Source organism: Polyodon spathula, chromosome 25, assembly GCF_017654505.1.
Source record: "Polyodon spathula isolate WHYD16114869_AA chromosome 25, ASM1765450v1, whole genome shotgun sequence".
Lineage (NCBI taxonomy): Eukaryota > Metazoa > Chordata > Actinopteri > Acipenseriformes > Polyodontidae > Polyodon > Polyodon spathula.
The window spans coordinates 19,489,993-19,560,846 of record NC_054558.1 but is presented as its reverse complement, the minus strand read 5'-3'; the positions used below and the strand labels follow the sequence as shown (position 1 = coordinate 19,560,846).

The following is a 70,854-nucleotide window of genomic DNA, read 5'->3' as shown; positions in this document are numbered from 1 at the left end:
AGGATCACAGAGAAAAAAAAACACCCTCCTTTGCAGCCCATTTATTGGATGATTACTTAAAAGCCTTACAGGCACCATACTTGAGAATGGAATCAGCAAGATCTTCTAAAATAAGGTTTAATACACATTCAAGAGATCCCAAAACAACAACTTTATGGCAACCTATTTTTAAAAACTTCCAAGTCTCAAGAGCAATATCCAACTGACTTAAGATGGCATCAAAGACATTCAAGTCCTGGCAAAGTAGCGTTTATTTTAAGATTAATAAGTGGCTTGGTTTTAAAATAATGAAACAACAACAGAAGGAATTCCCCAAAAATATGTATAAAAAGTTAAAGCTACAGGGCGAAACATATTCAGTTTTGAAGACAATGACAGACACAGAGGCCATGACATCAATTGAAACAGAAAGTGTGCTATTCTGAAGTTATACTTAAACACTATTTACAACAAGAGCTATTATCATGCATTTGCATAACTTCTTTGTACATTTCTAACTCCCACCATCAAGAGTAAATTTAGCACCAGAATACTACTTGATCAAAGGTTTGGAAGTCTGGTTTACACTTGATTATGTCCCAGGTTTAATCTCCTTGACTCCTTAAATACTGTACATTTGTACAAATACTCCACAAACTACAAAAAAAAAAAATCACTTGTTTTATTACTGAAGGATTCACGCTGGATAATGTGCCATTTGGCAATTCAAGCAGTAATTGACTGAACCATTCAACTTTACATTGCCACAATGTTCCACTCACATTTCAACAAATGAAAATATCTGTACAAGTTTAAGTACAAAAAAGCAGAGAGACAATGAAAACGCAAGGATTTTCAAAGCTCTATTGCTATCTCCTCTTCCTCAAAATGAATTTTTTAAACAACCATTGCATAATTTTTAAAAGATGTACAGAAACTGGTTGCTGAGTTGATCAACATCACAGACCAATTATTTACAGATGAATGTTAACGTGTATTTTTTCTTCAATAAATTATATACCCAATGGAACAACCATGCAAGCTAGGCTACTAGCTTTGTCGGTAAACTAGGAATTTACATCAGAACACAAAGCTTTAACAAAGTTTCCAGCGTTGCCAAAAAGCGATGCTAAATAGGCAGAATGCTAAGGTATTAAACTGCATCCATTCCTCTCACTGAAGACCCAAAACCCAGTCCCATTCCTCTCTGTGTGTGAGTCTGTGAGCGTGCCATTTCGTACTGTACGTCCAGATTCCTGAAAACTTCCTCCTGTTGCTTCAGAGTTCTTAAACCTTCCTCATCAGTTATGGTTGGCGTTGGAATTTCTTCTTCACCCTGCGAAATCAGCAAAATTAGTCATACTGCTAAATATTAAGCTACAATGACTTGGCAAAGGCAACACAAACAGAGACATACAATTTAAGCTTGTAAATTGCAAATGCACACTGGGAGGGGAAAAAAAAAAAAAAAAAAAGTATTTCTCTACCATGTGTAGTTATGAACAGAAGACTAATAACCATTTTCATAATTAAAAACTGTTAAACAGTAACATCTTAAACATATGCAACTCAAATATGAAATTTAACCATAAGTTTAGATTCACCGTTTCAGCAACCACAACACTTACTTTTATGCCCATGAGCTTTCGGAATTTAACATTTTGGTCCTTGTTCCCAAAGTTAAGCCTTTCCCACAACTCGGCAGTCTGTGATTTGTCCTAAAAAGACAAAAATAAAATAGATTGATTTGTCTTACGGGCAAACAAAAACTAAACAGACAAAACCTGCAAATGCAGACTCCCTCATCGATTTATATCATTTAGATTATACAAGCAGTGTTGAAAGATTTATCACTGAGCTACTTTTGTGTTTTTACTGCATCTACCTGGCATTTATTCAAATGTCGTGATTCACTTTAAGTCACAAGATAACAGTAGTATAATACCTACCCCTTCTTTTTTTCCTTGCCACAGCTTTTTCCTTTTCTTTTCTTGCTCAGCAAACTTCATTGGGTTAACTGCTGTTGGGTTGTAGTAGCTAGGAACAGCTATTCCAGTCTCTGCCAGTGTTTTGGCCTGCAATGCCGCCATCTGTGCAGCCATTGCTATTTGAGGCGTCACCTGAGCTCCAGAAGCAAGGAGTGCTGCGACATTCAGAACAGATCCTCCAGTTGCTACTGCTATACAGACACACATACAAAAGATCAACTTGTAGCATGTACATGGTTAAACTGTAAACAATGGTACTGCACTGCATCAACACTGATGGACACTTGAACAAGAGACCACAAGTTAAAGCAATGTGACAGTGTTTAAAGGGCAAGACCAGTAATGGAACTTGACCACTATTACGACTGATTACTTGAAAATGCAATTTGGGATTTAATTACACTTTATCCATCCATTTTTAAATTATTATACAGCAAGTCTGTCCAACATGACCAGATAAAGCGGTCAAATACACACTATGGAAAAATCATTTCTTACCAGCAACAATCTCTTGTTTCTCTACCATTTCCTTCTCCTTCTGTTCTTGTAATTTTTTGGCTCTTTCCAATCTACAAAACCAGTTTTGTTAAAAAAATAAAAATAAAATAAATAAATATTTTTTTTAAAAAGCAGATTAGACTTCTTGGTTGAAAATGTTCATGTATTGCCTACGTACAATATTTACAATTTGAAATAAACACACTGTAGGAGGCCTGTCTTCAAAAAAGCAGGAATGAAACTCCTAATAAATAAATAAATAACAACACACACACACACACACACACACACACACACACACACAAAACATCCTACATAGCACAGAATCTAAATGGCAGTACCTTCTAGCTAGTGCTTCCTGTGCATCCATTGCAGTGTTACGTCCTCGGAAAGCAGGTGGACTTGCGGTCCTACTCCGACTCCTACTGTATCGACGTGCTTTGTCGGTTCTTTTCTTCCTCTCTCTGCAATATTAAAGCAGTATGTAAAAAACATTCAAACAATGAAGTTGTAGCAAGAAAAGTGTTAGCAATAAAAACAGCCATAATACAACGGAAGCGCACTGATTGATATAGGAATCTATGCAGCAAAATGCAACTTCAAATGCAGCTTTAAAATGCACCGGCTTTTGCTCTTGCTTCTGCTTCTGTGCCTGTGTTTGGATCGGGAGCGCGAGCGTGACTTGACACGCCGTTTTCGGTCTCTGCTCCTCGATCGCTTCTCCCTGCTTCTGGAACGAGATTTCTTCCTGTCTCGACTTCTGCTGCGATGCCGTCTAAAAGATTTGCAAAACAAAATTACAGTTCGCCTCAATTTTCCTGTAAAGATTGTACCAAAGTACAATTAGCATACTTTTTTTTATCACTTTTCCCAGAGACCAGTATATTTTACCAGTATTTTTTTCTTTACTCTAGCAAGAACAACTATTCATACAGACAGCATCACTTTTTTTTTTTGTTTGTTTTCAATGCAAAATGTCATTTTAAAGAAAACAATGATTTTGCAGCTCAGTGAACTTGTAGATCCTAAACTTGTACTCGCCTTTCCCTTGATCTAGATCTGGAGAAGCTTCTTCCTCTTGACAATTTCTTTTCTTTCCGCCTGTGCCTGTCTTCTCCGTTTTCAGAACTCAGCCTTTCCCGTCCCTTCTCAGCGACATGTTCCCTATCATGTTGGTCTTCAGACTTGTGCGATTTGGAAGATTTGTCTTCAGACTCTTTTCTTCGTGCCTGTTAAGAAGAATTTGGTTCTTTCAGGAAAATAGTGCAACAAAAAGAGTTAGTATGAGAATGGAAAATAGCAACTCAGGCATGTAGTGAAGTATCAAGTCACTCCCTTGTACCCCACCACCCCAAAATCAAAGTTTGATTTAAGAAAGCTTTTACTAGCATGATGTGAATAATATTTCAAGCAACCTCAATTACCCTTATTCATGTTTTAAAGTGCAAAATAGTTTTGTTTGTTTTTTTTTTTTTTTCTCTCTCATTGAGCTGGCCCACTAGATTTGCCTTCAATTTTCACCTGACCCAAAAACCTGGATTTTCTTTTACAAAAATGATTATTAAGAACACATCTGAAATGAAAAACACTGGTTCGACATACCCCAAACCAGTGCACAGTGCTGCCTTTATTTCAATATAAAGTATACTACATAGCTAGAACATCCTGACGGTAACAGGCATTTTACTAATGGTAGCCTCCAGACTTAAGCTGTGTCCCAACAGATCCATTTTTTGGTAAGTGATGCCACTATACCACAAAAGAAACCTGTAGCTTTTATAGATTTGAAGAAATTACGGATGGTGTCCCCACTAAGTAAATTTTAATGGGTTACATAGTTTAAAGTTCAAATCACATCAAATCCTCTGGACGAGACGTAAAACTGAGGTCCTATTGGGTTAAACTGAGGTCCTATTGTAAGTGACTCTGCAGCAGGAATTGTTGATGCACAGTTCACCTCCTAGTCTCTGCAAGTCGTTTTGGATAAAACTGTCTGTTAAATGACAAATGAATAACATCATCATCAGATTAACAGAGATATTCTAACGTGTACATGAAGCCCATCAACGTACCAGATTTATTCTAACACTTCCAACTGTACTTGTAGTTTTCACAGCATTGTAGTTTTCTTTGAGGGGCAGAGTTAGGGTTGTATAAATTACTGCATTTTCTGGCTTCTTGTGTATCTCCTTAATGGCCACAAGTTGCTATTTTCTGTAATTATACACATACACTGGTACATGACAGAAGGCTGTTCCTGCTGTAATAATGACGATTGACAACAAATGTTGTAGGCTAATGAGTTTTGTTAGACAGCAGTTTTACCTCTTTAAATTTACCAGAACATCACTGATTTCAATGTTTAACCAAGGCCTTTTTCAAAGAAGGTTAAATATGAGTTTGAATGACTGATAGTTACCTTTTCAGGAAGTAGGCATATAATTTTGCTATCTGAGTCTGCAGCGTCTTCAGTTCACTGTGTCTCTTCGTGCATTAGCACGCTGAGTATGATTTATTACAGAAATGTTATCATGTGATCTATACACAATAGTTACTTTTCAAAAAACGCTCCTATGCTAAATACTTAACCAACTAAGATTGTAGTTTCTAGCTTTTCAACATTACAGTTGTTATTTAACAAGAACATGTTTAAAAATCATAAAAACTAAAAAAAAGCAAAAATAAATAACTCTCTTTACCTTCGTGTTGCTGAATGCAATCATGCGTTATCCGAGTCCCCAAATACCAGCTTTTTTTATTATATTTGTTAAAGTTTGTCTCAAATTTGTGCTTGGTACTTACCATGTACATTACTTAATATTTTAAACACGGTAGGTAAAAATGAAATCAAACTGAAGAGACTTATTTTATAACCTAAAGTCACAAAAATGTAATTACCTCTTTGCTCCTGCTGCGGCTTCGCTTGTGCCTCTTGTCATCTGAAGAGATTACAGAAGTAGAATGGAATTAGAAATTACACAATGTCACTGTTTTAGAACACATATATATCACCAATGCAGGACAACTCAGAACAGGTGTAGATACAGGTGAACAATAGTTTACTTATAAAAAATATATATTTTCACTGTATTTTTGAACACATCAAGAATGCAACATTTGGTTGTTCGTTATATTCACATACTTGACTTTCTCTTTCTGTCCCTGTCTCTTGATCGTGAACGAGACCTTGAATGGTGATGTTTTGAATTTCTTGAATATTTCGACGATTCTGTGCTGTCCTTCTTCTTATCCAAGTCTGGGGATGATTTATTCACCGACGACCTCTCCTGATCTGTATCACTTGCCTGAGTTTATAATTAAACAAATACATCAATAAAAATAAGAGATTTATTTATTATTCATTGGTCACGTGTGTTTTCTCTGGCGGATAATAAAACCAGACCACTTGAAAGTGAATGATAAAGACGTTTTAAAATAGCAATGGAAATAAACACTCCCAAACGCACAGCAGTTTAAGCCGTTTCATGTTTTACTGTTTGCATCAGCGAGCACAAAAGCTTTTTTTTTATTATTTATTTACAGTAAACTGCGACTAATAACATTTTATATCTAAGAATGGAACACTAATGAAACAAATGGAGGATCGTTGCTACGATAAACATTTATATTGATAAACAGGAGTTATAGGAAACGTTTTGACAAGCAGCTGAAACAAAAAAAACAAACGATTCTCTGGTGGTAGTGCTGGCAAATCGAAGTGGCCTGTGTTTCTTTTCACTTCATGTATTTAAAAACTACCCTTAAATAAACACATTTAAAATGTAATGAAATACATCCACGCTTGTCCTTTTCAATTTTATTTATGGATGATTTGCTTTTGTGTGAATCATTTTTAATCGAAAGCCCGAGGTCGGCCCTTCTTGCCTCTGCGATGCACAAAGCAGAGCTCTCGACATGGCTGCCCTGACGCCATCTTCTTCGCCAGAGATATGCTTTCTTATCTGCAAAATACCACGTATTGAACTAGAACTAGAGTTGGGGTATCTTCAAAGTGTCGTGAACAATATACTCACCGCCATGTTTGACCTATGCGGGGTATAAAATGTGTAAAATCCGAAGTTTCTCTGCTCTGCTCCGCCGTCTCTGAGCTCAAAGCACCCCCTGCAAACGCCAGGATGTGTAGCTGCTGGTGCACTGTGGGAAGTGGTTTCCTTTGCTATTCTGCATGTGTGTTCGGGCAGCAATTCAATAGACTTAAAAAATGACCCAGGTTACTAAATATACTGAAACAGCAGCTCATAAATATGACATGGGATGATTAGTCCGTACATTATGAAAAGAGAAACGTGGGAAAGTACGAGAGTATATAGAAATGACTTTTGCAGTGGCTGCGACTGACCATCGACAGCTTGATGTCTTTGTTTTATTTTTTCTTTTACATTAAACGTACAAATTGTACATTTTACTATTAGTACAATTTTTGTAAAAATATTGTGCAGCCTCCAATTTCAGCTACTAATCAATATGTACTGTAAAATATTCTGACTTCGGTAAAAAAATATTGCATTACTACCACAGGCGATATTTACAAAACGAATCTGCCAGGCTTTGGAAATGCAGAAGACAGCAGGCGGCACTCGGACAGCTTTGGGAGATTTCCCAGGACAGTCGACTGAGCAAACATGCAGACCGGCTTGATTGATTTTCTGATTGCAGAAGACTATTGTTTTTATTTCACTGTTCCTGTACAGCTCCATCATAACTAGACTGGTAAATAAATTATGCAAAGACTTATTTCAGTAACCCCAAGACCATCATTTATTATGAATCTGTTTAAGCAGTTAAGTTATGTAGATCAGTTTTATATAGAGGATATTCCATGCCAAAATTATAAGTGCATACGGGGAAAAATAAATAAATGTTGAAATAAATACGTAAATGAATAAATACATAAATGTTGAAAAAAAAATTAGATACATGGACATTTATTTATTTATTTAGTTATTTATTCCTGTATTTATTTATTTTTAATTTTGTCATGGAATATCGTCCACAGTTTTACTAGTCTCGCTTGAAAATCAAACGCAAAAGCATAATTGTAGCGGTATTTGTCATTTACAATACAATAGTTTGGAATTTATGCAAGCTCTTTTTCTGTGTTATTCACACACCCATTCTAGGTGGCGCTGCCACCACCACTAATCCTGCATGTGGTTCTCTACGCCCGTCTTGCACTGGTGGCGCTCGTCCATTGTTTCGACTGCTCCTGCGCAGCACCTTTTAAATCTGCAGGGTCTGCGCAGACGCTGAGCCTAGAGGATGCGTGACCTCTGTTGTCTGGTCTGGCTGAGGTCACAAAAGCATGCGTGACGTGAACGCATCCACTGTTGCGTTTCCAAGGAGATTTCTCAATACTGGAAGTATTTAGATTACTATTAGTTCTATAAATGTTCATAATTAGTAAGGAAATGTAGTTTATTTTTAGAGTGATTGTGGTGGTGTTACTCTAACATGATCTGAATTTAATTTGTAATTAATTCTTAATAACCTTAGTTTTGCAGTGCATGTACAGTAACATGGCAAGGCAAAAGTCAGATTTCAGGCTTCATTTTTTAGCTTTGTTAAGGCAATGTCCCAGAGTTTCTAGGAATCCATAAGACACGAAATTCCTTCCATGTACTTGCAGGTCCAAACATTTAGCATCTTTGACACTACTGCCTGTGAATAGCGATTGAGTAACATGCTTTGTGTTCTTTATCGATGAGCGTTGGGGGAGCCAGACAGTATACAGGGTTACAATTACAAATGCCTTTTCCCCACTTTGGCGTAAAAGGAAACGTGTGGTCTATATTTTGACCTGGTATTGTTGTGTTTCTCAGCTTCAGATGCCAATCTTACCTCACCTTATCACAAGAAGATGCTTTAACTAAAGTATCTACTTGATACAGGGCCGAGAGCTCTACATCATTCCACATTTCATCCACAAATATGTTCAATCTGCTGAAGCATGTAGAACAGTTTTAATAAAATCTAAACTAGAATTAAACCACAGATCATTTTAACATTACAGTACAGCATGCAGCGTGTACAGAACAACACTGCTAAAACTGTAGGAGCACACACCACACACGGGTTAATATATTTAAGTGGAGAATATAAACCACCTGCCGCTTTAATTAAAGACAGTGTTATTGATTTTTTTAATTAAAATTCCCCAAACCCCACAGAACTGTAAAACAATACATCTCACGCATTTCATTAAAGTAATTCAAAAGCCTAAATGTTTCTTGCAAAAAGACGTATGGTTAACGCTAGCTACCAAAAATGTGTTATTTATTGCATGAGCAGCCAATCAGTTATTCTTGTTTAGCTTACAAAAATGTCAAAAAATCAGACAAGACTCGCCTCAGTATTCGAATTAAAAGCTTTACCCTGCAAACCCCAAACAGCTCAGCGCATCACAGAACTTTAAAGTTTCATCTTTATTTCTTTCTTTTTTTTTTCACCCCAGAAACTCTACATCGATAAAACATACTTGGGATGATTCATTTCCAAATGTTGTTTGACAAGTTGTTCAACTGCTTCATTCCAAGGTACATGATCTGCAGCACTGCATCAAAGACCAGCTGGAGAGCACAAGGCAGTAAGAATAATCTGTTACTTGTGTTTCCTCTATAGAGATCCTACTGGAACAATGCTGAGAAACAAAACATGCAACACATGCATTGAATTCACCACACACACACACACACACACACACACACACACACACACTGATTGAAAAACTCTTGTGCCATTTAATGAATTGCTATGGTCATTGAAAAGTAGGAAAAGGTTGATGATGCTTGCTGATCCTTTTACAAGGCTGATATGTACAGTTGATTGTAATGCTACGGGTCTGAACTGACTTTGCAGTTGAAGACAATTTGAAGAGGTGCCTCAGGTGTGATTTTTTTCAAGCAAATGATGTCAACCATACCGATATTTAAATGACAGTACCACAGAAACTCAATATGGTACAGCGGATGTTATGAATGCCGTTTGTTGGTGTTGTGTCACGGCAAACAGCAGGTGAAATTTGCACTGATTTACATAAAGACCCACATCAGTCCAAATAATGTACTTACAACAGGGTCAGACATGCATCCCAGCACAGCCATAGCTTTGGCCTCCCATTCAGTTTCAAACAGGGACGCAGACTGAGAACTGCATCGCTCCAGCAAATCCTGTTAAAACATATAAGATTACTTACTTAAAAATCTGAAAAAAACAACACCCATACAAACACTTTAGGGCAGGCAATAATTTCTAAATATCTTCTGAAATAACCGGAATTCACCTTCCATTGGTTAAAAGAAGAACAGGAAATGCAATTATAATTTTTATTGTCAACCTTTGTAAAGAACAAGTTTCTAAAAACAAGAACAGTAACATTTTTAAATACACAGAAAGTCTGTAGATGAATAATAAATTCATGTTTCCTTCCTCTACCATGTTTTATCTTCACTTCACTGGGTAAATTACACCATGTACCTTAATATATTGCAAGAGCAATTCCTCCAACTGCAGATTATGCTCTTGAATATAAAGTTTATAATTTTCTCCAGGGTGGGAGGAATGAGCGCCAGAGCCAAAACTTTATCCAGCATGCGGAACGCAATAGTAGTTTTATTTTCCTATTTAAAAAAAAAAAAAAAAAAAAAGAAAAAAAGTTGAGAAAGTGTTACAAACTTTAATCCATAACCTTAAAATATTACAGAACTCCCTGCAGTGCTTACAAGAAAGACATCACTTTCTTTACCTTTATTGTAGCTCATAGTTTTCCATATCGCAGCATGGGGCAGCACAGGACACAGCAACAGTAAAGTAATGCGTTTCTTGTACACCTTGCAGGGTGCAGCCTCTAAAATAATTTTAAAATGTTAAATGTGAATTCTCTGGTTTCAGAAACCCAAGTGGACAGAGTGGGTTTGTGTCAGGAGGGGAGGTTTCTAGTGGTTGCAGAGAGGAATGGAAACCTTCATCTTCATCATGTGCCATCAAAGAAAATGATCTTGGCTAATGTAAGTCACATGGTTTCTGCTAAAGACAGGGGATAAAGACTGTTTAAATAACTTGCAATCTATGTCACAGCATGCCAATATACGTATACCTGTACATACATTTTGATTGCTTCTTTAGGCTTTGGTGCAGAAGCCTTACAATGAAAACCAGAATATGTACAGAAACCTGATCATTCAGGAAGATGAACCAGGTAGTGCTTTCAGAATGCCATGTGGTGGTAATAATGGGATTCAGGCAGTCCATGCTGTTACAAGTGCTGTTCTGCATTAGTCTGACCTGTTTATAAAAGCTTGCATTATTGGGCTATCCTTAAAAATAACTTGAATATTGAATTAATTATGCTCTGAATGGTTAAGTATATTAAATTAAACACTGCATTATGATGCAGTATGGGATAATTACTGTATGCTTCTAACTAGTTGGATTTTTTTTTCTTCTTAGGAACTTATCACATGTTTGTCCTTACTTCTGATGGTTTCTTTCACATTTCAAACCTTCAGCTGGCAAAAATACCAGCATATCATACCATATCCTTGGGCAGGAGAAAAGAGTAACATGTAACAAAATAGTTTAAAACACTAAATCCCAAGTACATTAACATTCTTGAATTTAAAATCGCCACTATGAAGTGAAAGCAGACAAGGAGCCGTGCAGACAGTTTGAATGCTTATTAAGATACGTGATGATTTGTTCTGTGTAATGTAATGCAGTGTTACTATTCACAAATACACAATCCTATTTATAACCACTTTAACTCATTCGGTGACGTTATTGAAAGACTGCCCTGGGATAACTATTAGATTAGTTTACTAGCTGCACCACTTGAGCAGGTTGCTGTTTTGAATGGGATTGTCTCTGCATTGCTAACAGAGTTAATACAGTTATTGTTTCTTTTTGTGCAGCAATTGAAAAAATGGACTTTGGTTCTTAGAAAGAGGTAATTTTTTTAAACAAATATGTTTTGAATTAAATCTATTAGTTCTATAAATGTTTATAATTAGTAAAGAAATGTAGTTTATTTTTAGAGTGATTGTGGTGGTGTTAATCTAACATGATCTGAATTTAATTTGTAATTAATTCTTAATAACCTTAGTTTTGCAGTGCATGTACAGTAACATGGCAAGGCAAAAGTCAGATTTCAGGCTTCATTTTTTAGCTTTGTTAAGGCAATGTCCCAGAGTTTCTAGGAATCCATAAGACACGAAATTCCTTCCATGTACTTGCAGGTCCAAACATTTAGCATCTTTGACACTACTGCCTGTGAATAGCGATTGAGTAACATGCTTTGTGTTCTTTATCGATGAGCGTTGGGGGAGCCAGACAGTATACAGGGTTACAATTACAAATGCCTTTTCCCCACTTTGGCGTAAAAGCAAACGTGTGGTCTATGTTTTGACCTGGTATTGTTGTGTTTCTCAGCTTCAGATGCCAATCAAGATGGCATTCTTTTCCACCGACAAGAGCCACACTCTTGGGTGTCACCATACTGAGATGGGTGACCTAAAAATAACATCCCGCTTTTAGACCTGTACAAAAAAATGCAAGTGCATACTGCCGCTTTCAGAGTTCAAAAAGGTAAAACTTCCTTGTTAAATCTACTTCTGTGTTCTTTTAAATTTGGTTGCTTAAAGTGTTACAGAACACCCTGCAAGGTGTACAAGAAACGCATTACTTTACCGTTGCTGTGTCCTGTGCTGCCCCATGCTGCGATATGAAAAACTATGAGCTACAACAAAGGTAAAGAAAGTGATGTCTTTCTTGTAAGCACTGCAGGGAGTTCTGTAGTATCTTAAGGTTATGGATTAAAGTTTGTAACACTTTCTCAACTTTTTTCTTTTTTTTTTTAAATAGGAAAATAAAACTACTATTGCGTTCCGCATGCTGGATAAAGTTTAGGCACCGGAACTCATTCCTCCCACCCTGGAGAAAATTATAAACTTTATATTCAAGAGCATAATCTGCAGTTGGAGGAATTGCTCTTGCAATATATTAAGGTACATGGTGTAATTTACCTAGTGAAGTGAAGAGTTGGTATCCGCAGATAAAAATTATTGTCTGTCTAAAGTGTTTGTATGGGTGTTGTTTTTTTTCAGATTTTTAAGTAAGTAATCTTATATGTTTTAACAGGATTTGCTGGAGCGATGCAGTTCTCAGTCTGCGTCCCTGTTTGAAACTGAATGGGAGGCCAAAGCTATGGCTGTGCTGGGATGCATGTCTGACCCTGTTGTAAGTACATTATTTGGACTGATGTGGGTCTTTATGTAAATCAGTGCAAATTTCACCTGCTGTTTGCCGTGACACAACACCAACAAACGGCATTCATAACATCCGCTGTACCATATTGAGTTTCTGTGGTACTGTCATTTAAATATCGGTATGGTTGACATCATTTGCTTGAAAAAAATCACACCTGAGGCACCTCTTCAAATTGTCTTCAACTGCAAAGTCAGTTCAGACCCGTAGCATTACAATCAACTGTACATATCAGCCTTGTAAAAGGATCAGCAAGCATCATCAACCTTTTCCTACTTTTCAATGACCATAGCAATTCATTAAATGGCACAAGAGTTTTTCAATCAGTGTGTGTGTGTGTGTGTGTGTGTGTGTGTGTGTGTGTGTGTGTGTGGTGAATTCAATGCATGTGTTGCATGTTTTGTTTCTCAGCATTGTTCCAGTAGGATCTCTATAGAGGAAACACAAGTAACAGATTATTCTTACTGCCTTGTGCTCTCCAGCTGGTCTTTGATGCAGTGCTGCAGATCATGTACCTTGGAATGAAGCAGTTGAACAACTTGTCAAACAACATTTGGAAATGAATCATCCCAAGTATGTTTTATCGATGTAGAGTTTCTGGGGTGAAAAAAAAAAGAAAGAAATAAAGATGAAACTTTAAAGTTCTGTGATGCGCTGAGCTGTTTGGGGTTTGCAGGGTAAAGCTTTTAATTCGAATACTGAGGCGAGTCTTGTCTGATTTTTTGACATTTTTGTAAGCTAAACAAGAATAACTGATTGGCTGCTCATGCAATAAATAACACATTTTTGGTAGCTAGCGTTAACCATACGTCTTTTTGCAAGAAACATTTAGGCTTTTGAATTACTTTAATGAAATGCGTGAGATGTATTGTTTTACAGTTCTGTGGGGTTTGGGGAATTTTAATTAAAAAAATCAATAACACTGTCTTTAATTAAAGCGGCAGGTGGTTTATATTCTCCACTTAAATATATTAACCCGTGTGTGGTGTGTGCTCCTACAGTTTTAGCAGTGTTGTTCTGTACACGCTGCATGCTGTACTGTAATGTTAAAATGATCTGTGGTTTAATTCTAGTTTAGATTTTATTACAACATTTGGAAATGAATCATCCCAAGTATGTTTTATCGATGTAGAGTTTCTGGGGTGAAAAAAAAAAGAAAGAAATAAAGATGAAACTTTAAAGTTCTGTGATGCGCTGAGCTGTTTGTGGTTTGCAGGGTAAAGCTTCTGCAGGAAAGTTACAGATTCATGGAGATGAGTTGAGTTAGTGTGTCATTTTAGGTACAGTAGCAGAGACCAGTATTTTTTTTCTTTTTTCCCTAGAGTTATATACCTGCTTCAGCCGTACACTGTGGAGCACAGTGCAAGACTGCTCTATACAATTGCAACTGCTGAAACATCAGTAAGTTTATCAACTTGTGTGTGTGTGTGTATAATTATTGTTATTATAATTAGATATATTGTTGTTTTTATATAACACCTTTGCCTTATTTCCAGCCTATTAGCAAGTCTGGTGCTCGGTTAACATTTGCACATAGAAGCCATGCACTACTGTGTCTAATCCAAGTGGCTGATGAAGAAACTGGTTTCGCTCATCAAGATAACTATTGAGAAAGTCAAGTAAGTCTGTCTTTCACCTTCTTTCAGTGGTTAACCATAGTATGTAGTGTGCCATTGCCACAGTATTTACTGCCTTTAAGTCCGGATCATTGGCGCTGATGTACCTGCTGCAATGCACTGTTTAGCTGAAAGATGTTATAGAATACGACCATTGGATCATATAATTCAAAGTTGATGTGTGAATGATATTGTATAGGTTTAAGCCTTATATCCATATCTTAAAATGGTTAGCTCTTTACTTTCTCTCTCTCTCTCTCTCTCTCTTGCATTGTTTCTTTGTAGATCCCTAATTTCATCAGAGCTTGGAGAAATGTCATTCATGCCCCTTTTCTTCCTGGTTTGTCTTGTTTAAGTTCTGTTGACAGTATTAACCTCTTTCTTTAATAATTCTGTTTTAAAAAACATGTAGAGGATTTACTTCTAATCCAAACCATCCTGACCCAGTTTAAATAAATACATTGTGGTCTGTTTTTGTGATATAGATAATGGTTATAGGACTGAGACTGGGCACAAATGACGGTCTTATATCCACTATGCAAGAGAGCCAGACAGCACTGCCTGTTACATTAGGAATCCACATGAAACAAACTGTACATATAATATGCTTCGATTCTATAGGATTAAACATGGTACAATATTCAGACCCTCAATTAGTATCGTGTTCCTTATATACGACTAGAATGTTTACTATAGGGCTGTGTAGTGCCTTTTGGCTTTACAGTACTGTAGTCACACGCAGGAGGCTTGCAGCTAATGGAAATTGTACCCACAGGGCATTTACATGCATACAGAAATATGTTTGGGGGGAAAAATTGCCATTGTTAAAAATGACCTTTAAAATGTCTGGAGTGGAAATGTTTGCAGGAAGAGGCTTCGTCATCAAGGCTGGGAAGAAAAAGGCGATCAGAATGAATTGAGGTTTTGATTTTGTCCACAATACCAATAGTATCTGTGTTGCTATATATCAAAGTTATACTGTGTTATATTGGCTTGCCTGCTAGTTAATATGGCTTTTTCTCCAAGCTAGCAACTGCTCTCTATCATTACCAAACTTTGCAAAGAAAATCCCCAGCAGTCTGTCCCAGGTACAGTCAAACATGTATTTTAAGCTAGGTGTAGAAAAAGACCAGCTGTCTTAGGTGACCACTCTCCTATTAAATCCATGTGTACACATATATTGTTTGCTAAAGTAACTGAATTTAAAATGACAAAAGCGAAACAAAATCTGTAGTCTCAAAAGGTTTGGTAAACCAGTTGATTTTTTTTTTCAGGTATTTACAGAACTTGTTTAAATGACCCATTCTCTATGGAGTTGCAAAGTTTATTGTAATGAACCTCCGGAGAGATATTGCCCCTGGTACCCACCAGCTCTTGTTTACAAAGTAGTCCACAAGGCCCTTCACCTGGTTGGATTGAATCACATGCTGTCTCAGCAGAGGTAGGGGTTTGGTCTTGATCAGCTTCTCATACAGTTTACTGCTATTAATAAAATCCAAGACCAACTCTTTAATCTGGAATACCACTAGGAATATACATTTTTCCTTTTGAAAGTCTATGTAAAGCAAAGAGAAGCTTTACTTTATATCAAATTGATTTATTTTTGGTTCTCCACAGGAATTTGAAGGAGACTGTTGGATTGCCTTACATAAACAGAATCCCTGTTTGTATTTTATGTTCCTATGGCAAGATATGTAACACTTTTATTTTAATCATAGTGTATATTTATGTATTGGAAAACTAATATTCATTTATGCAAACGACCCAGTATAATTTGAATGCTTCACACACAATTTACTGTAGCAATGCATGCTTGGTAAATAATTAAAGTAAAGATTTGAATAACCAAGCTTTTTTTTAAAAAATATTTTTGGTCTTTTTTAAACTCTTCTTTTTAATTGTCCTCTGCTTTCTACTGTACTGTATTTAACCCTTTATATTCTGCATGTTTGCTCATTGGTTGCATTCATGTTTAGACAGTTTATAGAACAACAAAAAAGCATGATCACAAAAGCACCTTGAAGATATATTTATTATTTAGTCCTGGCATGTTTACAATGTTCATGTTTTAATGTACACGGGGTGGGAAGTTCAATACGGTTTCACAGCAACACGTTTACTTGGTTTAAAGTTACTATTCATATATTAGTAAATATCTATTTTTTTAATTGATGTATTCTCTGTATTTAATGTTTATTTACTATGAAATACTATGCTGCACATGGAAGGGTTTGATAGCCCTGTTTAGTACGTTAGAAGGTGTGTACTTGTCTACTTTTTAAGCAAGCAGATAACTTACCCAAAAAACACAGTCTTTGTGTACATTTGGTAGCTTGCTTTGCTATGGGTGGTATTTTAAAGTGTCCAGTTTCACCAAAAAAACAAAACATTCTTTGACAAAGGGATTCACAATACAATAATGGTACAAATCAAAATTACTTTTAGTAATTTATTCTATAATTGTTAGAGTTCAGATACGTACTGTTAAATTAATAACTGCACTGCTGTACGAAAGCTTTTTATTGAACAACATCTATATGACCATTATTTTTACACTATTTACAAGAAAAGACCCTTTTTGAAGTACTTAGATTAGTAAGTTAACGAGTTACAGTACATTTAAAATGTTGGTTTCAAATGCTTTCCAATTTGATGCATTTCTATGTCTCTATTTCAATCATTCTACACACTGCATTCACTATAAACTTACATTTCAATTGGTTTAATCATTTCTGTTGGAGTCTTTATCATATTTTTTTTACTACACATTTATCAGGAAAAAGAACAGATTTAATGAGAAAATAATAAACTATTATAAATCACAACCACCCAGAAATAAGATTAAACAAGTACATTAAAATATGCATTTGTTTTTAATTAAACATAACCTACAAGCTTATATTACCTTATTGTGCTACAACACGTACCTTCACAATAGCTATATTAAAAGAATTACATTCTCTGCACCCCCAGTTCACGCACAAACGCTTTCGTCATTGTGAAGGAATCCTTGCTGTCTAACTAGTGGTGTGTGTAGTTGAGGTTGAGTTGGTCCCTGGTTCTGTTGACTGATCGCCATCCTCTGCAGATGTTCGACCCATAAGTCGGTTGAAAACTGTTTTAAACTCCTTGCTGAATACAGGGCTTGAGAAGTAATACACCACTGGGTTCAGCAAGCTGTTGAAGTAAGTGAAGCAAACCGTGGTATAGAAAGCCAGGTTGGCTTCCCTGAAATAACTGCAGTCTGAATACTGAGACTTTAGGATAAAGACCGCTACTCTGGACATACTGCTGGGGATGAAGCAAATGGTGAAAACAAGGGCAACCGCCATTATAAAGTGTACAGCTCTCTTGATTTTGCCAGTCTTATCTATTGTACTGCTTCTCAACTTCCAGGTTATGCGGGCTGTAGAGTACGTGATAATGCACACGGGCACGAGGAACTGGAGCACGTAGTAAGTGTTGTGCCAGACTGCTAATGGGTTAGTGCCGGGGCAGATGTTGAAGCTCTCGCATTGCGTTCTGTTGTTCTGCAGAAACAGGTGAGGTTCAAAGAGGAGGTAAGCGGTCATTGCGACGATGAGCCCCCACAGGCCACACGAAACGCACAGCGCGTACCACAAATTCATCTTGTTGATTATATTGTGAGGGTGGATGATCTTTAGGTAGCGGTCCACTGCAACGGCAGTAAGGAAGAAGATGCTGGCAGACCTGTTTGCAGCCAGCATGAACAGCAGTATCCTGCAAGGGGCATCTCCATAGATCCAGTTCTTCATTCTTATGTAGTAATCAACGCGGAAGGGAAGGCAAAATATGATGACTGTGTCTGCCACTGCCAGATTCAGCAGGTAAACGCTGTTCGGTTTCCAGGTTTTCATTAGAAAAAAGAACATCCACAAGCCAATTACATTGCCTATGGTACCAAATATAAACACAAATAAAAGCACAGGTGGCAGGGTGACGTCTAAGATTGGCTCTGGAAATGCACAGCACGACTGGTTTTCCATCGCTGAACCGAATTAAGGCAAATGGTACCTGCAGAGCTGTCCTGTGCCTGCTGAATGGGAAGCTGTGTGTTGTGCTTGTGGTTGACAGTTCTCTTGCTGGAGTCTTTTTATGCTGCACTGCTTGTCTATGCAGAAGTGCACAGGCCTATTAGTGGTTCATGGAAATGGGAATGACCTCAAAGAGCAAATGAAAGACAAAAGAACTTGTGTTTCTTGTTCCCTGATGGTGATTGGGGGGGGGGAGGGGGGGAATCTGGAATCCCAGAGTAGTTATTCAAGCTTCTGGGATAGTGTGCATTTGACTTTGTATTGACAAAGTGTCTGATAGTGGCTCTTCTTTTCTTTTGCCATTTTATAATCTAAGTATTTGCATGTAATTCAAAACCGTGTGTTCCCACTCCAGTAAATTGTGATGTCGTCACAGTTCCAGGATGTTTGTTGTTGTCCTTTTATTACCTTACTGCTGCAATTTCACTGCATTATAAACACAGACTGTGCCTGCCTTCCAAGCACTGAACGCTTTCTAGTTACCTCTGCTCAACCTAATAAATCAAGTTCGACTGTGTTTATTAGGAATTTGCTAAATACAGTAATAAATAAAAACAGCAGTACATCAAAATAGCTTTTTCCAAATGTAATATTCCCCTGAATGCTGAGCTTTACAATACACATGCGGCTGTTTACTTAATTGCGATCTACTATGCTTGATCTAAGCTAAGCTATGTTGCAGCAAACTGTCACAAGCGGTGTGCACTCGCGGTGCGAGATGTGTCTCTGTCTGATGTACCCTCTGCTGCTGCATCTGCTTCCTTGTGCAGCATGGATCTCATAACAGCTATGTAATACTTTTTGAGTGTCGGGCTGGAGAAGTAATAAAGAAGCGGATCCAGCATGCTTGCTGTTCGGGAAAGTCAGACTGAGGGTTATGTAGAAGCCGCTGTCCAGCGCTTCATAAGAATCGCAGTTATGTTTTTCCTTTTTGATCCTGATCCGTGTTCCAGTAACTTTACTAGGGAGAAAACAGGCAACAAACATAATCACCGCCGCTGTTACAAGCTTGACAGCTTTCCTTATCCTGGCTGAATAAAAAAAAAAAACTCGAGCACAGACAGAGCGTTGTGCCAAGTACCATCAGACGTAGAAGCTGGGCATACAGTGAAGCTGTCACACTGTGACACTGTCTCCGAGGATCTGGCTTACTGCCTTAAACCATTGCACTGGTGGAGATGGAGGACAGGTGCGCAATGAATAACGTGGTATGACAGGAATTAGCATTTCCAATGTTTAGAAGCCCGTTTACAGTTTCTTTTTTTTTTAAATAAATGGTACCTCAAACCAAGAATAACTCGTTTTCAGCCGGTTCCTGTAAAAACAAGGACTATCCCAGTAAACAGTATCCTTTGGAAACAGTCGAATCGTAGATCATCGCGTTTGCTGATCTGTTTTCCTGGGAGAAAGGCAATCTATCTGTTAATATACCTTTTGTTTTCACTGATTGAATCCTAAATTGACTGATTGTACCGAAGGATATAACCCTTGGGTATTGAGCCCAATGTCCTGAGGCATAACCAACGTCATGACTAAAGCCCTGCGCGGATACAAAAACATTGCTTAACTGATCCGCCATCCGCACTCCTCCCGATAGATCCATCCACATCCAAATATGTTTCAAGATGTTGGGTTGAGGGGATTATTGGGAGCGCGGTCGTCCTCCAGAGGAGCCTGGAGACGCCCGGGGAAGCCGGGGGAGCCCAGAGGCTCTCGGAGCCTATTATTATTAATAATAATAATAAGAAGAAGAAGAAGAAGAATCACGTATTTTTGTATTACTGTATCGGGAAACAGACAAAGCAAGTACGTTTCACGTTCTTCAGCCTCAATGATTATTAAAAGTAAGCGGTAATGAAACACATAGAAGGATGTTGATGTTCTTTTTTGGTTGCAGGTTTGCTACAGGCTTCAGAACGTGAAAAGTATTGCTTTGTCTGTTTCCCGATGCATTAATACATAAACACGTGATTATTATTTTCATTAATAATAATAACAATAATAATAATGATAGGCTCCGAGCGCCTCTGGGCTCCCCCGGGCTTCCCCAGGCGTCCCTGGGCGCTTCTCTGTGAGCCACTGGGCGTCTCCAGGCGCTTCCAGACGGGTTTTAGGACGACCCCTTGGAGCGTGTAAAGTGTGCGTGTTGTCTGCAGAGGTGCCTGCTGTCATGAAGAGCGCTTGGATGTTTGGGTCTGTCACTTTGTTCTCTCTCTCTCTTTTGAGTCTGTGCCAGTTTGCCTGTTTGTGTATGCACAAAAAAAGACAAATTTGGATATCCTAGCTGTAATTTTATAAATGTTTTGTTGCTGGTATTTCACTATATTAATAACTATAGATTGTTAACAATTAACATCCTAACGCAAGTAATTAACTTTCATTTATATCAGGAAGACCCGACAATTTTAAACAGCAATATTACAGGAACAGCAGCGTAATAAAGAACAGTGACGTGCATCAGAACAAATAACGTTTTCGTTACGAAAATTAAAAATAAATAAACCACTCAAGTCAGTAATACTTTCGGTAGCCACAAAGCTGAGCTACAAGACAGCCGCCTATAGCCTTGCCTACAGTCGGCACTGAATCGTGACCCCGACTGCGTTTCATTTTTAAGTTGGATGTACCTGTTTTATGGGTATTGTCTGAAAGCACACACTTTCTTGCATGAGACAGGCGGCGCATCCAGCCGGTGTGTCCGTTTTGATCGGCAAGTAATCAGAATGTTTTCCAAATTGATGACGTGCCTTTCTCATTTTTCCCTTAAGGTGTATTCAACCGTGATTCGTTTCTTGTAAATTTGGTTCTACATATTAAAAAACGAAGTTCGAAAACTTTTTCAACCAAGGAAAGTGGAAACAGGTGACCGGGTCAGGCAATGTGGACACATGCTTACTCTCACTGTTTGTACTCTGGGCTCGCAATGGGAAAATAAACTGATGTCTTGACAAGGCAAGATAAACACAAGCTGAACTTTTATCAGCCGGATATTAATAATTGTATCCGCATCCAATCCGTCATCTGCGAAGATGTAAAACAAGACACCACACCCGGATATAAAGCAGATATCCTTGGATTTGCAGGGCTTTAGTTATGACATCCCACAGCATAGTGAAAGAAACAGCATGACAATATTTGCCATTTTATAATCTAAGTATTTGCATGTAATTCAAAACCGTGTGTTCCCACTCCAGTAAATTGTGATGTCGTCACAGTTCCAGGATGTTTGTTGTTGTCCTTTTATTACCTTACTGCTGCAATTTCACTGCATTATAAACACAGACTGTGCCTGCCTTCCAAGTACTGAACCCTTTATAGTTACCTATTAAATCAAAACTGTTTTTATTAAGAATTTGCTAAATACAGTAATAAAAAAAAATAGCAAAATAGCTTTATCCAAATTTAATATTCCCCTTAATGCTGAACTTCACAATACTCAAGTATGCGAGCTGTTTTACTTTACTTGTCTGAGATCTACTATGCTTACGTTATTTTTGTATTATTATTATTATTATTAACCAAGAGATGCTGCAGAACACGTCTCCGAAGATCTACTCTGTTCCTCAAGTAGTAATCCAACTGGAACAGAAGGACAGCATTCAGGAGGAAATCAGCTAGGGCCAGGTTGAACAGGTAGACTGTGCTTGTTTTTCCAGGGCTTTAAGTTGAAACAGTAAATCCACAGTGCGATCCCATTGCCCAGGACCCCCAGCGCGAACTCCACAATGAGAAGCGGCGGCACAACACTGGAGAGCAGGTCTCCGCTAAACACACAGCAGCTGCGGTTACCCTCCTTCGAGGTCAGGGCCACAATTACCGGGGTGCGCCGGTCAGCTTCTCGGACGCAGACTGCTGAATTAATAGTTAACAAGTCGAAATGATAAAACCGCATCTGCATCTGCTAGATGTACTCAGACCATGCAACATGAAATGGTTATTTGTATATAGATTACTGTTAAAAACCAAAAAAAAGGACTCACCAGGAAATAGGTGTTGCAGCCAAAGTTTGACCTCTGTGGGTACCCGTAATTTTCACAAGAACACTTTTGATATGTTGCATACAAATCTTTCCAAAAAATGTGCATTTATTAGGTGACTATCACTGTGTGAAACAAGGTGGCCACTGTAGTGCTGTTTTCAGGATTGCCGAGATCATTTGTACGAACTGGTCAGGTGGTCCAACAGTTACATTCTTTAAAGGTAATCCTGGTTTTATACTTGTGTGCGGTTTCAATGAAGACACTTTACCTACCTTAACATATAGCTCTTTATTTATTTCAGTTAAAAATACCAGTATCTTACAGGAACACATTTATGAGATGTTTAAAACCTGGCACGAAACAACCCCTTACCTGGTAACCAACCCATAATGCTGACTGTGAGAAAGTGCAGCAGCCTAAACAGTTTTGAATGTGTGCCACAAAGCTAAAAAACCAAGCCAGCACACACCAGACAGTTACAAAGAATGTAAGCATTAACAGTGGCCTGGTTAACACAGCAGGACCGGGTGCCATGAATAAAGAAGCAACAGCAGACCAACAAACGAGACCGAAATGTACTATTTATTCACCTAAAGGACTGCTTTAGTGCAGTGTTTTGGAGCAGTTCACAAAGATATCAGACCTTTGGCAACCAAGAGAAAAAAAAGCAGCTATACAGAAATGAAAATGCCAATAGTGGGGCCAGTTCACGGTTTCTATAGGGTAAATAAAAGAGATATAAAACGCCTCTTGGTGGGTGTGTTTGGCCAGGTCTTTGGTTTTTTTTGCATTGTGTTCCTTAATAAAAGTTCAGAACGGGACATCACTTTTTTACTTCTCCCAGATCTTCAATGCTGTCATCGTCCACCTGCATTAAAAAGAAGAAACAATGGTTCTGGTTAAAACATCAATGTGACTCTAGCCAAGTGCATTGCAATCCGCACCTAAATCTGTTACATCCATCCTAGAAGCTTCAGGATAAATCTGACGGATTTAGGTGCAGATTGCATTCAATGTCTTACTATGGGTATCCTGTCTGCCTCCACCCAAACTATCTGCTGTGAAGCAGAATGCGCTGGGGGTTAATAGGAAAGGTTCATGCAATGCAATCATCAGTCAAGACTATCAATATTGAGATATTTTGCAGCAGGATACAGTACTCTCTATTGCACGATTAATGGAACGGCAAAACTAGTTTCATTGAGAAAAAAAAAGAACATTTCATTTGTGTACTTTACCTCAGGCCATTTCTCTTGAATCACATCAATAATATCATCTGTAAAATCTCCCTGAATGATTATTTCATCTTCTGCTGTTGCTGAGGCTCCACAGGAGAATTTCTGAGCGAAAAACCGCTGTGCTTCTTTGAGGTCAATTTCTATTAAAAACAAAACAGGCGTGTTATCAATGAGAATGTGACCGGCGCGGATTCCGATTTTCCCCACAATTAAAAAACGAATATTGCAACACGTCCTCTCCGCTCCGAACATACATTCACATCTATGACATTTTGATTAACAAGGTGATTAATAACTCAAAGCCAGACCTCTGGAACACTGGATTGTTCAAGCCAACGGGAGGACATGCCCCATCAGCTAACCGGGCTCAGTCCAATGCATTACAGTATAAAGACAACCCAATCCAAACACATGAGGTAATCCCCTTCATCACATACTAACAGCGCTTACCAAAAGTTGCAAGACCACAAACTCGGGTTACATATTTCTTCTTTGCCCTTGGGATTTTGGCTATTGTAATTTTTTGGGGTACTGTCTTCTTCTTCTGTTTAATTTGGCCCCTGCCTCCTAGAAGAGAAAATAAAACTAATGTTCTAATAAATCTTGTACACTCCAAAACAGTGGATTGTTCTACTCTGTATAGAGCACATAAAGATGCAGCTATCCAAGGCTGTACACAATGTCTATCATAATTTTTTTTTTTTTTAAATACAAGCACAAAAACACACTCAGTGACATGATACTACTGTATACAGTTTGTTACAAATGGCTTCATTCTTAAAACACAGTTTTGCTACAGGCAGTTATTCTAATATGTTTTATATAAACGTCCTATATAGGGCACATCTAGATTACATACACAAATTAACTGTGATCTGTTTATAACAGAAACTAAAATGTTCAGGTCACACATGGCAAACACAATCTATGTTTCTCAGTAACCAAACATTTTGTAATCCTGTAAATGATAACACAGCGTCACAAGGGATGGGATTTTGTTTTTGTTTTTTGTATTTCCTGTTGACGACATCTGGTCATGCTGAGTAAGTAAGTTTGTCGGATTGTTTTCCTAGCAACCGGTTCACCTTGCACCACTCCAGCTTTTACTGGGAGCGTCACTCGTTCTCGTGGAGCACATTTCAGTGAGTCCGAAACAGACACACGCCTAAAATCCTGTTCTCTTAACCGATCTCAGCTTTACTATTGCTTGGATGCAACAGCTGGCAGGTCCGCTTTGCAAAACATGCAAAGTTAAAGACAGATCAAATGTCCCACTGTGGGGAATTAAGCACAGGATCTGGTGCTATTCTTAGCATTCATATCTAAATTCTAGTTTCGGAATGCAGACGGTCATAGCTATTTTAAAATAAAACTATGAAGAGAACCCGTTGAGCAAGCCCTATTACCTCTCTTTTGCTTCTTCTTCTCTTCTTCCTCCCCAGCTGCTGGGGGTTCACCACCTCCAGCGTCTTGTTTTGGACAGTTCCCTGCAAGGCCAACAACCACGCAGCATTTAAAAATCACCAATATTCTTTTACTGTTACATTGGTAACATTTTACAGGAAATACAGTTGATATTTCCAACATTAACAAACTATATGGGGGCACTACTAGATTTTAAACAATACACTGTAGGTGTAAAAAGGACTAAAAAGAAACCACAGTGCTCCCCCTGTCAATAATGCTTTAGTCAGGGGCCATGGCCATTTTTCTTCCGCTGTATAACAGAATTGCAGCAGTAGTGGGATGGAATTTGGGGTCTTGGAGATGCAAAGGGTTGTCTGTAGGACTGTAGCTAATTCTTAATGTTTGAAAGAGAAGTCTTGAACACCTATCCAAGGTACATCCAACTCTAACATGATCTACACATACTGCTGATCTGAATGAAAAAGCAGATGCTGAAATAAAGGGGTTTGCCGACAGGGCAAAAACAACATGCATAATACACGGGCCTCTTCCTGTGAATGTTAAAAAACCCAGCCAGCCTTTTACTTACCAACACTTAGCTTTGCAAATTCATCTGGAAAATTCTTCTCTAACCACTGCCTGCATTTTGCTGGTTCAGGCATGTATTCACAGTACTAGCAAGACAGAATTAACAGTAAGAATACACATCTCACTTGTAGGAAAGTTAACTAGAAGTTGCCATGTTGAAATTCAAGTGGATTGCACACAGCGGGTCTATTTTTACAAGAACGAGCAATGCTTTGGAAATTGAAACAACGAAGCATCACTGCTCTGCCAATCAGATGTTTCCTAACATTAAAAAAAAATTTAGAAAGTATTTATTTAATTAAAAAAAGAGCAATTAATAAACACTAGTCAACATGAGTTCCTATTAAAACATTGCTTTGTTGTATACATACCTCTGTAGGCAAGGAACAAACTGCAGATAAAAAAATAAAAAAAAGTCACATACGAAAGAGCAAGAAATCACACCCTCAAAACCAAACAGCTCCAACAATAGATAGTGCTAAAACCAATGTGACTCATCTTCAAGCTGTACGGGAGTTCACACCAGCTAATTGAAAAAGTCAAATACAAGAATTGTAAAACTGTTGGTTTCATAAAGTAAGGAAACCTTTTTTTCCTCTTAATATGGTTATTTTGTTAAGAAATATTTTCTTCTCGTTTGTTTTGCCACAAGTAGACATACTTTCACTTATTTGTCATTTGTTGAAAAACATGATTGCATTCAAACAATAGCATTTTTCTAAAACAGAACAGGTAACATAGTATCAAAAAAGATTCCAGGTATAGTTACAACTACTGCTCTTTCACGTACTGTACCATGTCTGCTATCAAACTGCACAAGCACCCAAACACAAACATTAACACAATGCTTTTAATACTTAAACACTGCTTAGATTTTGGAACTGAAATCACCTGTTTGTTACACAGATGTTCTGACTCTCCAAAAACATTACATGTTAAAAGCAACATTTTTCTTCTCATTCCATTAAAGAACTCAGATATTTAAAGCACCCTGTGACCACAACAGATCTCTCAAGCATGTCTTCTCTCTAAGGAGCTGGTAAATCACAGTGTAACCATTAACCTGTCCCCCTGCAACACTCCTCCCTGTGGACAGGAACAGAGATCCTAGAGGAACTCTAACAAATTGCATATGACTGCTGCCAACGTACCTCCACAGTAGAGCACTTTCAGTGGGTATTTTGTGTCAGAGTTTGCTTTTCTGCGATCCACTTTGCTCTCTGGTGAACCAGATTCTGCATTTTCAGTAGTTGCCATGTTATTTTCTTACCTAGAATGATACAAGATATTATTTTAGTACAACTGTCATGCCCAAGTCCTTACCTGATCAAATATATTTCTCAAAAGGACTAAACTGTCAGCTTGTTGTACTATTGTATATACCATATAATAATTTCTTACTATACTGCGCTAAAATGATTAGAGTTTTAGGTATTCAGATTTTTTATATAGGTGTATATTTACCAGATACTTTCAAAGTTTTGCCTTTTGTCCATTCTGCTTCAAAAATAACTTTGTTTACAGTCCTGTTTACATAGTGTAAAGGCAGTTTTAGCTGTACACAAGTTTCCTTCTCCCCTTAATCAACCAAGACTAATGTACTGTTTAATCCTACCAGACTTCAACTTGTGCTACACCATATTCACACAAAATGCACACACATTGTTTGTTTTACTTAACCTACATAACAGATATAAAAAAGCCAAACATATTTGTTTCCTGGCAATTCACAAGGTACGGTTTAAACAAACCAAAACAACATTACCATAATCAAACTGTAGCAAATAACAGCAATCACAACATCTGCACCTACTACTCTTAGAAAACATTGATCTGCATTTATAATTAACATTTGCTCACAATCTTTAAAGTGACAGTCAGACAGCTTCCATACACCCTCAGATATGTTACCTCACTGTTGCACAAAGGGTTAATGTGGATATACATTTCTGCTTTGATTTGCAAAAATGTACTATCTTAATAAAGCCACTACTTGAGTGACTAAATTTGAAATACCACTACCAAGTGAGACATAAGACTACTGCCATCTGGTGAAAAGGAGAGGGAACAGCAACTGTTTTGCCAAACAGAAATTACTGTATAGGTATAGTGTATTAATATTTTCCTGTGCAAAGCTTTCTCGGACTTGTATCAGGCAGGACCATAATCTCACAAATATGGCATCTTTAGTTCACCTCCTAGTCTCTATAAATCGCTTTGGAGAAAAGACACCCCAAAAATATTTTAAATAGCATTCCTTAAAAATAAAAAGCAATAATAATAATAATAATAATAATAATAAACTATACAGAATTTCAGTTTTTGAAATGGGATGTCCTAGTTTAACTGTTAACCCTTTAACTAACATAATTGGGTAAATAAAGGAATATAGTAATTACAAATTCCAATAACCTCGCACCTCCAGAAATTAAAACAGACTTATAGTCGCCAAAGTTGGGATCAATTCCTTTTAAAATCAATTCCCAATTCCCATTGCTATGAAAGAACGGACTGTATATTTTAGAGAGATCATTGCTGTGACTGTTCAGTTGCTTTCCTTCGATCAGTGACGTGTTGGGTGTATTACTTGATGACAGCTGGTGGCTATCGAAGCGTAAATATCGCCCACATTATTAGATTCCAGGGAAAAACAGAAGTTACTGGATCTTCAATTGTATTTACTTAAAATTACATTAGGCAAAGACATGACACCCGACACATGCAAGATTATAATTTAACCTGGAAACCGTAGCTTCACGTGTCCACAATGTACTAGTAACTCATTCACCTATGTAATCTCTTATGTGTGCAGTATTAACTTCATGACAACATTATCTAGCCGCTGTAATCATCGTCCAGGGCTACTGAATTTGTCTCTACCAATAATACTTCTGTTAATATTTGTCTTTCTCAGTTACTGACTTCCTAATGACAGATGGATACAGGACCAGACAGAACGGCCTACCACACTATGAAGCAAGTAGGTCGCCATTTCAGACTTTAAATAAAATACCATCGTCTCCTTACAGCCAGATTGGTAACAACCCCAGCGTGCTGGCTCCGAATATAAAGACAAGGCTCGCTTCTAGAAGCGCACGACAATACGAGTCAGGACCAAAGCGGGTCCCAATGGCTCCATTCATTTCCATCACAGAACTTAGGGGAAAAAAATAAAAATCAAATAGGGAAAAGTATGTCATACCTTTGAAACTGTTGTACCTATCCCTTCAACACACCCATTACCCTATACACTACTAAGCAAAAACGTCAACATTGTTAAATATTTCGAAATGTTTTGTTTCTTTTTTTAAAATACATATAAATATACTCAACACTAATATAATGCACACCTCACGCCTTGCTCTGGGTCCTGCCTCCTTAACCGGATACACACTTTGGCATGGTTTTAGGTAGTCACAGGCTTGCCTGAGAGGAAATGGTTGGTCTTTTTTTTTTTTTTTTTTTTTTTTTAATGATTTGTTAAAGGCGTGATGTAAAAATAGGATTTAGGATGAATAGCTCCTGACTTCCTTTCAGCGGCTAGGTTTTTAAATAAAAGTGTGTGTGTGTTTATTTGCAGTCCCCCCTATGTTGTGATAGAAGGCCCCTAGTGGCTTGTGGATTTTTTGAGTTTTACTTTCTAGTGTAGAGATTGAAAATAAATATAAAGTGTGAATGAATTGCAGAACCTGAATTATTATAAGACGAAAGCAACGAGACAGTACTGCGGTGAAGTGCGTTGTTACTCTAACGTTTTGAAACTCAGCGGTAGTTTTTTTTTATTTTGTAGTTTGAAATGGGTACGCTTTTCAAAATTAACGTGACTTGAAAAAAGTTGTCAAAACTGTTAAGAACAGTTACATTTTTAAATGGTGTGCTTAAAATAAAATAAAAATTCACACAGTAGTACAACTTTAAGCCTAGATTTTATTTAGTTTTAAATTACAATATTCACTTAAAATGTATTTTGTGGTACTCTGTTAGTATTATGCTCAATCATCTCGTCAGTAGTGTGGATAGCAGATTATTAATACGAACTAGAATGCTTATATTGGTCGATGTGTTTAAATAGAAACGCATCTTTGACAGATTAATTGGATTCCCGTTCTACATATAGTGACATAAATTATTATTATTATTATTTTTTTTAATAGCAAGAGAAGGCATCAGTATGATGAAAAGGATAAGATGCCATATAGCGCAAATACAACACCTACACCACAAACCCTTCCCAACACCACCATGTCAAAGACAGGTAAGCAGTCATTGTGTTCATAGTCAGAAAATATTAACATGTTGATAGGCACTTTTTTATTTCAAAGTCTCTGTAGGTCCTTAGTAACCTTCATCACAGCAAATAAAATCCATAGTGTATTTGCAAAACGACTTAAATGGTCCATCATATAATTGTTGAGAAATGAAGTAAACACACGGAAACCTCAAAATGTAAAACTATCAATGTGTTATCTGATCTGATTTTCTTTGTTTACTTTTAGGTCATTCTGCAGATCAGTGGCACAGTACACCAAAACAAAAGGTATGAAACTGCATTTGTATCACATTTTATCACTTCATTTTCATTTAAACGTAATAACCACAGTCTTTATCAAATTGAATAAAATATCAAATCAGTTCATTCCAACTGATCTAGTAAATCGTACTGCAACTTTATTTAATAGGTGATCACACTTCAATTAACTACAGTTCTGGCAGCAGCTGTTCAAACTACGGTTTCTCTGTATTCAGCAGATTTACAAGTCCTCAGAAGGAAAGTCATCTTCAGCCTCACAGTTAAACTTTGGAAACACAGCTATAACAAATACAGCTACTCCTTCTACTGCATATTCATGCCACAAACCTACTGAGATTCATGCACCTGTCTCAGGTGGTAAACAGGTAAGGGTAATGCAGACAGAAAGGTTTAGATACACGTGTGTTTGTTTTACCATAGGAGCTGCCAAAGCCTTGCACTATATAGAAAAAGGGTTGTGCTCAGTGTACTTGTTGTAGTACTGTACATTATTATCTCTATTATTGTAATGGCAACACTGTGTACCTAAGACAGGGATATCCAACCCTGGTCCTGGAGAGCCCCCAGTCCTGCAGGTTTTCTAGGTGTCTTTACATCATTAGTGACTAAAGATCTGGAACACATGTTAATCTTGACTAGTAAAGCTAATAATTAGTGCAATTAAATAACTTAGAACTCGGTGGCAATGAAAACCAGCAGATCCAGCAGCTCTCCAGGACTAGGGTTGGAGACCCCTGACCTAAGATTACTGTATCTAAACACAGAGGTTTTATATTTTCAGTTGCAGTTGTGTAGTAGACTGTCATAAAAAATATGTGGAGGTCTAGTTTCATGGAATAAACATTCAAGTATAATTTCACGAAAGTATGTTTCACCTGATTGAAGCAACTGATTTCTATTTATACCTCTTACCATGCACTCATTAAACGTTTGGGAAATGCTTTAATTCATTTTATTACATTACTGTACTTTCGTAATGCTTTAAAACTGGCCTTTACAGAAGCCTCTAGCGGACATAGAGAGCACGACCATTCAGAAACAACGCAAGGAGCTGCAGCTGTTGGTTGTGGAGCTGAAAGACAGAGATAAAGAGCTGAACAACATGGTGCTGGCTCACCAGAAGCAGCTTGTAGCCTGGGAGGTGGATCGGCAGAGAGTGCTTACCCTGGACCAGAGGGCTGCTAGATTAGAGAGTAAGTGCACAGACACTCACAGGCTTGATCACACTGGCGAAAGCTGTCATGACGCATTTACAAAGGACTGAAACTTGATTGGCTGGGCTGTGGAGGCTATATCTTAGGAACTGTTGTCCTATTTTGATGAGCATGAGCATTTATTATGAAATGCAGTTCCCCTTGATGTGTATGATGGTGCCATGTTTATACTTAAACTACCCCCTTCCACTGTACCATAGTATCCATTATTTTTATGCAGTTTGAAAAATTAGACCAATACATACTAACTCTCATAGTAATCATGCTGGATAGGACGGTATAGTGATGCAATAAAGAATGTTCATGATGTAATAGGTAAAATTGTTCTTCATCTTTTTTAATGTAGGCGAGCTCCATAACAGAAATGATATCATTCGGGCACTGACAAAAAAGATCAAGATTTTGGAAGCTCAGCAGAAGGATCGTCAATCTGCTCTTACAAGCACCCAGGAACAGCTTCAGGAGATTATTCACAGGGAACTTGAGGCTTCAAGCTACTGCCGGGATCTAGCGGTACAGTGTCTTCATTATACATCATATCTCATGCATCATACATCATCCCAATCCCTGAACCCTTCTAAGTGGACCAAGTCAAACTTACTCCTGTTTATCAACAGTTTTACGTAGCTCTAGACATACTCATCCAGTTGTGACAAAACTTGCCAAAAACAAGTGAGAAAATATTATTGTAAGTATCAGAATCTGGGGGTATGGAGGTGTCTATGTGTCATGTGTTATTTATTTATTTTTTGAACAGGGGAAAAAAACAAAGTCTTAATTCTTCTGTAGTAGAGTTATCAAGCCACGTTGGACAGATGCTGGCCAGAGAGCAGGAACTCTCTGCAATGCTGAAGTTAAAGGTAATACAGGACTGCAGTTTTTCATAGTTCAGAAAAGTTGATTACAGGGTTGGGGTCAATTCATGTTTTTCAATTCCTTTTTGCAATCAATTCCCATTCCCTTTTAATCCATTCCAGCACATCACTGATCACAGTTGCAATTAGCAGCGTTCTGTTAAAATGAGCTTCTCAAAATGTCAACAAATCACTCGAACTGAAGTCAGTGTTAGTCAATTAAATTGGCTTCAAATGAAAGCACTTGATCAATTACAACAATTATGTGTAAAATATCAATGTCAATTCCTTCGAAGGAAGGTATTGATTTTAAAATTGGAGATTACTTCATCAGGGATTAATCTGATCAATCTATACCCTGGCAGGATAAGCAGCAGCTGGATTCATTTGTTTTTCTTTATAGGGAAATCTACCGGAATTGCTTTAACCATTTCTATTTTTGGGGTAATATAGGGATAACCACGGATAGGTAGCTGATGCTATCCAGGGTGATTCTCCAGTGCTGTAAACTGCTGTGTTAGTTCCAGTTTGGGTTATATTGTAATCAAATCAACCTATTAGGGTGTTGCATCTGAAAAGTTATTGGGACTTGCTTCTTCAGGAAAGTCTTTCTTTTGATGTTGCTTATAAAATTGACTCAAATAATTGTCCTTTTGTTACAAACTAAAAAAAAACATTTATTGTTACAGAAGCTAAGCTTAAATGGAATGTATCATGAATTATTTTGTCTTTAGTATACAGTAAAAAGTCAGTCAGCATAAAGCCTGCAAATATGTGTACAGCAAGTTAGTGCAGTAATTGATAGCTGAACAGTACCTGTAAAGTTGTAAACAAGGTTGTAAAACAAGACTGTGTAAAGGATAGCTAATAAAATGTATGCGCTTGTTAAAGAAACACAGTGTATGTCACAGAAGTTTAAGCCATTTAATTGAGTATCTTGACACTCGTCTAAAGAAAGAGGCTGATATAAATTAAATGAAGAAATTGAAGGTTCGATATCAGTTTATTGTTTATTGTTAGGACAAGGACATGATGGAAGCCAGTGACCACATCATAGACCTCACGAGCTGGTTCAAAAAACTGGAAACAGCCCAGAGAGACTGCAAGCTGAGGGAGGCCAAAGCTGGAAAGGAGACTCAGGAAATCAAGCAGCGTCTGAGGGAAGTAAAGCATGAAATGGCGAAGCTCAAAGGTAGTAAAATATTGATTGCACACTAAAGAGAAATTCTTGATTTAAGGCTTGGAGACAGCATCGATTGTTTTGCTGCTTGCATTACATTCTGCCCTTTAGCCAGAACACACATTTGGAAGATACTTATGGATACAGTTCCATTTGCCATCTGTCAGCAAACCACCAAGAGTATAGCATTGCAAATGTGCCACGCTTAAAGGATTGCTTCAAAACTGAGAGGCAGAGAGCTTCATTTTATGTATGTGGTTCTGTAATGCAAGGAAAAATCTGGTGGTTTCATAACCTGTCCGATATTTGTCCTTTTTCAGGGAATTAAATTAGCCCTAGATGTTATGTAGAATAAAAACAGAGTAGCCATATATTTTAAGCAAAAAAAACAAGGTAACTATTAATTTTTCCTAATTATAGCTCAATAACTGTGTACTTCCACATTGTCCTGCATGTTGAATTGGTAGAGAACTAAACATGCTTGTATTGGCATAATCAGCTAAGTTTGAAGTTTTACACATGACAAGATATTAGTCTTTAACAAAATAAGACAATTATAAATGATTATACATCATCTAGAACAACAATAATCATAATGTTATTTATGATTATTGTTGTTCTAGATGGTTTAAGTGAAAAGACTGGAGAAAACAACAGTAAAGGGAAGATCTTATCCTTCTGAAACAAGAAAACCAGCACCTGCATAACAAGCTTGCTTTGGCAGGTAAGGGATGCTAAAAACAGGACAGTAAAACATCAGCATACGCATTGTCCTGTAATGTGTGGGTGTGTCTCTTATGTTGTCCGCAGCCAGCTCCCTGTAAGGAATGTAAAGCAACCTGTTTAGCATGTGGGATAATCAGGTTTTTAACCTTGTTTGACGAGCAGGCCACACCAGCTGGCTTCTAAATGATTTTCCAAATGCAAATTAAGGACCTTAGGCTTGTGTATCTAAAGTGTGTTCATTCATATTTTGTAATAATAGGCCTACACCGTGGACATAAGCACACTATTTTGTTGTGATTTTCTTACCAGCTGTAACTCTCTTGTCTCACAAGTTCACGTCTCTACATTGTTTGAATAGTGAAGTGTTTGTTTTGGAGCGATGAGGCTGTGTTGTCTGTGGTGTATATTTATTAGATACGGGCACACCTGTGCTCTGGTATTGAATTGTTGCAAACGATGCAACTAGAAACTAGAAAACCTTGTAAGGCCACCTTATTGAATTTCTGCTTATAGTGGTGTCCTTCTGGTCGGCAACTTACCCTTTCATCTCCTGTGCTCACTTTTTATTTTGTTTGACTGTAAGCATGTCCTCCTGTATACATTTTTTTTTTTTTTTTTTTTTTTTTTTTTTTTTTTTAAATTTCCTTGGAAAAATACACAGCTAGTGCAGCTTCTGCATTGTGAGGTCTGGCTGCGAGCCAGAAAGAAGGTTGTTTTGAATTGGATCCCTGAGTCAACACAGTTTTTATTTTAAATATCCTTTCAACATACCTAAACACCACCCACATTTTTCTTTTTGTTTTCTCTTGTTTGGAACTTGCTTTGTGAGTCGGGCTTCAGACGGCAGAAGAGGCAGTGGGAGATGTAATCTTCAGTCGTGCAAATTCCATTGTAGTTGATCTCTGACATAATTTGTGTTTTTGCTGCTAAAGTGAAAACCTGCTTTACTGTTCCCCTGTTCTTAGAGTCTGTAAATTCTAGAACCCCAAACATGTTCCGTTTTTTTATTTTTTTTGAGGAACCTACCCTTTGCAATGTGCAGTGGGGGCATTATGTCAGCTCATTCCACAGCGGTCAATTGGTCACAATTAACAGTTGTGATCAGAACTGTGAATTACGATGATGCAGAACTGGAAATGTCTTTTTAATAAGATTGAGAGTGGATTACAGAGAATATTAATTTATATAAAACTATTAGAATGAATCTCTGCATTAAACAGGTTTGTGAAAACCAGCAGAATGACCTGCAGCTACTTCACCTGAACCTGGAGAGCTCACAGGAGAGACTGCAGGAGCAGGAGGAGAGAATCCACGACTCTGGGTAAACTGCATGTTGCTTCAAGAATACAGGAGTAGTGCAAAGAGAGGACAACGATTTGATTAAGACATCCAGCTGCACAGGGCATTCATTACGTTTTCTTTAATTTAGCATCAGTTGAATCCAGCTGCATCTTTTGTTATTAATTGCTAAGCCTGACCTTTTCACTCCATACAGTTACTAAAAAAAATGTCCTAATTAAGTTGTTTATTAAAGAACAGAGTAAATGTTAAACAACTGAGATATCATTGCGGATATTTTCACTAGCTTAACAGAACTTCACCAGAACTGACTCAATTAAAAGGTTAAAATGTAGACTCCAATAAAAGATCTTTTCAAATTGAATAGCATGGTGTACTGTGATATAACTGACCCTTTTATGGATTCAGTAAAGTTTGATATTCATAAAACTGTTCAACCTTGTGTTGGTTTTACACCCTAGAACAGTATACTTGAATACCTCTGTTGAAAAAACATAAATAACCCATGAGTTAAACATTTATGAATGGGCCTGATCGTTCTATCCAAAATACAGTAACCTTTATTTAATCAGAGTAAGTAATTGCAGCTTATTTTGCCATTCTAGTGGTGATAGCCCTCTGACAGCCCCTGGATCTAAAAGTTACTGCAAGAGTAAAGATGCAGGGAGAATAGAACCATAGAAAAGCGGACAGCTTTTTCCAAAGAAAAAAGTCAATTCCGACACCTTTGATGCTGTAGACGAATTTACAGAGAGGGATGAGAGCGCAGGTCCCACATACTTTTGCACCCCAACTACAGAAGACAGAGGTGCAGTTAGGATTGCAGGGCTGTCCCCCAGGGCCCGCCAAAATGTGACGCCAACTGTTCTAAGATTGCCAGCTCTGAACCGAAGGACAGTGCGATCGCAGTCCTTCGTAGCTCATTAAACAGGTTCCCTTTTCTGTCAACAGGGTTAGAGGCAGTGCACCAGGACAAGGTGATGCAGGAATCATTTATATACACTCGATATGTAGACGCTAGGACAGTGCAGTGGGCAGGGTCCCCTGTCAGGTTAGCGAGAAAATAATTCCATCATTAAAGCTTGTTCTGGAATTTGCTTCTGCAAAGGAAAGGTTGAACATTCCTGTAGCCTCGCATCAAAGGAAACTGTTCCATCTGATGTGGCTTGTAAGGACCACATAAATGCTGCTAGACTCGCTTATCAAAGACTCGACTTCGCAGTAGGGTGCAGCACTGACTGTAGCTTTGCACTGAGAAATACAATAGCATCCACTGTCGGTGGTGAATGTGATCCCACTGTGACCAACGTGGAGTGGGTCAGGATCTTTAAGACTGATCCAGGAGTAGATGAGTCGTGGTGGCTGTCGTGTGATGCTGATCTGGGGGTCACTTCCGCTTCAGGGCATTCTAGGTACTGTAGTCAGACTTGAGAAGGGAATTCTAGCTGAAGAGGTTGTATTTTCACAGTACTGCGATATCGTTACATGTTTTTGTTCTATTTTTATTTTGTTACAGGGATGGGAGGCTAGACTTTAGTTCTCTTGGTTTGGACTCCCCCATGGCTTCTTCCTTTCCCTCTCCAGTCAGAAGAGGACAGGGGCAGAAAGGGAGCTCTCTTATTGAAAATGACTGTCTCAGGTCAGAGGACCCTCCAGTGACAGTGACCGCAAATGGAGAGCGAAGACTCAAATCTGCTGTTGACAATGTGAGTAGTGTCTATTATACAGACTACGCTACCAAGAAGCACAACAACAATACTGCTATAAAATGTATTCTTAACAAAACAAAACAAAAAAAAAAAGCTTGTCTTTGACATGTGACCCCTGGTATTTCAATTCAAATCCATGTGTATTCTCTCTCTTTCTCACTCACTCACTCACTCACACATGTATATCACAGGAGGAGCCGTGCTGCCCAACCAGCCGTCTCCAGCGATTGCTGGCAGAGTCCAAGCAGATGGTGGCCAGTCTGGAGCATGCCACTGTGCAGCCTGTTAGCCCGGCACGAAGTCACAACAGCAACGAGAGCAGCCGGGTATGTCGCCACACAGGCCTGATCTGCTGTAGAGAGCTTACTGCACTCCCCCTGGCACTGGTGGCCAGGGATTGGCATGAGATCATTGACTGAAAATAAAGAAAAGCAGATTCTTTATTTTTAATCATAATATGACTTTTGATAATAATAATAATACTAATAATAATAATATATTTTTTGAGTTTGTTATTTACATAAGGTATGTTTCTGTATCATTGAGAGAAATCTATATAATGTTACCACTACACTTTTTTTTTTGTGTTGTTTATATTTAATCGTAGTTCATGAGTACAATCTTGTGTTGGGGCGTCTTTTTAGTATAACAAAAAACATCCATATAACCAAAGTGCATGTGATCTCCTATAACCCTGCACATTAATTTACAACAGTTTTGGTTTCCTAGAAACACATGACCTGATCACCCACTAACCTGACTGGCTATGATCCTGTACAGCTTCATCAGTCAACCTGGCTTCTTAATCTTCATAAGCTTCTTACAGCAGTGCTGTTAATCGGCTTTCCTGGGGGATTTTTATCATGCAATCTTGTATTTCATTCCATGCCACTCCCTAGATGCAAAGTCAATGATGCTTTGAATTGCTAGGTGTTTATGCATTCACTGCATGTTAAAGCAAGCAGAAAATGTGTACGTGATGTATTTATTTTGTATAGCTAACACCTGGAATGTACACATTATTTAATAATACATCACAGCGTTCTCGTTTGTAATGTCTGCTTTTAGCTGCACAAACCCTTTGTTCAGATTAAGCCAGTTTACATTGGGAAAAGTGACAATAGACCTGTAAAGTTAATTTTATTAAACAAAATTCATCAAACATAAAAAAAAAAAAAAAAAAAAAACTGATTAGAAATTCACATATTATCTCTTGAGGTTTATAAATCATTACACAAAGGTACAATAGATGAAGATCTTTCTTTCTTTCTTTCTTTCTTTCTTTCTTTCTTTCTTTCTTATATAATAGGCATACAAACAGCCAGATTATGTACATGTTTTAAAGCTAGCATACCTTCTGTTTTTATTGTTAATGCGATTGTTGTTACTGTTGTGTTTTTGCAGGACAGCGAATTCTCGGGCTAGAAGCAGTGCATCAGTCTTTTAAACCTGGAAACTGAGCAGCTCGGAGCTACTCGGGCAGCTCCAGGGAATTTAAACTGTAAATAATGCAGCCAGCAGCTCTCTCCGTGGAACCGAGGGTCACGACGAGGTTTCCAGATCAACTGGGAAGTCTGGACACTATGTGGATATCGGAATGCACACTGCCTGTGGTGAAAAATTGAATTTTCTCGCTCCCAGAGTCTAGAAGAAACCAAGAATACAATGCAGACACTTTCTGCATTGTAGCAGGAGCTCACTAACTACAACCCCTTAAAACACTAACAAGAATATGTAAGAGCAGTTTTGTGAAAAATAACATTTAGCATTAAAATCCAACAATGTGTAGGCATTTATAAAGTCAGGTGCTGTTGAGGTGGGTCTAAATAGTAGCTCTTATCTGAAAACCTTTTATAATGTAAAAATAAGAGGCCCACTATACTGTAATACTTTGCCAGAGCCATTGGGTTACAATACCAGGCCTGTCCAGATTAATTGCAAGAAATGCATTTTACAATTTAATAATAAACTGAACAAGGGGAGAGTGTTCAATTGCTTAACATTTGCAAAATGATGTTTATAATAAACTCTTGACTGTTGTAAATGTGTTTTAGAAGGTCTAAAGGATTGATAACCAAGGCTTTGAAATCCCTGGTCTCGGTTTACTTTTTGTATCGCACTGGTATAACAGTCAGGCTTTACATTTAAAAGCATTACAAAACAGTATTACACGTAAAATACTGGTTGACATACCGTGCTATTTTAAACAATTCATTTAATATAATTCAATATAATTAATATAATATAATTCCTATATAATTCATTGTACGCTCTTAACATGGCCACGTGCACTTCCTTATAGCATTGTAGTGTGAACAGTGTAGTGTTCATTACAAAACATCTTTCAGTTTGAGCGAATGCTTTTAACATTGCGGAACTGCACTTTTTAATATTGATCGAGTGAAGAGGTAGCAGCAGGGTCTGGATTAAATAAAAAATTATGGCTGTGCCGTAGGCATTATAAAGTATAGGTGTGGCGCTGCTGTAAGCTTGTATAATCCTTCCAGTTACTCACCTGACTTACTGGTAACTGGGCTAAATTACAAGCCACTGCTTTGGTCTTAAGGCCACTTATTTGGCAGTGCATTGCAAGAGCAATGCATGCTAAAGTAAAATGTCACACAGTTTACTTCTACTCAAGTGTTTTATATGTGAAATCTCAAAAAATACAATGGTTACTGTGGGCAAGGCTAATGGGAGAGGATATGTGTGCTATAAAATATATTTTATAACAAAAGTACAATTTCAAAGTGTTATAATCAGTTAAAATGTGTATTATTATTATTATTATTATTATTATTATTACACTGTTGGAGAAAATAACTTTTTGTAAATATGTTTTGTTTTTTTTTAACATTATTTTTCTTGTGTTATCCAAATTGCTGCTATCTGCAAAACGTTGTTGTTCTGAAAAAAAAATAATAATTTGGTACGTAAAAGAACATTTGCTTTTCCAACTGTCAGATGTAAGTGTTTTATCTTCTCCAGTATGATGATGTAGTTTGTATTTAACAGGTAATTACATAGATCTGCAGATCCTGGTGTAAAGGGGAGGCTGTGCATGAGTCCTCTGGGATTCTCTGTGGACAGGATATTATATGATTAAATGATTACACAAGGGAGTTCATACAGTATATTACAGCCATTCAAGGGATAAATATCCAATCAGAAAGGGTCTGGGGCAGCATGGTTTCAGATGGGAATGTTTAATGAAAATTATAACATAATACAGCTCTCACAAAATACTAGTGCCTTAAACACATGTATTATTGTTTATTATATTTTGGCTTTTTTGTTTTGTGTACAAGTACATGGGGTTCTGTTTTGAGTGCCAGGTTATTTATTTATTTTTTTAAATTAAGTTGAATAAATAAAGCACCATGTTACGCATATACATTAATATCAACACACAAGAACATCCTAATTTTACTGTGTATCGTGCATCGGCTTGGAGATTGTGTACGGGTTTTGTAAAACCCAGCTCGTTGCTAGGTGTGTTCCGTGCAACCCGGGCTGGGATCCACGTATTAAAACATGCACAACACCCATTCTTCTTTCTCCCATGATGCTACTGCTCTCGCCTCAGCCCTGTGCCGCTGCTGTGTCTCCTCCTGACTCGCTCGCCAATGTCCTGTTTTCAATCGAGACTGAATAGATGACCGGCGCTTCAGTCAGAGCTGGCGTTTTCACTCTGGAAGAACGTTGCGCTCGATTCATTTAGCGTTTTCTGTATTTTTTTTTTATTTTATTTTCAAAGTCGGATTTAAAACAAAATTAAACCGCCTTGATGATTAATACAATCAGACAGGTACCTTCCAAGGTACTAAACCGGAGATCCACGAACACTTTGGAAGCGGAGAGGGAGCAGTTTGACAAGGTGCAGGTACGGTAACGATGATATTATAATCTTTATTGTATGTTGTTTCCAGCGTTCATTTTTAAATAGCAGGGTTTTTCTATGGTTCAATACGCTCTTGTGAATGTGTGTGTGGCACAAGTAAAAGGCCTTTAGAAAGCAGTCGCATTTAAATCAACGATATCCTCGTCGGCAGTTTACAATAAGGGAAACGGGTACAGGTCCGGCTTGTTATTGCAAATGAACTGAGGAATTAGCACTGTTTGAAATCGGATGATAAGTACGTTGTATTGGGCAATATTTATGACTTTCAAAGAGTTTGTGTTGAAATGATATATATATATATATATATATATATATATATATATATATATATATATAGTTATATATATATAGTATGGGTTTATCATAATCAATGTCTATGTAGCAACTCTAGCTGTGAAAATGGAACTCCAGTGATAAGTATTGTGACAATTAGTACACCAATTAACCAAACGCAGAAACGTTTAAGTAAATTCTACTAATGTGTGCTATTTGTGATTTAATACGCAACCTACTTTATTCAGCAGTATATTAACAGTACACATTATAATTTTTGATGCAACTGTTAGGAATTCTCAACTATATATTGTGACACCACCCGTCGCCCCAACCTTGAACTTGCGGGTTGAATTGGGGGGGTATATGCATGCAAGCAGCACTTGCTTTCCCTGTGGAATAAGCCAGGCGTGCTCATTTTGTAAAATGCAATTCGCCAGGTAAAATGTTAGTTTAACGCACAAATATAGAATATTTTCCACAAATATCTGTTCGCAACTTTGTGCTGCATTTTCCCGGTTAGTTTAAACTAGTTTGCAGGACTTCAACGGTTCTGTTTGATTACATTTCGCAAAGTTATAAAGAAAAAAAGAAAAAAACAGCTTGACGTTACCTCCCTCCTGCTGCAATGCTATATTATTTGCTTTTAGAGTACAAGCAATTGACAGCTAAACAAACACACCCAACAGGCTTACTGGCAGTAAAGTTCATTCACACCTGCCGGTTAGCTGCCCTGTAGAACCTGCAAACCACTGTTTCGTTGAAGTCCTACCTAGGTGTAATTGTACAACTGCTGTGACCCCATTGCTGTTTGAACCAGCATTCTAGAAACGATGGTTTGAATTGAAATATGCCTCGCATTCCTCATAAGAAATAGGTCTGTGAACTAGGGGGCGCTGTGGTCTAGTTCACTAACCTTTTACCTGGCTTGGAGATCTCTTTCTGAATCTGGTTCAGGGGACTAATGATCAACAGGGACAGCAGAGGACAGTGGACCACATCACAAAACGACCGTCCAGTTCAGTAGAATTGGAAGACATTCCTTTGGTAGCACTGTGGACACGTTTTCTATCAGATACTACTGTATATATCTTTTTGAAAAAAAAAAAAAAAAATTCTTCCTACAGGAAGCCAGAAAGTAATATTTATCAAAAAGAAGCCAGAAATGTCCTTCGGTCTTTCATTATAACATAAACTTTTCACAACTATTGTATTTTGATATCCTATTGATGTTTTATATATTATATATATATAATATATATATATATATATATATATATATATATATATATATATATATATATTTATATATTATATATTTGTATGTGTGTATATATAATGTGTGTCTGTTATAATTATACAGTATATAAGTGTGTGATAATTATACAGTATATAATACACTTTGCTAATGATTTACATACTGTAACATATCGACTGTTTTCAAACATGTTAAAAAGGAACTTTTTATCTATTTTCTTATTGTTTTTTAATTGATGGTATATTTCAGTATAAATCCAGGTGAATTGCAGGTGCCAGTGTCCCTGTGGTTCATGTACTGAATTTAGCCTGTTCTTTCTGGGCTTGTCCAGAGGAAGTGTCCTTCAAGTGTGAACATACTGTATTACCTCTGTGAAGGTCAGGTTGAATGAAGTGCACGCTTTCAAACCTATTATTTACCACTCCAATGAAAAGAGCCAGTGATCTTTATTTTATTCTGTCATTTTCAATCTATTTCTGCATCTCCACATTTTGGAGTTTCATTTTTGCATTTTAACTGATTTTCATAAGGTAACAACTATATTTAAATAAATCAAAATTTTTAAACCCATATGGGCACCAGCTGTCTTAATGACTTATAGATAAGCAAAGCTATATATACACAGTGAAGCTAAGTGACTCAGCAAAACATTATAGAATGTGACTTGACTTTGTAGTGTAAAAACAAATGTGTAATAATTACGCATGAATCTTAGAGTGGATGAGACACATTTGTGCTATAATTTACTTCAGACACCTAACTAAAACAAGTGTGAAACATTACACTCCAGTGTCTAGTGTGTCATAATCGCATAAGCGTCAGGGTCTGTTGCTGTATCTCTTTCTGACAGACATCGAGAGATTTTCTGATAACGGGAAGTTCCGCTTTCCATTTTACAACTCTTACTGCATGCCTGATAAGCGTGTGCCTTTTGTAAAGAGAGAAAATGTCAGTTACGAGGAGTTTGATCAACGAGGCAGTAAATTGCTCCTCCCTGATAGCTGCCTGGATATCTTTGCATAGTAGTCCTGTAGATTCGGGCCAGGTGTCTGCATTTATTACTGCACGAAAACAGTTCAGGGCAGGTTAAGCAGCAGGGACCTGATTGGTCAGAGTTCGAGATCCTAGTGGTCACTTCAATAACTAAACCAGGGAGGTTCTGAAGCCCAGGTCTCGGTGCAGTACTAGTGGCTGTTTCTAACCTTAGACAGGTCATGTAAAGTAATACAAACCCCTGGCACTGTAGTGAGTGATGGTATGCTTCACTGTTGATCACACACAGTCCTTGCACTCTTGTCAGCCTTTCACATTTATTCTATCTGTGCACTGAGAACTATTGGTCAGGTCACTGCTCCCTAGGATTTTGGTTAGATTTCAAAGCTTTGTTTGAACTGTAAACACTGTTGCTGTTATTTAGCGTGCTCACTGTCTTTAATATGGTCGGTTCACTTTGCAAATGGAAAGAGATCAAGCTAAGTTGCTGGCATTGCCTCCTGAGAATGTGCTTGCTGTTTAGTGTGTAGTCTGATGTGTTTTACTGAAGTCTTCTTTCTAGTTGTCACATCACTCTTTATTCACACCAAAAGGGTAAATAGGCCCTAGTTAAAGGATTACAGTTAACAGTTGTTTAAGCTTATTTAGGGTTAATACAACATCTTGAATATTTTACCTGCGTGGTCTTGGCGCAATGTTTTGTTATTAGTTGTGGTATAAGCCTCTCTAACACAATTGAAATCAAATTGTTTCACATAGTTTTTCACAGTTTGGTCTGGGATGAGTTTGGTGTCATTTCAGTTTTTTCTGTATTTGTTGAAGTGGGCAGGTGATGGTTTTGCCATTGTGCATTACCAGTACAGTGATTGATTCACTGTTCACATTTAACAGTGTGAAGCAAAAAAGAACACAAAAATAACCAAAACCTATACAGGTAATGAAGACTGAAGGACACATTTAGTCCAATTCTCTGTCACGTTTGCCTTTTCAAATGTGACCGAGACTGAGTGAAGCAGCATTAGCCTGACGCAGTTGTGCTGGGAACCAGCTGATTGCCTCAGTATTGTAGCTGATCACTTACCTGCTGTACTGTGAGAGAGTTGTAATAAGAGAGTCCCACCAGTGACTAATGATTGTAGCTGAATCAGAGCTGCATTGCAATGACTCTTCCCATATTGTCTTTCCAATGTGCCGAGATAGTTAGCTTCACTTACAGCTGCAGTGTCTTATTTTTGTTTTCGTTCTTGCAGTCGACATTTTGGTTTTCCACAGCCAGCGTAACATTTCAACGTGAGACAGCCGTTAACAGTATGCTGCTGGACTAGAGCTGGATTTCTCAGGGGTTTGGTTGACTGAAGTCTCTAGTACTTGTCATATTTAAAGCATAAGGCAGCAAGCTGGTAACAGCTTTAGTTCAATGTACAGTGCTCTTAACACAGATGTTTTTAGGAAATGACTAGGTTTATTAATATTGCACAGTCTGAGTTGTTTTCTTCCATCACTTTGTGTAGATTAACCCTTTCCAGTGATTCCTTGGGGATATCCCCAATAGCCCTTTAAAATAGTGTGCTCCTGCAATCACATCTTGCTCTTTAGCTTCTAGTTTACTTTTTCCAAAGGACTACATACCTATATATTTTTCAGCCATTACAATGTAGAGTTGAGTAATGAATATGTACTGTAGTAGCAATAACACCCAACACACTACTTCTTTTGCTCTTGCATATCAATATTGCCATTGAGAAGCAGAACAGTACAGTAAAGAAAGTGTCAATGCAAAATGATCTGCAATCGGCTGGCAACAGGACAAACTAAGATGGGCTGGATGGCTTCCTGTCGTTCGTAAATATGTTCCTATCTTCTATATAGTAATGAAGTTCCCTGAATGTGGATCTTCTGTTTGTGTTGATGGAGTCTCAAGTTTGGAGCGTGGACTGAAATAAAGATCAGATTTTTCATTTGTGGTACAGTAGCCACTAGCTGTTGAATGCGGTGTTTATGTTAATTCATTCATTTACAAGGGAGTGCTCATGTACCTGTGGCAGGAAGCAATATACTGGCTGGTATTTTAAACACAGACTGACGCAGTCTATACTTAACTATAGCAACAGCATGGCTCTTGGATTGGAGTGTTTCAGAGTGGAAGAATGACTGAATTAATGCATGCATGCATGCTGTTAGTTCTATTGCCTCATGGTATTGACAGAATGCTGCTAACCCTGTCACTGGCACTGATGTGCTAGAGAAGCTAACTGCGCTGGCATGAAGACACTTGCTTGACAAAATCCTCTGCAGCAGAACTGAGTGTTCCTCAAGAAGACATGGGTCTAACTGAGTGCTTTGTGTCATTGACAGTTTGACTTTGATAGCAATACAGTTACAGCTTTTGCTCTTGCATGTACAGTGCAAAATGCAAAATGATCTGCAATTGCACGTATTGCTAATATACAGGCATAGTAATAAAACCCCTGAATATTGATCTTCAGTCTGACCTCACTGTTTGCATCTAATTATATATTGCTGAATTACAAAGTGCCATTTTTATGCTTCCTTTTAAATAAATGTTACATACACTTGTAGTTGTTCAGTTGTCAAGCAGAGTGGTGCAGATGTACAGCTACTACTCTGTATAGAATGGATTCTAGAAATAGATTCCAAATGGGCTCTAAATCCATTAATTTAGGGTTCGTTCATTATTACGTTTAAGCATTTCAGATGCTGATACAGTAATGCTTTTTAGAACTGTTATCTTTTCATAAATAAAGAGCGAGGTTAAAGGATTTTTGGAAAACTTCCTAATAACTGATTTGTGTGTGTGTCCCAGTTTTGGAAATGGCTTAGTGAGAGTTCCCTTGTTTCTTTCTCTTCAGGAAATATAAACCAGCTTCTGTATAGCTACCACCACCCACTCTCAAAGCTCTTCTGTGCTTGCAGAAAGTCAAAGAACACACAGCAAGGTTATAGGTATAGGCAAAAGAGTTACTGTTTAGTATGATAGCTGGATCACTCCAGGTAGACCTTATCAACACTGTTGACGGGTCTGCTTATATACCTGTACATGTGATCTGTCTTTCAGCAGTTCAAAATCCTTTTATTTTTACCATTTACTATTCCGTTGTCATTTCTACTGCAGTCTATGTTTCTGCTCTCCTCAGTCCTAAGTTATGTTCTCTTTTCAGGAATCCTGCAGTTTGATGGCAACCTTGACTAGTGAGTCCAGCATATGTGTGGTTGGTTCTTCTGAACCAATGATGCAGACACTGCGTATTCAGATGGCCTGCTTATAAAACCAGAAAGTAAAGATTTCAGCAAAAATCTTTGCAGAGAAGCAGAGAGAATGCTTATACAGCAAAGGTATCATTTCTGACCAGTATACCTTTCACAGAAGCTCTGTAAGGCAGTAAACGTGAGAATAATTCAGAATGTTAAACAAGATGATGTTGTCAGTCGGGGTGAAGGTGAATGGAGAAACCATTGTTCTGTAAGATAAAGGAACAGGGAGAGGCAGGGTTCTAGTAGTTGTGGGTCACCTATAACCGAAAGGCATGTGTTTTTGGTTTGTAAAACAGTGCAGTACCCAGTATTATAAACTATGAGAAAAAGGCAAGCAATGTCATGGAAGGGATTTCATGGTTCTGAGTTGAATTTAGCAGCTAGTTTGGCAAAAATTTTACTGGTAACGTCAGAGCTGACGAAGGAGTAATCACTTTGTCACTGCGTGCATAATTGTACCATGTTGCCAAGTTTCCTATCTATCTGTCTATCTATCTCTATCTATTTATCTATCTGTTTGATAATACATGCATGTTTTTTTTAACGTTTTGGCAGGGCAACTTCTCGAACTGTTTTAACATTTCTAAGGATGTTACAAATCCTGTTTTTTTTTTTCTGTAGTGTGAGTTACTCCTCTTGTGTGTCCCCCGCCCGCCCCAGTGTACACCATAACAAACTCGCCACTGTGTGCTAATGGACCGGCAGAGCTTTGCAGCTCTCCTGCAACAATAGCAGGGCTGCCGACTGAGTAGGAGGTGTTAAACCTGGCTCTTAATACAATGAGGGAGTTCTGTTCAGCCTGCCAATGGTCAGGCCCACCTGTTATTTTAATTCATTAAAATGCGTCTTTGTACTGGCGATGCTGTGTGTGTATGTACTAGGCACACAATAGATGCTATTGTACAGCAGCTGGATAAAGCAACACCCCCCCCTGTCCTTCCTGGAATTCATCACGTTGCCTGCTCTGTGCAGATAATATTAGAGTACACAGTTTTAGGGTCACCGTGGTCTTTTGATAAGTTCAGAAGTTGTTTTTAGCACAGAGTTTAATGTATTCGGTATTGTTATTAGTCTTGTAGTACTGTATCATTATGGAGTTTATAATTTGTTAAATAGTTTCAGGACAGTTAGGACACTTTTGGCCTGTTAATGCTACAAAACTGTTAACAAGACTTCTTTAGTCTGTGTTTTATTTTTTTAATTATAAATCCCAAATGAATTAAATCTGGGATTAAATAGATTTGGTATTTTTATTAAGCTAATTTCATGAACAAATAGTGATATTAAAATGTCCATGAAGTACAAGTTTCTGCACACAATCCCTTTTTAAGGGTTTGAAGATTTAAAGGGAATTTAATTGAAAAAAATCTCAATGTTAAAGAAAGCTAAGCCAATTCATGACTTCAAACTTGGAGTAGGAGGAGCTGTAATGTACCCTAGGAGCCTTTTTATGCTGTGTTAGAAATGCATGGGCAGGCTTGCTAGATGTAGAAACATCTAAACACAAACAATGCAATCTGCTCTATGAAATTAGATTGAGATGAGTTCAATGTTGTGCATGTGTGACAAGTCTCTAGGAGCCGAACAACCCGCCCTAGTTTTATTCTTCTGATTTCCGAAATGTTATTGTGGTTTGATTGGGTCTGCAAAGGAAACAAGTGTTGTGAGCTGGTACTATTGGTGCATTGCTACTCATTTGCATTCGCCAGCATGCCATGCTTCATGAAACCATTCTCATTCCTGTTATTCTGTATGCTGATGTGCGTATGTTTAAAAAGCTGCTCTGCTTCTACCTTTCGTGGGTCTGTTTTTAATTCAGTATTTCCTTTTTAAACTGAAGTCCTTATTTTGTGCTGTACTCTATGTGACCTTGGAGGCTAGACCTCACATCTCTGTTGAAATAAGCTGATAAGGAGCAGCATAAACAGCTGCCTGATGCATACAGGAGCGTTCAGTCTGGATCGCTTTCGCCTCCGACTAGGACACAGCACCCGGCTATCTGATGATCTCGCTGAGAAGGGAGTCTCTGTGCAAAACCAGGGATGAGGTGGTAAGCACTGCGGCTTTTACTGCTCTCTGATTTCAAAACGTTATCCATCCATGTGTAAGTCTGTGCCAGTGAAAGGGTATTCTCGATTTGTTGCTTTTCCTTTATGTGCAGGCGTGTGACCTTGCCTGACCCATTTATTCTTTCAGTGGGGCTGATGCTGCTGGTTTATCATCATATGAGCAATATCAGAATTGATACTGTATTTATCCAGGGAGGGAGATGTAAGGATCTTAATGGACTCTGAAATCCATTCTTTAGTTGAAGGACATGAGCTCTGTCAGCTGCAGGGCAGTCAAACAATGCCATTACCGTGCTTCAGCTGCAATAGAATAGAATTGAGAATAGAATAAAGGTCATTAGCTTGCTGGTTAACCTTAATCAATCTCGCTCTAAAATCATGTAGCAAATGACCATTGTGCTATATTGTAATTGCCTGAATTAACTAATATTAGATTGGTTAACATTTAAGGGCTGTAAATGTCTGTAAATCAAGACGCAGGCAAGAGTGCAGTGTAAATGCATTATCATTTCAACCCCCCCCACACACACATCCCCCGGCAATGACTATACAAGAGCCGCATGCACGGACTGTGGTGCCAGGCACTGCATGCTGTGACTCGCTGAGTGCTGCTTCAGTAACCAGTGCTGATGCACTCGTGGTACAGTAATGCCTTGTCAGACTGGAGCTTCTTGTTTTTTCATTTGCATTTGCCAGGGCTGGTTTGATATTAATGAACCAAAGATACAGTTCCCATCACGAGAGGTCTTCGTTAAATTGGATCACTCTACTTGTGTGTCTCCGGCTCTTGGATCCCTTTTTAATTGATGCCACAATAGGCCACTGTCTTAAATGAGGTCATGAGTGTGCCCTTAAATGATGTCTTTATGCACTTGGGTATACCAGCTGCAGAATTCCTCAAACAGGCTGCCGCCTCCTCCTGTGAGATGATTTCCATGACCTTTATTCATAAGTAAGCCATTACGAATTCAGAATCCATTTCCTGGGTGCAGTGCTTTGATGCTGGGGCGAATGGTAATGGCTTTGATGAAGGACTTGTGGTTGAAACTGTATCCTTGTTCTGATGAGTATTTCACCCTGCAATACTCTTCCTGTGTTGTCAGACAGATCTTTATTTATGTGTTTGGTATATGCACATGGAACGGAGGGCTACAGAAATACTTGGGCATTCGTTGCGCAGTGTTTGAGTGTGTGCTCAGATTTTGGTTTTCCTGTCATTATCGTGCATGATGAAGCTATGCCAAATACCACATTTAGCTTTGAAAACAAAGCCAGCTTAATGTTAATCACACAAGTAATCACACAATTGAAGTTGTTTGCATTTACTTAGGCACCCAGTGGCCTTGCCAATCAGATACAAAACAGGACTAGAAGTAATCCAGCAATCTTACTGAGGGGGGCGTGAGTAAATCGTGAGCAGGCAAAGAGCCGTTCCAGCCAGGTCCTAAATGTTTTTAATCCTGTTGAACCTTGACTTTCCTCTCTCCTGGAGTAAGCCCTTGAATGGAATTCTTTAGCAACTTGTATAATTACTTTTGATGACTGTTCTGGCTTTTAAAAAACATTTCTAGGTGCAAGATCATTGCAGTACTGTAAGTAGATTACAGTAGTTTTTCATATTGAAAAAAAAGAAATGGATAACACTTATTATAAAACTTAACATTTTAGTACAATATTTGAGGTGATGTCACTTGGCATCTAAGTAAATGTCATACAGTTCTACTTTGATCTTAATCAAGTCCTAAGTGAATCGTGCTTTTGTTTCAGAAGAGGCGCAGGTGCTCTGTCACCCTGACCTCTGCAGCTGTCTCATTCTCTGTATAAACTGTACATTTCATGGGAATGTAAATTTACTTGCGATGCGGATAAATGGCGAGGTAACGATGCACAGGAATCTCATTGTGGAGCCTGTTTGCATTGCAGTTTGTCTGTTTTAGGGACGCATCTTTCACGAGACACTTCGAAGACTTGAAGCCGAAACTCCTTTCAGGAGTGACTCTAAATTTGATAGGAACATCTCACAGTGGCTGACTGGAACACACTGGTCAATGTAATAATGACAGCTATCATGATTTGTGGCAAACATGCTCTGGACAGCGGTGTGAGCTGCTGCCATCCTGATGTGTAGTAACCCTTCTGTTTCCAGAAGCTCCTATAAAGGTGGAAGTGCAGTCACCGAAGTCCATGATAAGCCCTGGAAATGCTCTGCAGAGAGAGCAGCTGTGTTTGCTAACTGTGTTTTAAATAACACCTCTACAGCTTTCCAGCACCTGTTATTGAGGTGAAAGAAGGGTGTTTGAACCAAGTCTGCTCGGCAGCGCTCTGTGTGGCACCACCCTAGCGCTCCCCAGCCTTGTAAACAAATACTTCTGGAAGTTTCACTTTAATGTGTGTGTGCAGGAATGGCACACCTGTTAGTGTAGGTGGTATCTGAGATAAGGTTCTCAAAAGTGTAGATTTGAAACTTTTGAATGGGAGTTGGTCCTCTTATCGCCAGCCTTTTTATTTTTTCAGATGACACTTGCATACAAATTAATCTGAATCGTAGAGAAAACAGACTGCTTTAAAAATAGGACTTGCATGCAATTTGTATGTATGTAACCTGGGTAATGAGTCAGTGATACAGTATGCAAAGGGGTAGTGGTAAAACACAACTGTGCAGCTTTACTTTGATTTAATATTGCAGTTTTCTGTTCCTCAGTCCCCCTCCACCTCGCCCGCTGTATCTGAAAACTCTTCTAGTGATTTCACACTGAAGGAAGCTGGTTCACTAGCTCACAATCTACAGGGCCAAGCCCCAATGCTGTCAGTCGGCCTTTATTCCAAAATAAAGGAATAAAAAATCCAGGATGCTTAAGGATTGATGTCTATATTAAGGGCTGATGTCATGGATGAACGTAGCAGCTGTTGTCACACAGTTTCTATTGTTTTGAGGTTTTAGCTAAAGTGTAGCCGGATTCCTTGTGTTTAACATGTTTAAATATGGTCTAACACACGGGTTGATTAAAAAAGAGTTGATTTGAAAGTGCCTCGCTGGCTGCTTGACTGTAACTGTGTGTTGTAGAGTACAGTGCTCTTCTGATTTGTGAATGATGCTGGAGTCTGCTCTTTTTCTCTGTTTCAGTGCATCAGCATCAGCAAAGCCATCAGCTCGAGCGAGGCCCCTGTCAAGGAGAAACATGCACGCAGTATCCTTTTCCACACTTAACACATTGCACAGTCATGCCAGATAGTCCTCCTCCTATTACCTGACACTAACCAACAACTGCAACATTTCAACACGTTTCTTTGCTATCTCGTCTGTTTCATTCCTGTCATGTAGGCTACTCTAATTCTATGAAGCCAGGTATTGAACCAAGCAAACTAAGAACACAGGGATGGAAATAAGACTTCTATTGCATAGCAGTTTAAACCATTCCTGGTTTTATTATTTGCTATAGTTTTTAATAAGACACACATGAGCTTGTTGCATACGCACTGTGGCTAATCAAGCTCATAGTAAAATCTGGAATGCATGAAACTGCTACGCAATAGGAGTCTTATTTCCATCCCTAGGACAGAACCATATATGTTGTGTTCTAGGGTCTAAGCGTTTTACTCCGTTAAATAAATAGGAGTTTGAAAAAATGCCCAGAGGACTGTACAAAAAATATAACTTCCCCTCATTGAGCTGATACTTGGTGCTACTGCATCTTCACACTGAAAGGGTTTTTCCTTGATTCCTGTGCATGAATTATTTTGGGGACACACCATGAGAAAGGCGCCTTCACCTTCTGGTCCTACGCCATCGGCCTCCCGCTGCCCAGCAGCTCCATCATCAGCTGGAAGTTCTGCCACGTCGTGCACAAAATCCTCCGCGACGGGCACCCCAATGTGAGTAACCCATGTGTGGTGCTCAGGGAAGTGAGCCATCATTTAAAACCTCCTTTGTTATACCCGTGGGATTTGTCGTCTTTACAGCAGCGCTGCACTCCCCCGTTGCATGGGATTTCAGTCCCTGGTTTTGTATTCCAGCAATGGGCAAGCAGCTGTTCTGAGCTTCAGCACCATGGAGCTTTATGGTATACGAGCAACAGAGGGAGTGGTTTATACACCTGTGTAATTCACAGCAGCACATGTAAAGCACAGATCTGAGCTGTAATAGTCTGCTGGAAGCATTTTTTTTTTACTAAGTTGTGTCTTATCCTACTTTAAAAGTCAATGATGAGATGTCTGATTGCTAGGAAGGTGTTTTCATCTGGCTCCAGGTTTTAAGAAACAAGGTCCTTAGAAAATAATTTAATAAAATTAAAGATTTGCATAAGTTATTTTTTTTTAAATCTTAAGATCTACTTTTAAAAGGGAAGTACAGTAGAAAACTGCATCGGTCATTGCCTTCTCTAATGGGGGTGTGTTGTTTACAGTGTGTTGTTTACAGTGTCTTCTGAGAAGTTCACTGGGACGTCACTGATGTCCTCTGAATGTCTAGAGACTATATGAAACTCATTTGTCCCATTGTATTTGTAGGTCCTCCAGGACTGCCTGAGACACCAGAGTAATATTCGGGAAATGGGGAGCTTGTGGGTGAGTGACTGGCGAACTGCATGGCCGATTCCTTCAAATGTTTTTCTAAAAGTAAATTTGGTTCAAATAAGAATACATTTTGCAGATTTGCACTCAACGGTCCTGCTTGTCTCTCACTCTGGCACGCATTCATTAAGATGATTAACAATGAAAGGGTTTTGAATTTCAGCTCATCTGGGATTAAGAGTTTAACTGTGTGGATGGCTCTTGAAGACTGAGTTGTTCTTGTGATGAGTGAACCAGCTGTAATGTGATATGCTGAAAATCCATACCAAACATTTCATATGTTGTTTTTCAAGGGTCATTTACATGATAAGTACGGACAGCTGGTGGCGATATACTCCTCGCTTCTGATCAACAAGATGAATTTCCATGCAAAGGTAAAGGCAGCAGTGTTTGTATTATTTCGCAGTAAGAATTAAACATTGTTGGAATGGAGGTGAAGACCAGTCTGTAATGTCAAGATATGGAATCTGGTGTTGTGTATAGGTGTTGCATTTCATGTTAAACAGTGTTAGAAAATGGGTCTTTGCACATTCAATCTGCTGATTGAGTACAAGAAGTCTATATTTGTAAATATTGTATAGGGCGCTGTCCAATTCCGGCTGATTTAGTGACTAATAAATAGCTTGCATCTCACTCAGCACCCTTTCGTTTTTATAGTATATAGATACATGAGAATACAATAATATAGTTTATTTCAGTGTGACGTCATTTCCATCAGATCTAATGCACCTCATATGAAGAGATTTCTCCTATATATTATGCAGGATAGTGGCTCCACAATTCAAATGGAATTTCTGGGTTTGTTGCACAACAAGGCCTATTTAAAGGATCTGATGTATTTAAAAATGACAATTATTTTCTTCACAAAGCTCATATTTCTCTTGTTCGAAGCGCACTCAGTTCCCAGGAAACCTGGAGCTGCAGGACGAGGAGCTGGAGAAAGCTGCTGGAACGGACATCAATTACGTGTAAGGCTACTCGAGATCATGAGCATGTACAATCCACACTCAAAAGTCTTCCAGCAGTATGTATTGATGTGTTTATTTATTCTAGTTTCCAGTTCACAGTGGACTTGTTTGATTACCTGGGCTGCGAACTGAAGCTTGCTGAGACTGGTAAGTAGTTCTGACCAGTAACTTGTGATCATCCTTCCATTCCAGGTCTTTATTCCAAGCAAGTAGTCAGTTGAACCTGCTAAGGGCTAATGATCTAATTTAAGACTTGATTGGATCAAACTCACACTGGAGGGAATAGTGATCCTATTTTCTGTGGACCAGCCTCCTATAATGTGCTCTTTCTATCCTGTAATGTGTACTTCCCGCATTGTAAACCAGGACAGCATTGAGTTGATAAACAGGTTTGACACAGGTTCTCATTGTTCAGTGTTAAGTATTAAAGAGGCATGGTGGTGCAATAGTTGCAGCATGTGAATCCATTGTCTTCAGCATTGTTTTAACCCAACTCAGGGAGTTTCCTCAGGTCCTGTGCAGTGGTACAGGAGGTATGTAACTGTACAGTGTGTTTACTTGCTAGTGTCAGCCCCAGGCAGCAATCGCAGCATGCTGTGACCAGGAAGTCAACCTCAGTGCCGTCTCACAGATATCATTAACAATTGGCATGTTCTGCCACACCCCATTCACCTGCCAATAACAACACGCTCTGCGTTTGCTAGAGGAAGTCTTTAACCCTTCCACTGCCGGGATCTGGCGGCCGCCTCCTGCTTTTTCTCCTTCTTTCCAATTGATGTGAAGCTGAAAAAATGAAGGAATTGGCATACTAGCTTATAAGGCAGGAGTGGTCAGTTACGGTCGTGGAGGGTCATTCCGCTCCAGGTTAACTGGTAAATTGAGAGAGTTAACTACTTCAGGGTGTTTGGCCACCCCTGTTATAAGGCGTCCAACCAGCACAAGTATGCCAATGTACAAGCACAGCTTGGTACTTTTAGAAGTTTTAATCTAAAAGTAACAATTTCCCCAGGGGGTGATTTTATACTGTAGACCCACTTCTTAGCATTTACTACATACAGTAATTATCCTGTAAATTTGTTAGCGTTGGGTTATTTAAGTAGAGCCCCTTGTGGCTAGTGTTACATTGTCAAATAAATAAGTAATGACCTGTAACAAAAGCAGCCCTTAACTAAAGCTTTCCCGAATGGTCCCACTCATTCCGCTGGCTAATTTGCAATTAAATTGGCAGTTTTGTTATCGTTCATCCATTCAACAGGAATGTGTGAGGGTTTTGTTGAAGTGTTTGCCAGTGAGTGGTTCACATGCTCTTGAGTAACAAGCCAACTGGTAACCCTTACAACCCTTTAATAAAAAACAGCCAGTTCTGAGCCTCTCAAGTCAATTGGTTAGGCGTGCTGTGAGTATTAATGCAGACACTTTGAAAGCTAGATGAAGTCAAACAAGTCAACATGGTGCCAGATATAATTGCACGTTCTTTGGAATATTCATTTAAATAAACTGTTTAGCTTTAAACCCAGCTTGCTTCCAGCTGAATCAGCACTTCAAGGCTCAACCAGAGTTTGCTAGTTCTCTGTCTTGTTTATGTCCGATTTTAGATTGTTTTCTTTCCCGTTTTGAGGGAAATGGTGATGAACTTGATTAGCCACAATGTCTAGGTAACAAGCACAGTAAGAACCTGGATTGAACTCGTATGCAAGCGGGAGTCGTCTTTCTACCCCTGCAGTGTTTGAGATCTCTCCTCTCTGTGTTTGTGTGCAGTGTTCAGGCAGCTCAACACCTCCATCGCTGTGTCTCAGACTTCCTCCGGGCAGTGCAGGCTGTCTCCAATGATCCAGGTGATCCAGGACTGCAGCCACCTGTACCACTACATCGTCAAGCTGCTCTTCAAACTGCATGCGTGTGAGTGGAGCTGTGAGAGACGCAGCCCTGTCAAATTGCAGTCTCAAATACTTTGACCCCCAAACACAAACTGCTTCTTCCACTGTGGGAATTGTTTGTAAAAGTGTTCAGACACCCTGCTGAGATCAACGTTACAAAAATAAAGGGTGTTGTGCACAGTATGATAAGAATGCCTTCACGTTTGTGGGAGGCTAGAAAACACGCCAGTACTGTAGATAGTTAAGAAATTCATCATTAAGCCTCAGATAATTATCCATGAAGAGAATCCTTACTGGACTTTCAATTGCTCTTTGGCTTATGTCCATTGCAGGTTTGCCGGTGGAAACGTTGCAGGGTCACAGAGAGCGGTTCCATGACCAGTTCCACAGGTAAGTCCAAGGATTAATGCTTTAAAAGGGACTACAAACAGGAGCTTGCTTTATTACAGCCGTGAATGCATTTGAGACGGCTGCAAGTGGGGGAGGTGTGTTTTTGCTCTGTTAGCAGCAGTCTTGGTCTGAGTTGAAGTCTTGTAAGTGTACTGTATCCATGCTAGTCCAGACTCTTCCAAACAGGTCTTTATTTCTTCAAGTGAGCCGCCCCAGCCCTGTTGCAACCAAGTCTGTGTTTGTTTAATGGAATCTAGGTGTTAAATGAAGCAATAAAGGACGTGTCTGGAACACTGTCTTGAATTAGAATCGACGCATATTTAGAAAAATGTGTCAGTTACAAGTTGCTGAGGCAACAGCAGTTTCTTTGATTGGGATTTGAACTTGCAGATAGTGCCACCTGGTGGCCACATGGTATATAGTGATGAGAGTGTCCTTGAAGGGAATGTCACTGTATTTGTCAGCACTCCCATAACTGTTTATAACAATGTAATTTAGGAGTTCAAGTGATTTACAGGTATACCTACAGTGTTTCACAAACACGTGTTTTTATGTTTCAGCCTTAAAAACTTCTTCAATCGAGCGAGAGACATGCTGTACTTCAAGAGACTGATCCAGATCCCAAAGCTGCCTGATGTAAGAGGGCTAGGATCAGCATGCTAGATTACTATCCATATAGTGGTGATGGTGGAAATGGCGGCTATGTTGCATGGAAATCCAAGGAAAAAGATTTACATGACAATGTATTAACAAATTAAAAACTAGAACCATGAGTCACACATGCAGACACCAGGGTACGTCGGCAATAAATAATAATAATCGCCCCCTCCCTAGTCCTCGGTAAGACTTTCTGTCTACACCTGAAACTACTCTACTGTAGTTCTTGATTTGTTCATTCAATGAAATCCTTGCATTGTAACAGTTCTGGCAGACTCTCCACTGTGATGGTGTACTGGAGATGTTTTATCTTGCCAGGGATTGTAGACCTTGAAATGTAGTAGAAAGTCTTGGCTGACACAGAACAGAAGCACTTGCCTTGCTGTGTTTTCCAGTGAGCTCTCTCCCTCTCTGTCTAGAACCCTCCTAATTTCCTGCGCGCCTCAGCGTTGGCAGAGCATGTCAAGCCTGTGGTGGTGATGTCTGATGAAGTGCCAGACGATGAAGAACCAGAGGCTCTGATAGAGGTCACCTCCGCCCCGCAAACCCAACAGCAGGTACGTGGATATAGTGGAGGCACGTGTGTGTTTGGGAACCGCCGAACCAGCTGTGTAACAAGCTCGGGTGTGTCTGTAATAAACGGCTAGTAAAACCAGGAATGGATCAAATGGCTATGCTATGGGAGTCTTATTTCCATCCATGAAAATCCGAATTGCAAGCCTGCTGGAACGCTCCCATTCCAGTGGAAGCAGGTTGCATGTTGTCTCCCAGGACCCTGCTCTACAGTCCACACTTTATTATGGGGTAAGCAACATGGATTTGAATACGATTTTATTTACTGTGTTTATTTTCCAGAATGTTGTGGATATGTTTGACCAGGCCTTCGGACCTCCGTCCAACGGTTTTGATGACCGGTAAGATCATTGTTGACTCGGATTGTGTGCTTTTGCCCTTTAAGATGCTCTTGGTTTGCTATTTCAGTATGCAATGTCCATTAGTGTAAATGAGAAAGTCCATGGAGAAATAATCAACACGACCCCCACCCCCAGTATTACTTCGCCAGTTCCTCTAGCTGTCTGCACCCTGTTTCGTTAGGTTGTTGGTTTGCAAAATAAAATGTTGATTCTCAAATATCTGTTCTTTCAAAACCCTTCCTTGTGATGCTCGCCTCTGTTTACAGGGACGTTCAGATAGACAACCTGAAGCGAGAAGTGGAGATGCTGAGAGCCGAGCTGGAGAGGATCAAATCCGAGGTACTTTGAGAGAGATTGACGAGATCAATAAACAATAATAAAATCAATATGCAATCCGACCACATGTTAAACAAGAGGTCCTGATGCTTTCTGGAGATGTTCTTTGTTTCATCAAGCTCTGCAATGGTCCTGTAAATCCTTTCATTTTGCAATAATTCTGACTACTCTGTTACTTCACTATTAAATTGCATTGATTTTATTTTTTGCCTCGTCTGCAAAGTTGAATGCCTCAATCTTAACCACTAGAGGATAAACAGTGAAACAGTTGCATGCATTGAGCAAGTGGCAGGCGTTTTAATTTAACGATTTTAATGCACTTCACAGAATTAACTAAAACAAATGCCTCGGAGACTAACAATAGCTTAATCTGAGACTATACAGTTTTAGTAGTAGGAGTGGTCATGCTTGTGACTGTGGGAATCCTCATATTGGTAGTGGTGGTGGTATTGCTTGTAGTAGTAATAATGGTGGTATTGTAGCAGTGCTAGGATGAGCCTGTTGAAATGTGCGCTTCTCTGTTCACAGGCCCAGCGCTACATCACTCAGCTCAAGTCTCAGATCAACAGCCTGGAGGAGGAGCTGGAGGAGCAGCGCACGCAGAAGCAGAAGGCGCTGGTGGAGAACGAGCGGCTGCGCATGGAGCTGGAGAGCCTGCGGAGGCTGCGGGCCGAGGGGGAGAGCCAGCTGGGACAGGTCCTCGAGGCAGAGAGTAAGACCCCACTCCCCTGCAATAACACAGAGCGGCACAAGCTCCAGGCTGTTTAACAGTCTGTACCATTGATAGTTTACACTTTTCTCTGCACATCTTATTGCTAAAAACATTAACCGTTACACAGCTGCATTTCTCTGAAATTTGACCTTTTTTTCCCAAATTGTCAATTTGGACTTTTTTTTTTTAATATACACATGCTATCCTTGAAATGTGTTGTGCAATATAAATATGAAAGATCCCTAAATGGCCTGTACGAGGCGCCGTGCACTGCATGCCACTGACTTGAGCTTGCTATTGTATTGTAGCAAGTGGTGCAATAGTGAAGTGAATAATCTGTTCCCAGGTGTACTGATTTAGTGCTCGATTCCCTGGTTTTGTTTTTGTACTTGCAGAGAGAGCCCAGGCCACAGAGCAACGCTACAACAAGCTGAAGGACAAGCACAATGATCTGGTCAGCAGCCACGCAGAGCTACTCAGAAAGGTAACCCTGTTAACAATCATTAACTAAGCTCTTTAAATAGCTCTCCGAATGAATACGCTCTTTCCATGTGACACACTGTAGTACCCCTCAGAACAGCCTGCCACAGCGAGAATAGCAGCATTGACATTTATAATGACAAGCAAATTGTGTGTTTTGGCATTATTGTGTAACCTTTTTCAGTGCTGTTGCCAAGACGGATTGTCAACGTTACTTTTTCATTTACTTTTGTTAGATTCCACACAGCTACTAGATCTTTCTAGTTGTCTGAAGCTCATTTTGATCTTGTTAGCAAATTTGTCTTTAAGATATTGCAGCACTTTGAGTTAAATAGAAGCTGGTTTAAAAAACATTGATGCAGACGCATGTTATCCCATTGTAAAATGCTTTATAAAAGATTTGAATTGAAATGCTTATAGGAAACTGTGTTCCCTCAATGATTTAGGACTTGTACTGTATACTGAGTAGCATATTAGCACACAGTACTCCATTCCCCAAACCCGAACCAGGTGAAACCTCCAGGTTTTCTGTCTCTCCAGAGTGCGGACACTTCAAAAATGCTGAGCGCGACCCAGCAGTCTCAGGAGGAGGTGGCCCGAACCAAACAGCAGCTGGCCTTTGAGATGGAGCAGATCAGACAGGCGTCCGAGATGAAGGTAGAGTCTGCTGGAATCCATCCCTCTGTGCAGCAGGCCATGTGATAGACTGGAAAACCAAGATGAATGTCTATATGGCAATGAATTGTGCTGTTTATTATATGTAAACCGCTAAAGAATATTGAGTTATTGTTCTCTTTTGTTATTTGATTGGTCAACTCCTACCTGGTTTATGTATAGATCTGAATCTGACTGTGCTGAACCAGGTTTGAAGCTGAGTGCTCATTAACTCCAATTGTTTTGTTCTGTTCGCTCTGAATCCAGATTGAAGAACAGAATGTTCAGCTGGAAAGACTCCGAAGGGAACTGGAGGCCAGCCGGGCTGAACTGTCCCACATTCAGAGCACGCTGCAGAGCTCTGAGCAGGTAAAGCCCGATGCACATGGGGGTTATTGTTCCTGCCTACCAGGGATGAGCCTAATGAAAGTGTCTAGTGCTCTGTATTGAAGCTGGTGTAACTACAGTACAATGCCCCGATGCTGTCATTCACGTTACCTTTTATACATCTCTATCACTCACACTATAGGTAGATTTTTTTAATTCATTCATTTTGCCACAAGTACATGGGTATACCAGGTGACCATCCATATACATAATGTATCTTATGTAAAATAGAAGTAAAATCTAAATGAATTTGATTGGCTATATATGAGTATATATATAAGTCAGAGTAGTCCATTTGTGAAGGGAATGGTAGAAGGGTCGGACTCTGACAAAGCTTTACTTCAGTTTGCATGTTGCCATGTGTATATGGCATGCAAACAAGTTTCAAAGTTTCAAGTTTCAGGGCAAATTTGATGTAAATGTCCTGCCATACAAAGAGCCAACATTTCATGTTCTCCCAATGCAAACAAGAAACCTGATCAGCCTTGTAGGCTTATTGTAATAGCAGCACCCTGTGTACCATCCATGTGCAATCGTGGTACTGTACAATGCTCAGTGCTGTAGTGGCTTATATCTGCGGAGTATAAGGTTATCAAATGAAAACCAAGTCAAGCACACTGATGAACGGACTAGCTGAAAAGTTTGCCTATTAGACTTTTTAATATGTAAAAGAAAAAATCAGTGTAAGATACTAAAACTATTTAATTTTCTGAAGTTGTTAATTAAGCCGTTACACAGCCTGTCCATTTTTTTTATTCAGTCGGTGTAAACTGAGATGTTGGAGTGTGTGTGAATATTTAAATGAGGTTTTGCTTTGATAAGATTGATGATCAGTACAGAATGACAGGGGTTTGACCCCTGATTGGCCAATCGGAGAGCACTCCAAGCAGTTTTATAATGATCCAGTAACCAATCAATATGTGTGTGTGTGGTCAGTCTGGGCAGAAGCTGAGCAGCATGCTGGGGAGTCTGCAGGAGGAGGAGGGGGTGCTGAGGAAGAAGATGGCACAGCAGGAGGCGGAGCTCTGCTCTCTGAAGAGCGAGGTTCAGCAGAGCCAGTCCTCACTCCAGCAAGAGAGGGAGAGGAGCTCTCGGGAACTGGGGGAGCTGCAGGGGAAACTGAGGGAGAAGGTGAGCCGAGTACAGGGAGGAAAGACAATCCCACCCCCTAACTAGATCACTTCTCACTGCTTTCACAGAGCCTACCAGATCAATACATAGGATCTAAAACACTGGGAACATTTTAAAAGACTAGATTCTGTGCTTTTAAATTTGATCCACCCCTAATAGGGATAATGGTGTGCTAACAAGAGTTAAGACACTTCCCGTTACCAAACTTTTCTTCTGTTATGAAATAACTTTAAAAATATGTTCTGTAAGGATTCACTTATGTCATTTATTCTTATGTAATTTGTAATCATTTCGCCACACTTGAGTAACTGCTGGAATAATGAACATTTACAGAAGAGGCCTGTCCAGTACTATCTGCTGAAATAACCCTCTTCTCGCTCGTTCTTTGTGACTCAGTCGAGCCAGGAGGATCTTCTCCAGCAGAAGCTCCTGGATGAGCAGTTCAGGCTGCTGCAGGGGACGGTGGCAGAGGCTGAGAACATCATCCAGGACGCCGTGGCCCGGCTGGACGACCCCCTGCATGTCCGCTGCACCAGCTCCCCAGGTATGTGAGGAAAGCAAAACGACACGGTGCGCTGCTCCTTCCCAGTGCGGAGATCCGCTTCGCCCACTGTGCTTAAACTCAGTGTGGGTATGTCTCTGGCAGGCAGGGAGATGCATGACACTAACCCAGCTTGTCTTCATTCTTGCAGATTACCTGATCTGCAGGGCAGAGGCCACGCTGGGTTGTATCGACTCTGTGCAGCGTGGACACGCGGAGTACTTGAAGAACATGGGAGGTAATCGAGCAACAATAAACCAGTACATGGAAACACATGGCAGTCTCATTGTACTTGTAGTTCATCTTTGTATTATTTGTATTGAAATGGAGGACATTAGTATTAATGAGTGTTTTGAGTGCTGTGTTTTCTAGTTGCAATGGTAACGCACTAAGAACGTTTCTATATAAACTCTGGTTCCTAGATGCTGGGAGCCTGGTGCGACCTCTCACTCAGTTTGCCCACCTGACTGCAGACACCATAGTGAATGGGAGTGCCACTGCACACCTGGCCCCCACTGACCATGCCGATAGTAAGTACCGCTAGGCTGTTCTGTTCAGGAAATGTGAATTAACAATACCCAGTACAGCACCATCACTGAGTATTGAGAATGTGTGTTTTTCTTTAACTCCAGAGCTTACTGACAGCTGCAGGGACTGTGGGGATGTAAGCTTGCAGTTTTTGAAAGACATGAAGACCAAAGAGTCTTTGGCACATGCGAGCCCGGAGGCTATCAGACTGATCATTGAGAAGATCCTGCAGCTGGGCAAGGTGGGGTGGTGGTGGGGGGGCAGTGCATCCTCAAGTAATGGGAGAGCTTCACAAAGGACCTGCCGAGTCATGTTCCTGACGAGTTCGTTGACCTGACTTCTAGGGATATCACTATTGTACAAGCAGTGAAATATGAGTTTAATATTGGGGTTCACAGGGGAATACAAACTGAGGTCTACCTACCAGTGTGGACTGGGATTGTTAGAGAAAACTGCTCCATATCAAAAACAACAAAGTACCTTCCAAAAACACTCATTTCCTATAGTATACTGCACATAGTAGAGAATATTATGGGTGGGAGGGGGGTGAATCAAACGCTCCGTTTCCTATATCTCCATAGGATACAATTTTTTAAAACAGTTTTGAAGTTCAAGAAGTCACCCTGCCAAAACTTCATGCATTCTAAAATGGCTGCATAGATAGGAAACATAACATGGTCCAATTGTAAGCAAGACCTAAAAAGGGGTACAGTGCCTACATTGCTTATGAGTGGGCAGAGCAGCTGGTTCAAAGCCCAGATAACCAGACTGTTCACCACTTCATTGAAGTGAATAGAAGTGAGTGGCCGCTTGTCGACTAGTAATAATAATAACGATGTCTTCAGTGTTGCAGCTAAACCGTTTTGCTTTCCTCCTTGTGTAGGACCTGAGGCCTAGAAGCATGGACTTCAACCAGGAGGAGCTGGGAGACATGGTGAACAAAGAGATGGCAGCTACTTCAGCGGCCATTGAAGAGGCAGTCAGAAGAATCGAGGTGAGCAGAATGCACTGAACAATGCAATGGAATGTGTGCACTGTGAAACGCAGTCTGGACCTACTCTAGTTCTTAAAACCCCACTGAGGGATGATATTACTTTTTGAAATGGCTGCACTCCATATTTCCCACAAAAATAACATGGTTAACAGGTTACATCCCTGGTTCTCTGCAATCGGGTATGATACACAGCGTAGCTCCCCTGTACTTCACTGAATTGTGCCACTTGCTAGAACTGACCTACCTCAACACCTCAGTGCCCCCTAGTGGGTCCTCGTTCTGGACATCAGTCCTCTGCTGCAGTGCTCCGTGCATGTTGCAGTGCAATTCAAGACCCTCTTTGTATATCTTTTTTTTAATTTTTTTTTTCCCCTAAATCAGTTGTTTTCACAACATTGTACTTTGCTTGTTTTTTTGCAGGAAATGATGGACCAGGCTAGAAAAGACAGTTCTGGAGTGAAGCTGGAGGTCAATGAAAGGTCAGTCGGAGTAGACCGGGTCTTAAACAAGCAGCAGAATAATCGCAGCTGAGCCTTTTATATTGGAGAGCTTTGCCTTCTACTGCACTACCAGAGTGTCACGGCAGAGGGCACTGTGGGCACACCAATGCACAGTAATTCAATGGAGCTCTGGAGACATAGGCTGGTATTTGATCAAACTTGTTTTCTCCAGGGATAAAGTTGAACCACTGTTTATGAATGGAAACACACACCAGTAGTAATTCATGAAAAAGAAATGTATGAAATGGAGACTTTAACTTGCTTTTGTTACATTAACTGGATTTATTTTCATTGCATAAAAAAAAGGTGCAGGTTGTACTAATAGGAGTTAAAAGCTTTGATAAACTGATGCCATTTTACTCTACTGGATCACCTTAAATACATTCACGCTTGATTTTAATCATAATGAAAGTAATGTATTTATTCATTTTCAGAATTCTGAACTCCTGCACAAACCTGATGAAGGTGAGTGTGTTCCCATTTTGACATTGCTAGGGAATGTGCTCGGACCGCTGACACTGTGCTTTCTTCAGCCATAACTACAAACACTCAACCAAAGAAAAATCTAACATTCTTTAGGTCGAAGTCTTCAATATTGAAATGACACTGGGTCACATTCTTATTCTTGTACCACAGGGTGAAAAATCTTGAAATGGTTCCATGAGGAGAAATAAGTGTGTTTTATTCTGATTTTCAGGGTTACAGATGAGACTTCTTTTGCACTAGCATGCGTCCTCTTGGACAATTCTTCCAGTAACATTGCACAATGCTTTTATAATGGCAGTCTTGCTGTACCAATTTCCCTGCTGTTATGAAATGACCTTCCTTTCACAAGGAGAGCTACAGTTTTCAAATTCGGACTCTTCCACTGTTATGCAGCAGCAATGTGTTTGGACAGAGATTTTGTAATTGTAATTATATTTGTTGTTTTTGTAGGCTATCCACCTGCTTGTCATGGCCTCAACAGAACTACAGCGGGAGATTGTGGACAGTGGACGGGTAAAATCACTCATGTATATATGTGTTTTGCTCATAAGAGCCAACTTCCCAACGTTTCGGTATGTTTAACATGCCTTTGCCAAGGGAAAGTGTGTTTGAAAACAGTGGAGGTACTTCTTGGATTTTGATGTCATGGTAGCTACATTAATTTATTTTGCCAAAGCTTAATATGCAACTCTCGTTCTTTTAAAGGGGGCAGCAACACAGAAGGAGTTCTATGCTAAGAATTCTCGCTGGACAGAAGGTTTGATTTCTGCATCCAAAGCAGTGGGCTGGGGAGCAACTCAGATGGTGTAAGTCTCAGAAAAGATATTCCACTGTCCTCAATAGACCCAGGTTGCAAGCACCACTGTTCAGGTGAAGGATGGTTTTATGAGCCTGCAACAGACTTCAGTACTTTTAGCACATTATTAAAGTACCAGCTAGTCATACGAAAGTGAAGCAGTCTTAGTGTATGGGGGTTGATTTACTTTAAGCAATGACGGATCTAAAATTTTGCTTCCTCCCCCTAGATTTGTACATGTACGCTACTGGGTTCCTGACCCAAACTGTCACGATCAAAATCTGCCAAAGCAGCTTCTAGCTGATCCTGCTTTTATGTAATGAAAACATATTTACCGAGCACAAGACACTGACCCACTTTAAATATTTTTTTGGCAAACCGAGAAGCAGTGTGGGTTTTGTAAACAGTGGGTGGGGGGGACTTAAATTGTTAGGTTGCAAGAGGAATATTGCACCAGAAACATTATTCCAAGTGGTTTAAAATGTTTTCATATTATAACTTGTATTGATGTTTCTGCAGCTGACAGTACAGTCATTCCTTTTGTTTGCTGTCTAATGCAGAGAGTCTGCAGACAAGGTTGTTCTACACATGGGAAAATACGAAGAGCTGATTGTGTGCTCACACGAGATTGCAGCGAGTACAGCGCAGCTCGTTGCTGCTTCGAAGGTAAGACCTTTCACAGGATGAACGGAACAGGCTGCAGGTTTGAGTCATTCCTGTCTTTGTGTTCTGCAACACTGGCGGTGTTGGTCCTGTGTCTGCTGTGCCCCAGCTCAGGTGGAGTTGCTTAGCTCTGCTTCCACCGTCCTCCTCCAAGTCGTCTTTGGGTGCGCTCTGTTTCTTTGGTCTTCAGGTGTCCAACGCAAGGCTACCTGTCACTGCCTTTTTGTGAAGGACATGACCAATCCACGTCCATGTCCTTTTTGGTAATATTTTAACATTTTACAATGTCTATTGCCAGTGAAAATGTGGCATTTCTACACTTTTTCTAGGTCAAGGCTGACCCCCATAGCAAAAAACTCACTAAGCTCCAGCAGGCATCTCGCAATGTCAACGATATGGCTGCCAATGTGGTGGCCTCAACCAAATCTGGACAGGAACAGATTGCAGACAAGGGTAAGGAGATGGCTGAAGACCATACTCAGAAGCAAAACATTTACTGTAGAACCTGACACAACCGTACATGAGTCTTATAGGACTTTGAGTATAGGACTTTGAGGATAAGATGCAGTAGAGTCTGCATTATGCAGGCTGTGGTTGGAAGTGAACCATACTGAATATATTACAAATACTAAGTCCGTTCATACTAAATGAACAGTTTTAGTACAACTCAACCCAATGCCATGCTAAATGAACATAGTATTGTTGAGGACTACATTGTTCCAATGAAAGAATCCAGACTTGGTTAAGTTAAGCACCCTTGACAACTGCTTTGCATTTATTTATTTTACCCCACAGACACCATGGATTTCTCCGGCATGTCCCTGATTAAACTCCGGAAGGAAGAGATGGAGTCCCAGGTTTGTGTTTCTCCCACAGCCAACGTGATGCAATCACATGAACTTTCAATATCTGGCTTAACATCAGCCTTGCAGCTTGCGTCCTGTTTGTTTTGCCAGTACTGAGTTGTGGTTGGTTTGTGTTTTCCAGGTGAAGGTTTTGGAGCTTGAGACCCAGCTTCAGGGTGAGAGGAGGCGTCTTGGCGATCTGAGGAAGAAGCACTATGAGCTGGCCGGGGTGTGTGATTTTTCCTCTGAGGAGGGAGTCCTGGTCAAGGGAGCCCCATCATCTTTGACAAATAAACCCAGCATCCTTAAGAAACCTACAATGGCTCAAAAACCTACCATTCCCCCCAAGAACAATCTGGTAACTCGGATCGACTCTCCTTGTTTTAATTAAACAGGTGCATGGGCTTATACAAGGCTATGTGCTGTTAGATGTGCAAATGCAGTTACTACTTTTAGTGCAAATGCAAGGAATGGGGGATGAGGTCTTTATACATTCACTGTACTTCATAACAGCATAGTAAGTTGTGTTATTAAATTAGATGGGGAAGCATTGTACTGTAGGTGGATTTCTAAAAGGAATTTTACCTTTTATCTTTCCCTTGAACTCTATCTACAAGCCCATGCACTCATCTTGTGTTTGTACTGTAAACCAGTCTGATATTTAGCATGTGTTTGTCCCCATTGTATAACAGGAGCCATTCTAGCTTCTAAACACCTGAACCTGTAACCTATCTGGTTCTATAGCTCTGTTGTGACTTCTTACTTTGCTTTTCCCCAATTTACTCACCCCATATAGGAGCAGCAGTAGTAAATTGTTTTGTTTCTCTTTCAGTTAAATATCGATGACGGACTCTACAAAGCACATTTGCTGAATTAAAGAAGCTGGTTCTGTTGTGTCACTCTGCAGGATGCTCGCTCCTCTCACTCTCGTCAGTTACCTGAGGTTAGCAGTGCTCCGGTCTCGTCGGCCCTTCATAAAGAAACACCCAACAGCCCACTTTTTATTTTGTTGTCAAATTAAAAACTACTGCCTGCTTTTTGATCAACTTATATATTTTTTTTAAAATCGAGTTTTTCCTCTGGTGGTGGTGTTCTCTGAACCCAAACCCCCGAAATACATCTTTCTCTTATGTTACACATGTACGCACTAGCTAGTATACAGTACATGCAATGCTGTAGCATGTACTGCAGTAGACACTTCTTCTAACTTTTGTTGATGTTTTTTTTTGTTTGTTTGAAAAGCAGAGTTGGTATGGCAGGGTAGGGTGTTTTTGTAGACTTTGACTTTTACTGAGCCTGGCTCAACGTACTGATCATGATGACCATCTATCTGTGAGGTATCTCCGCTTTGAAAAGGGGATTCTTGTTACCAGTACAGCCAGTTACCGTGCTTCCTGTTGTGGCAAAGGGTTTTGCTTATTATTGTTTGGTATTCAGTACATTGTATATTCTGTACATGGGCAGAAACTACCTGGAAAACACTGATGCCTGAAAAGAGAAATGCACAAATATAGTGAATATTTCCCAATTATAAATCTTTCTTTAGGAGTTTAAAAAAACACAATTTACTCTAAACTACTTTTTTCTTTTTCAAAGACCATTTCATTGTGATCTGAAATACTGTAATGGAATGCATGATCCTAATTATTTTATATGTTGTAAGGGTCAGCCCAGGAGTGGCAATATTGTTCTTCTGAGAATAAGATGCTTTCGTATTTTGTTCTCATTTTAGGACAGTTTTGTAAAGTGATTTTTTTTAAATGCATACTAATCCTAGTATCAAACCATATGAATCATTTAATGTACATTGTGCAACTGTTGACCTACAAGGCTAGCTTGCAAATGCCACCTGCAACAGCAGGCGAGGGTGAATGCAGGAATAGGTGAAACCAGAACACACTAAGTGTTGTATGTACAGTATGTTGCTTAAGGAAACCAAGCCCATATCCACAGTCTCTAAACAGCTGCATTTTTTTTTTTGGGTGTAGCTCATGTCATTGAGGTTCATAACATAGATTTTGTAGCTGTGGCATGAATATTATCATCTTAGATATTGTTGCTTCTTACTGTGCTGATTTGAAGTATGAAGTCTGAAAATATTCTCGATCACAAATGGAAATTGTAAATAGTTTTGTGAAGATATGAAGAATTCTCTCAAGTATGTTTCTGTCGCCTGCCATGAGTCGCTTCGTAACGGGTACCGTATATTGGATTAAAGGGGTTGATTAAAGGTTGTTCTCTCTTAACTGTCTTTTATATACTCAGATCTATTAATATATTTTAGGAAAGACCAATGTGGTTCTGTAATAAATGTGAAATCAGCAATAAACATTCATGAATGCTGTTTGGTGTTGGTTTCTTTATTACACTTAATTACACAGCCGTTGAACAGATAGTAGAGAACAGTTTTCCTAACCTCCACTGCAGATCCCATTTCTGCACAGGTTTGCTAAGTCTATGTCCGATACTGTTGCTTTACATGCTTTTTGCTAAGATAGCCAGAGAAACTGTCCAGCCACATCGGTACTGTACCACCCTCCCCACATACACAAGCGAAATATTTCAGTGGAAATAATCACTTTATATACACCCTGCAGAAACAGCGAAACATTAAAAGAACACTCATTCGCTTTGGGGAAACGTCACACAGCTGACTTAACCACAGATCCAAACCCCCAAGCCCAATTCTGTGTTTGTAAGTAGGTCACTGTGATTAAAACCTTCAGTTTGGTTAAAACCGCAACTAAATTATGTTACTTTAAAACAAAAACATGTTTATGGTTCCAAGAAACTCAACAATCCAGAGACTGAATGTCCTTATCTTATCCCCAAATGTAACTGAATTGTGAGGACACCTAGGGGAGGTACTGTTACACTTGCGCTCCTTTACTGCGCTTCTGATCAGTTTAAAATGTTCTTGTGTGGTGCTACAAGCAACAGTAACCATGGTTACAGTAACGATGATGCCAGATAAAAAATGATTGGATCTGGCTTATGAGAAAATCTGTTCACATTTCTTTCAAATTGGTATGCTTGTAGGTTTCTTGTATTCTGTTTTAATGTTAGCCACATGAGAAATTTAAAAAATAAGACCATGACAGTATTCAGTGTGTGGATTAAATGTTTATGCATCAGGCGGCACATTCTACAACAAAAAAAAAAAAGTAATGGCACTTGTGTATCTAGAAAAAGCATGACATCTTTTTTTTAGTGTGGCAAAACAAACCAATACGTGAAACTGAGCTTTCGACTTTGCCACATTGTTGGAGGAGACGGCACTTGGAAAAACCCACATCAGGGAATTTTTCCAAAGTGTGGTACTACAGCTGAAACCCTCTGCTAGGACATCATTTAAAACAACAAAAACTACAGCTGAAACCCTCTGCTAGGACATCATTTAAAACAGAACAAAAACCACCCCACTTCCTGTCATTCTTCTTACTGGTGCTCTGGTTACCCCTAGAAACAACTGCTGAGCAGCACAGCACTGTGAAACTGCAATCAGCTGTCAAAATACTT

The 70,854-nt window shown here is 39.2% G+C and overlaps 4 protein-coding genes and 2 long non-coding RNA genes across 10 annotated transcripts; 3 read left to right on the top strand and 3 right to left on the bottom strand.

Moving 5' to 3' along the window:
• Positions 1–28: 28 nt before the first annotated feature.
• Positions 29–6,605, bottom strand: LOC121300089 (arginine/serine-rich coiled-coil protein 2-like). 2 transcript variants are annotated; one of them, XM_041228484.1, is made up of 10 exons: positions 6,500–6,605; positions 5,608–5,770; positions 5,364–5,404; positions 3,507–3,694; positions 3,088–3,240; positions 2,807–2,929; positions 2,466–2,545; positions 1,929–2,158; positions 1,608–1,697; positions 29–1,315 (listed from the first exon to the last, which is right to left on the bottom strand). In XM_041228484.1, the coding sequence occupies exons 1-10, from the start codon at positions 6,503–6,505 to the stop codon at positions 1,133–1,135; spliced, it is 1,257 nt and encodes a 418-aa protein (XP_041084418.1). In that variant the 5' UTR covers positions 6,506–6,605; the 3' UTR covers positions 29–1,132. The 2 variants fall into 2 exon arrangements, with proteins under 2 accessions (XP_041084418.1, XP_041084419.1); XM_041228485.1 differs by having other exon boundaries at positions 2,466–2,536; positions 6,500–6,604.
• Positions 6,606–17,228: 10,623 nt separating this feature from the next.
• Positions 17,229–18,804, bottom strand: LOC121300325 (hydroxycarboxylic acid receptor 3-like). Its single transcript, XM_041228855.1, has one exon. It carries the CDS (start codon positions 18,364–18,366, stop codon positions 17,377–17,379), a length of 990 nt encoding a protein of 329 aa, XP_041084789.1. The 5' UTR covers positions 18,367–18,804; the 3' UTR covers positions 17,229–17,376.
• A 4,154-nt stretch (positions 18,805–22,958) lies between these two features.
• Positions 22,959–29,054, bottom strand: LOC121299454 (density-regulated protein). Of its 2 annotated transcripts, none has more exons than XM_041227161.1 (8): positions 28,978–29,054; positions 26,779–26,897; positions 25,999–26,018; positions 25,629–25,713; positions 25,039–25,119; positions 24,083–24,199; positions 23,633–23,772; positions 22,959–23,262 (listed from the first exon to the last, which is right to left on the bottom strand). In XM_041227161.1, the coding sequence occupies exons 2-8, from the start codon at positions 26,882–26,884 to the stop codon at positions 23,218–23,220; spliced, it is 594 nt and encodes a 197-aa protein (XP_041083095.1). In that variant the 5' UTR covers positions 26,885–26,897; positions 28,978–29,054; the 3' UTR covers positions 22,959–23,217. The 2 variants fall into 2 exon arrangements, with proteins under 2 accessions (XP_041083095.1, XP_041083094.1); XM_041227160.1 differs by lacking the exon at positions 28,978–29,054 and adding an exon at positions 28,830–28,971.
• Positions 29,055–29,215: 161 nt separating this feature from the next.
• LOC121299555 lies at positions 29,216–30,424 on the top strand. The gene is made up of 4 exons (XR_005947431.1): positions 29,216–29,361; positions 29,782–29,882; positions 30,124–30,164; positions 30,374–30,424. It is a non-coding gene; the product is annotated as an uncharacterized LOC121299555 (long non-coding RNA).
• A 1,721-nt stretch (positions 30,425–32,145) lies between these two features.
• LOC121299554 lies at positions 32,146–39,885 on the top strand. 2 transcript variants are annotated; one of them, XR_005947430.1, is made up of 7 exons: positions 32,146–32,232; positions 33,247–33,418; positions 34,030–34,130; positions 35,353–35,453; positions 36,948–37,137; positions 37,332–37,466; positions 38,545–39,885. It is a non-coding gene; the product is annotated as an uncharacterized LOC121299554 (long non-coding RNA). The 2 variants fall into 2 exon arrangements; XR_005947429.1 differs by having other exon boundaries at positions 33,247–34,130.
• Positions 39,886–40,714: 829 nt separating this feature from the next.
• LOC121300028 (huntingtin-interacting protein 1-related protein-like) lies at positions 40,715–68,381 on the top strand. 2 transcript variants are annotated; one of them, XM_041228371.1, is made up of 32 exons: positions 40,715–41,023; positions 52,032–52,095; positions 52,638–52,780; positions 53,414–53,470; positions 53,770–53,850; positions 54,368–54,444; positions 54,530–54,591; positions 56,203–56,343; positions 56,654–56,711; positions 57,272–57,347; positions 57,788–57,925; positions 58,224–58,282; positions 58,549–58,621; positions 59,147–59,330; positions 59,726–59,814; positions 60,351–60,467; positions 60,732–60,833; positions 61,788–61,982; positions 62,379–62,526; positions 62,675–62,761; positions 62,946–63,053; positions 63,156–63,292; positions 63,935–64,045; positions 64,466–64,524; positions 64,980–65,010; positions 65,482–65,544; positions 65,737–65,837; positions 66,388–66,493; positions 66,820–66,943; positions 67,286–67,347; positions 67,478–67,693; positions 68,168–68,381. In XM_041228371.1, the coding sequence occupies exons 1-32, from the start codon at positions 40,928–40,930 to the stop codon at positions 68,210–68,212; spliced, it is 3,210 nt and encodes a 1,069-aa protein (XP_041084305.1). In that variant the 5' UTR covers positions 40,715–40,927; the 3' UTR covers positions 68,213–68,381. The 2 variants fall into 2 exon arrangements, with proteins under 2 accessions (XP_041084305.1, XP_041084306.1); XM_041228372.1 differs by lacking the exon at positions 40,715–41,023 and adding an exon at positions 48,619–48,888.
• Positions 68,382–70,854: the final 2,473 nt, after the last annotated feature.

Coding starts and splice junctions, on each gene's coding strand:
- LOC121300089 (XM_041228484.1), bottom strand. Junction 2,930..3,087: donor AGAAGCAAGAGCAAAAGCCG/GTGCATTTTAAA, acceptor TTAATATTGCAG/AGAGAGGAAGAAAAGAACCG. Junction 1,698..1,928: donor GGCAAGGAAAAAAAGAAGGG/GTAGGTATTATA, acceptor TTGTCTTTTTAG/GACAAATCACAGACTGCCGA.
- LOC121300325 (XM_041228855.1), bottom strand. CDS start 18,366: ATGGAAAACCAGTCGTGCTGTGCATTTCCAGAGCCAATCTTAGACGTC.
- LOC121299454 (XM_041227161.1), bottom strand. CDS start 26,884: ATGGCAACTACTGAAAATGCAGAATCTGGTTCACCAGAGAGCAAAGTG. Junction 25,120..25,628: donor ATTTGCAAAGCTAAGTGTTG/GTAAGTAAAAGG, acceptor TTGGCCTTGCAG/GGAACTGTCCAAAACAAGAC. Junction 23,773..24,082: donor TTGTGGTCTTGCAACTTTTG/GTAAGCGCTGTT, acceptor TGTTTTTAATAG/AAATTGACCTCAAAGAAGCA.
- LOC121300028 (XM_041228371.1), top strand. CDS start 40,928: ATGATTAATACAATCAGACAGGTACCTTCCAAGGTACTAAACCGGAGA. Junction 56,344..56,653: donor GCTCTTCAAACTGCATGCGT/GTGAGTGGAGCT, acceptor TGTCCATTGCAG/GTTTGCCGGTGGAAACGTTG. Junction 60,468..60,731: donor GACAGGCGTCCGAGATGAAG/GTAGAGTCTGCT, acceptor CTCTGAATCCAG/ATTGAAGAACAGAATGTTCA.